General features: G+C 35.0%; 1 protein-coding gene across 1 annotated transcript; it reads right to left on the bottom strand.

The window, feature by feature from the left end:
• Positions 1-16,226: 16,226 nt before the first annotated feature.
• LOC131149019 (GDSL esterase/lipase At2g42990-like) lies at positions 16,227-18,288 on the bottom strand. The gene is made up of 3 exons (XM_058099055.1): positions 17,633-18,288; positions 17,031-17,520; positions 16,227-16,604 (listed from the first exon to the last, which is right to left on the bottom strand). The coding sequence occupies exons 1-3, from the start codon at positions 17,999-18,001 to the stop codon at positions 16,411-16,413; spliced, it is 1,053 nt and encodes a 350-aa protein (XP_057955038.1). The 5' UTR covers positions 18,002-18,288; the 3' UTR covers positions 16,227-16,410.
• Between the last annotated feature and the right edge of the window lie 53,801 nt (positions 18,289-72,089).

The following is a 72,089-nucleotide window of genomic DNA, read 5'->3' as shown; positions in this document are numbered from 1 at the left end:
AAGTCAATCATCTTATTAAGGTTTTCTTTTCCTTTTGTGAAGTTGTAAATAATTTTATCCTTATCTTTGATTTGATTCTTGAGATCATTTAACTCTATGTCTTTCTTGTTATCAACCTTCTTTGATGATTTCTCTAATTCTAGAGATAATTTTCTGATTCTATCCTCTAATTCAGAAATATACATATCTTTCTCATATACGATAGAGGATAAGGATCGAAGGTCTTCTATCATTTGGTCATTCTTGCTTTCTAGTTTCTCAATTTTCAAGTTGTTTTCTTTTTCAGCAAGATTTTTGGATTCTATTTCTTATGTTCTAATTGCTTGAGTTTTGAGTCTTTATCTTTTTCAGCATTCTTTAAGAATTCTAACTCTTTCACTAAACTTTTATTCTTATTCTTCAATGAGGTGTTTTGTTTATTTGCTTTCATCAGCATCTTATGTACATTGAATAGGTCATTTTGAAGTTCATCAATAATCTATGTATCAGATTCAGTGTCACTATCTTCAGCAATTCCTTTTCCTTTGGATTGCTGAGAACCTTCTTCTTCTTCTTCTTCATCTTCCCCTTCCTCTTCTTTAGATGCTTCAACTGAATCATCACTACGGGGTATGGAGCTAGTGTCCATAGGATCACCATGTGAGGAACTAGCTCGTGCTTGCTCAATGCGCGTAAGATGTTGATATAGGGATTTAAGACCATCGCGCATATCTCGGCTGAAAGATGTGAATTCATTATAGAATGGTATGTACCAAGAAGGAGTTTCAGTTATAGATCCTTGTGGCTAAGTCCAAGAGGAAAGAGGAGGTGCAGCAGCTGCTCTTCGTTGTCTTCCCTCTTTCAAGAACCACTCCTGATTTCGTTTTACAAGGCTTAAAATCTTGTTATCTTGTTTTGATGCTAACAAACAAGTGAAATTTAATGTATTTGTGTGAGTAATAATATTTCAGGGCTCATATATGAGAAAGCAAGGTCAAAGTACTCACAAGGATCAAATGAAGCTTAAATGAGTCAAAGCATGGATTTAAAGATGATATATTAAACCTTGAAGAATATGAGGACATGAATGAGTTGTTGAAAGTGAGCTTTAGTTGAATCCTCGAGCTTACGAGTTAGAGGCGGGGACGTAGGCACAGTTGGCCAAACCCTGATAACATTTCTTGTGCGTGCTTTCAATTTCCGCATTTTAAATTCCAGTAGATGAATATTTTTATTTTACTATTTTGAATGATTGGGTTTATAATTGCATAGACATACCCTAGGTTGAGTAATACTGTTGTTAAACTGATTAACCTAGGCGATAAGTTTTAAATACCCAATTCACCCCCCCTCTTGGGAATAAACCAAAGCTAAAAATTGGTGTCAGAGCCTCATAGCATTGAGTTAAACATTTTTTCTAAAGATTTGGATGACTAAAATTGGTGTATCCCCATTTAGAGAGGGATGATCACCTTCCAGTCTTCCATTATTTTGTGGTGTTGATTACACTGTTTGGAAAATTCGAATGAACATATTTATAAATCAATGGATGGGTGGGTCTGGTAGGTGATTGTCAAAGAAATTTTTATGCTTGTAACGAAAATGATACTACTGTGATGCATGCAAGTTCATATGCCATGGATTTACTGTACTGTGCTTTAGATTCTAATATTCTGATAAGATTATGGCATGTAGTAGTGCACAGTAGATATGGGTTGAGCTGGAAAACAATATGAAGAGACCTAGGCAAAGGAGGTAAATCATGAGCTAGTAATCAGCGATGAGGTATATGATTCTCACTCTAGCTCGATTGATGATTCTTGTGTTAAATGTCATGTTGTGTCATATGCTGATTCATCTGTTGATAATACTGTTAATAATGTATGCGATGATTCTCATGAAAAATATTGCAGTATATTGTATGTTGAATCATCTAATACTCTTTGTGATAGTCCTGTTGAACAAGCATGCAATGATTCTAATAATAACTATGATATATCTTTTGATGAATCATGTGCATATGATATTGAAAGCATGACATCTTATGAGAAATTGCATAAGGAATTCATTAGTGCTCATAGGTTGATTATTAGGATGCATGTATAAAAATAAAATATTTTTGAAAAATGAAAATAGAAGGTTGGCTAAATAATTAGAGAAATTAAAAGATTATCATGGCACCTTAGAGGAGAAAAAGATGAAGAAAATATTGAAAATAATTTTCCAGGAGGGAGAAATGGGAGATGATAAACCCTCAGAACTTAAAAAGAAAAATATTTTCAACAAGGGTTCAAAATCACTTAATAAATCCCATACAAATTTTCATGCCTCATTTCGCAAACACAAGATTAGTAAGCATGGCTCTTCACGAAAATTAAAACTTGCTTTTGTCATAAAATGAAATGACACGTTCTATCTACTTGCTCATCCTTAAGTGCCGAAGGCTTAGAAAAAGAAATGAAATGGATAATCATGAAAGCAAACCCCATAAGACCTAGAGGGAAATGGATCTAAATTAACATTACATTAATAGTTTTAATCCTCGTTAGTTCCTAGGTTTAAGGGGTAGTGATGACTATAGGTTCGGGAAGTGGTACATGCTTAAAGTTCCTAATCTTAGTACATGTATTCACTATACACTATTGCTATGCTAAGATCATTTTAGAATTGGGTCAATCTGCAAGTCCAAGTGTACAACCAATCTAAACTTAATGCATATATATCATAATGATTGGTGAAAATATGAAAACATTGGCTGTGACATAATTGAATGAAATCCACTTCCAAATGGACATGACATGTTTTCTTGGTATTTAATTCAAAATGCTTAACTCATGCTGACATGAAAATCACAAGTCTAAGCTTACTGTGGTCCATTGCACAAAAATGAGCTTTAGGGATCCAATTTTTAACCCTAATCTCATTAGTCAAAACCCGGTCATCACGCTAGGTATAAGCAATGATAATAAATTCCATATCTATCTTGTGCTAATAATAAGACATCACTCTCATAATCAAAACTAAAGGCATCCACTAGGGGATTCATATTTTATTGATAAACCAAATTATTCCCTTGGAGGTTAATATTTAAATCCTCTAATCTTGATTCACCTATCCCCTTCATAAGAAATCCTTACCAAACCATGATCATATTCGGTAAGGTATCACCTATTTACTTGTATCCTTGCTTTAGATTGTAATTATATTTATAAGATACTTTCCATTCTCCGAAGAGCATTGTTCAAGAAAATTCAAATACTCATAAATGCTCCTTGCCTAATCAGTTAAACATATCCCCTTCCATGAAAATATCTTGAATCATGTCCACTTGTATTGAATACTCTTCGAACTTAACACAAATTATAATCTTTAAGAGTATTTAATCTACTTCACATGCATAGCTCTCAAAATGTTAAGTCATATCCTTTAGAGCTTCATATCCTTAGAAATAAGTTAAATGGCTAATATGATGGCCATAGGTTTCAACATATATGAAAATGCAATAACTAAGAAACCTATGGATGAATATTAAGAAAGTAAAGCCATTTGAACTTAAGCCTCTATCATATATTGAAATTCATAAGTAAAGAGGCATACATTGGCTTATGACCCTGAAAAAGTATTGCATATGAATCTTTGGTCCTCTAAGCCTAAGCATGTTTAGCCAAGATTGAATCACAAAAAATCTAAACACTTGGCTAAGTAATTAGAAAATGAAAAAGGCATAAAATGAGTTGAGTGCATGACTCAGGGGGAGCATTTATTTTTCATATATATAAATTTGAATGCTCTCATATTCTTATTGTAACAACCAAGGTAATTTTTAAATAATTTAAGATAATATAGAAGATAGAAAGGGAAGGAAGAACAAATTCGAAAAGGTGGCAGCAATCGTTCGTCGATGAACGGATTGCTTTCGTCGACGAATTTTCTTCTGAGCCATCGACGAATCGACGTGTCTAGTCAATGAGGAATTATCGAGAGGGGTTTTTTCATAAACTAAAATTCGTTGACGAGTTCACTATCTCGTCACCGAATTTCGTATAGGACTCGTCGACGAATTGACGTGTCTCGTCGACGAATCCCTGCGTATAAATAGTGGATTTCTTTCATTTATGTGGGAATTTTCTACATGTTTTCTCTCTCTCTCTCTCTCTCTCTCTCTCTCTCTCTCTCTCTCTCCCAAAAATTCGGCACTACCACCTTCTCTCTTCGATTTCGGGTCGTATTTTCGCCGGTTCGACAATCTGAGGCCACCACGACACTCCTAGAAGAATTCTCTACAAATCTGTTGGAGTCGATCGTCAGAGGGACCAGTTAGGAATTCATCCCATATTTAAGGTAAGGATTTTTATATAAAATTTGGTTTTACCCTAGTTGTAGGAAATATTATATGTGAAGAAATACTGAAGTTTAGTTCTGGGAGATGTGGTTTTTAGGGCATTGAATGGGGAACCCTGCGGGTGCAGGACTAGTTCTTTTTAGGAGGCTTTTCAGGAATTAGGTAAGGGGAAATATTTTATAATAGCTTTTTCATAATTATAAACGACTAATTTCGAGTATGAATCCTACATATACAGGTATAATCTTCTAAACCAAACGGATATTGAAAATACTGTTTTAATTATATAAGTATTAAAGTGGGAAAAATTGTGTGGTTGAAACCATTTTGATCATTAAATGATTGTTGAGCTTAGTGGAATGAGGAAATTGTTGAGAATGTGAATGTCATTTGACTGAAATTCTTGTTTGGTTGAATACACTGATTGGATTGTGAACATTGTTTGGTTGAAAATATTGGATGATTAAGTATACTGTGGTAGTTGCGTGGACATGGTTGATTGGTCAGGTTTGTGATTGATATGTGGTGTGGTTCACGTAAATGACGCTATAACATTGGCAGTGGTATGAGGAGGTCATTATACCGTACCTGGTATAACCGTCATATAACGTTGGCAATGGTATGAGGAGGTCGTTATATGGACGTTTATATTAGGAGGTAAACATTTGCAGTGGTATGAGGAGGTTGTTTACCTATTTATCATGAACGGGGTGTTTGTTTTGTAATCTGTGTGGGCATTGATGTTGTAGTTGAGCAAACCTGTGTGGACATTGATGCTGTATGATTTGAATAGTCCTTTGTGGACATTGATGCAGTGTGACTTGATTAGTCTTGTGTGGACATTGATGTCGTGTGATTTGATTCTGTGTGGATTGATTATGATATGGGTGTATGCGGGAAATTTCATGAAACGATTGTGTTAGCTGTGTTACGATTTTTAATAATTAAGTATTTTTGGGTAAAGTAGACTATTCCACCCGAGAGCTTGCTGAGGAAGGCGAGTACTCTGTTAATTATTGATAAATGCTAGGGTAGAGGGAAGCCACTTGTATGGACGGGTGATCTTCTCCATTCTCGGTGTCTTTACCTGGATACATATCCCGAGGGCTTATTGAGAAAGGTGATTCCTTGGTGTTAGCACTAGAGCAGAGGGAATCTACTTGTATGGGCGGGTATGTTTCCTTATTCTCGGAAATTAACAATAAAATCATGATGGTTGAGAATGTGCGAATGGACGATAATGACATTGATCTTGTGTGTTTATGGGTATGACAGCTGGGTTACATGTGATTTGTGTGTACACTTTAGATGGATATTTTAATTGTATTATAAACACTTCGGCCACACACTATTATAAACTATTTCTTACTTACTGAGAGGTGTCTCACCCTGACATATGTTAAATCTTTTTAGGTTATCCAGGTGATCGAGCTTAGGTAGCTCCAGGGTGGGGTAGTTTTGTGAGTTAAATATAGTAGATCGGATATGTATTTAGTTTATGTTTAATATGTATTAATTCTGGATTTATAATATGAAGGATTAAGTTGTAATTATTATCGATCAATGTATGTAAATATAGCACTCTGGTATTTTCTGTTGAAAATATTTATTATTTTCGTTGCATAAATGGTATCAAAGGCACGTGTCGGTCTCCTAATGCACCAGGCCTCGCGTGGTGGGTCCGGGGCATTACAGATGGTATTAGAGCATAACGGTCTTGTAGACTTTAGGAGGATTAATACTAGAGTATAGGTTTGATTTAAATAAGGGTAGGAATGGGTAGAATAAAGTATTGACAAGAGTTTGAGGTTGTTTCGTAATTCGAAGGTAGAAATCCCTTGACGAACTTCTGTGATTTTTTGAATCTGTCGACAATTTCACAAAACCACAATAAATCCATTGACGGTGATGTTTTCGAGTTATGAAACCGAGATTTGGAATCTAAATATTGGGAGTTCAGATGATTATGGATAAATGTATGTTAGATATTTAATTGAGGATATGGATATTAATTCGGTTTTATGTTATGTGATTATGGTATATATATAAAGATGTGGAGATTCTAAATTGCCTTTTGTTGTACATTTATATTCAGGGATAGATCCTAGAGGCAAGGGCGTGGATGAAGGAGGAGGAAGTGAAATGGGAGCTTCCAGTGGGGACGAGATTGACACTTGGCTGTTACGAGGAATAGGTCGTCAAGTTAGGGAAGAAATGAGATAGGCTTTTGGGGGAACAAGCTATCCACTAGTGCACCAGGGTTGCACCATTGATCAGTTTACACATATGAAACCCTCATCCTTTGAGGGTGGCACCGATCCAATTAAGGCTAAGATGTGGATGCAAGAAATGGAGAAAATTTTGGTTGTGTTGAACTGTATCGAGCATAAGGTCCTTTTTGCCACCTTTAAGCTAGTCAGAGAAGCTGAACGGTGGTGGCATGCGATGAAATTGTTAGAGGAACAACGAGTGGTACCAATAGCGATGACCTGGGGTCATTTCAAGTAGGTCTTCTATGACCGATATTTTCCGGCCACCACTAAAATGCAAAGGCGGAAGAATTTTTCAACTTGACTCAGGGATGCCTCATTGTTCAACAGTATGCCGCTAGATTCCTCGAGTAAACTCGTTTTGCACCTTCTGTGATTCTAGATGAATATCAGAAGGCAAGGTGGTTTGAGAGGGGCCTGAATTAGAAGATCCACAAGCATATGGCGTGTCTGTAGATTTAGGAATTCACGAAATTGGTGGAGAAAGCTACGGTGGCAAAGTCAAGTCTGCAGAGGGGTACAGAGGCTTTTGAGCGAAGGAAAAGGCCTACGTCTCCACGATCCCAATAAAATGTCAGGCAAGGGTCATGGAGGGGAGATAGAGATTTTTTGGGCCAGGGGTCAGAGAGAAAGGATTCGAGATGGTAGGGTGATTCGTCACATCCCCACTGCCCTAAGTGTAATCAGCGGCATTGGGGGGAATGTCGAGGTAGGAGTGTTATATCCTACAGGTGCAGCAAACAGGGTCACATTGCTCAGGAATGTCGAGAACCGCCGAGTAATGCTCCAGCCTCGAACCAAAATCAGAACCAAAGGAACAACCCGGCGCCTCACAATGGCGGAGGCTCGGCGCACGTCTACATGTTGGGTACACCTGAAGAGGGAAAGACAAAGGGCCCAAGTAATATGCTTATGTGTAATATGTTTACATTAGTATGTGTGTTAATTTTGTTTGATTTTGCATGATTTGATGTTAATCATGTTAGAATTGCTTGGGATTTATGAATGAAGTTAATAAGCTTAATGGTTTGTAAATAGGTGACTAACGAATTTCGGGGATGATATTGTTTTAAGAGGGGGAGAATGTAACAACCCTAGTAATTTTTAAATAATTTAAGATAATAAAGAAGATAGAAAGGGAAGGAAGAACAAATTCGAAAAGGTGGCAGCAATCGTTTGTCGACGAATGGATTGGTCTCGTCGACGAATCTTCTTTTAAACTCGACGAATCGACGTGTCTCGTCGATGAGGAATTACTGAGAGGGGGTTTTTCACAAACTGAAATTCGTCAACGAGTTCACTATCTGATCACCGAATTTCATACAGGACTCGTCGATGAATTGATGTGTCTCGTCGAGGAATCCCTGCTTATAAATAGTGGGTTTCTTTCATTTTTGTGGGAATTCTCTGCATGTTTTCTCTCGCTCTCTCTAAAATTTGGTAGTACCACCTTCTCTCTTTGATTTTGGGCTGGATTTCCGTCAGTTCGACAATTTGAGACCACCACAACACTCCTGGAAAAGTTCTCTACAAATCTACTGGAGTGGATCGTCGGAGGGACTAGTTAGGAATTCATCCCAGATTTAAGGTAAGGCTTTTTATGTAAAATTTGGCTTTACCCTAGTTGTAGGAAATATTATATGCGAAGAAATACTGAAGTTTAGTTTTGGGAGATGTGGTTTTCAGGGCGTTGAACGGGGAACCCTACAGGCGCAGGATTGGTTATTTTTAGGAGACTTTTTCAGGAATTAGGTAAGGGGAAATATTTTATAATAGCCTTTTCATAATTATAAACGACTAGTTTTGAGTATGAATCCTACATATACAGGTATAATCTTCTGAACCAAACGGATATTGAAAATACTGTTTTAATTATATAAGTATTAAATTGGGAAAAATTGTGTGGTTGAAACCATTTTGATCATTAAATGATTGTTGAGCTTAGTGGAATGAGGAAATTGTTGAGAATGTGAATGTCATTTGACTGAAATTCTTGTTTGGTTGAATACACTGATTGGATTGTGAACATTGTTTGGTTGAAAATACGGAATGATTGAGTATACTGTGGTAGTTGTGTGGACATGGTTGATTGGTTAGGTTTGTGATTGATATGTGGTGTGGTTCATGTAAATGACGATATAACGTTGGCCGTCGTATGAGGAGGTCGTTATATGGACGTTTATATTAGGAGATAAACATTCGCAGTGGTATGAGGAGGTTGTTTACCTATTTATCATGAACGGGGTGTTTGTTTTGGAATCTGTGTGGACATTGATGTTGTAGTTGAGCAGTCCTGTGCGGACATTGATGTTGTATGATTTGAATAGTTCTTTGTGGACATTGATGCAGTGTGACTTGATTAGTCCTGTGTGAACATTGATGTCATGTGATTTGATTTTGTGTGGATTGATTATGATATGGGTGTATGCGGGAAATTTTGTGAAGCGATTGTGTTAGCTGTGTTACGAATTTTAATGAATTAAGTATTTTGGCTAAAGAAGACTATTCCACCCGAAAGCTTGCTGAGGAAGGCGACTACTCTGGTAATTATTGATGGATGTAAGGGTAGAGGGAAGCCACTTGTATGGGCGGGTGATCTTCCCCATTCTCTGTGTCTTTACCTGGATACATATCCTGAGGGCTTACTGAGAAAGGTGAGTGCCCTGGTGTTAGCACTAGAGCAGAGGGAACCTACTTGTATGGGCGGGTAGATTTCCCTATTCTCGAAAATTAACAATAAAATCATGATGGTTGATAATGTACGAATGCACCATAATGACATTGATCTTGTGTGTTTATGGGTTTGACAACTGAGTTACTTGTGATTTGTGTGTACACTTTAGATGAATATTTTAATTGTATTATAAACACTTTGGCCACACACTATTATAAACTATTTCTTCCTTACTGAGAGGTGTCTCACCCCGACATATGTTAAATCTTTTCAGGTTATCAAAGTGATCAAGCTTAGGTAGCTCCAAGGTGGGGTAGTTTTTTGAGTTAAATATAGCAGATCGGATATGTATTTAGTTTATGTTTAATATGTATTAATTTTGGATTTATAATATGAAGGAGTAGATTGTAATTATTATGGATCAATGTATGTATATATAGCACTCTGGTATTTTCCATTGAAGATATTTATTATTTCCGCTGTGTAAATGGTATCAGAGGTGCATGTCGGTTTCCTAACGCACCAGGCCCCATGTGGTGGGTCCGGGGCATTACACTTATATCGCTTATGCCTTTATGCGTATATGTGTACATCATTGCTGCACTATCCATGATTCAATAAATGATTGAAATGTCTTTGATTGATAGTTTATGTCTTTTCCTAACACGAACTTTTATTGAGCTATATTAAATATCTTGTGTTGATTATACTACTAGAATCCATGCTTAGTCTAGAATGCCTCCTGCATGGCGGAAGCAGTTGATGTGAATTGCATGTTGGCAGTAGATTATAGGTTCTCGTGTGCCTTGCCTTGAAATATAAATTGTTGATTTGAACCCATCAAGTGCATGTTTTATGGTAAAATGTCTGATTTACAGACAACTTGCTGCCAAAATTTCGATAGGAATTTTCCCAAAAGTAAAACCTTATACATATATGATTATGATAAAAATAATGTTAAAATATTTTTGAAAGGATGAGTGAAAACTTAAATAGATAATTAAATTTCATTCTTGCATAATCATCAAGAATATTTAGAGGAGCTCAACTTCATCCCTATAGAAAGAACATAAAAGACTCAAACACATCACTTCGCTTTTTAAAATATTGAGGCTCTTCTGGTATCCTTGACCATTGTATCCTGCACTTAAAGTTTTATGATTTGATATGGAATGTTCTTGGGTCATGAATTGCATAGAATGTCTTAATATTCATTTCCAATGCACTTGTTGTCTATAGGGATGACTGTACTGATTAGAGATAAATATTGTTAATAAATATCTAGTATAGTTGTTGAAGAATGGTTTGTGTGCTCACTTATACTTTGGCATATTCAATGAAATAAATTCTTTGCAAAGCATAAGTAATTTATTTCATCTAAGTTATGATTCAAATTGATAGGGGGAGCATCTAAATTTAAATATCTACCCTGTTATGCTCACCACTTTTTAGCTAAGATATGTTTTAAATATAGTGTGGCATGTGCTTAAATGTATTATTCTTATAGCAAATCATAAATTTGAAATATGTTGTTGTTGCCACAGTCACTTGATTTGTCATATGATCTTGCATGTGATTGTTAAATCTTTAGGATCATCATGGTTGTAGTTTTGGGATTATATTTTAGTTTGTGTGCTTAATTAACAAACCAAAAAAATGTTGCTTACTTGCATGATCTTTAGTTTTTTTGGGCAAGCAACCCACAACACTATTTTGCAAACATCATAAGGGAGATATATATATTTATATGTATATACATATATATATATATATATATATATATTTATGGTAATATTTTATGGCAAGAACTAATTTCAAAACTAAATTTTTTTCTTGCCTTATTATTAATATATACATATATGGTTTTAAAGTCGCATAACTGGTTCAGCAACTTCATATAAAAATGCATGCGAACTAGTTAGACTATTTTATGCTCAAACCTTCTATTTGGTTTCATATGTCATGTGCTTTTAACTCAAATCTTTCACGGGTCTTATGATATGATTTAAATTGCTATGGTTTGTTGATAATTCTGGTCTAATTACGTTTGTTATTTCATTTAAATCATTTAAATGATCAGTTATATAGTTTGTGTGCTCAATTGCTATACTTCATATTTTGTCATTCATTGTGCATTGTATGATTTTATTATTACTTTGGATGCTAGAAGTAATAATTCTTGATCATACTAGACTGTTTGGGTCAAGTAGTTGTGGATAAACTATTAATATTAAAACTCAAAATAGGTCATTTTTATATAGGTATTTTTGGGAAAATGTTCAATTTTCAAATAGCATGTTGTCGAAATTTTTAAAATTTCCCAAACTTATATTGTGTATAAATGTGTTATACCCAATGCCTATGGTTATTTATTTTATAGCCCTTTTTGCTGTTGTCAAAAGGAGGAAATGAAGATGAGAGGCAAAAATTGGGTAGTAAAAATTGTTTGAATTGATAAATCTTTTACATAATGCACATTGTTAGGGGGAGCCTTCTAAGGCTATACCCACTTTTTGTATGGTGTATTTCTCATCATCAAAAGGAGGGAGAATGTTGACCTTATAGGTCACACCCGATTTTGATAATGACAAATACTCTAATATTTGATAGCTTTCAAGTTTGTGCGCAAATTTATAATAGCAAATCAATTGATGGCACATGAAGTAAAGCCTGAAGACCCTGAAGATTATTTTTTGTTGTAATTTATATTATTTGGGTCTGTAATAATTTATGTCAGTCTGTAATAATCTCTACACGTCATGCATATAGGTTTTGTAAGTTAAAAAATGACCATAGATTGACCATAGGGACCGAATGACCTTAGGGCACCCTTCGGTCGACTAACGCCAGATTTTTGGGACTATCTCAAAATAGCCTTTAAAAAGACCTTAGTGAGACTTTAGGTCCCCACACATATGCACTAATATATCCCTATAATATCTTGTCAAACAGGGGATCAATTTGAAATGGATTAAATAAGATAAGCATAAAATGAGAGGGCTTGGGTGACTGAATCCCAGGGGTTCATTTTACCTCAGGCGCCCAAACTATTGGGAAGTCAACAGTTTGATTTGGGTTCAGGCTGCCGAACCAAGAAAGACTCAATCTCCCTCGGGCGATTGAACCCCTATATATAACCTTTTCACCAACTCGGGCTACCGAGTAGTTCAGTTCAAAACAGGCCCTGAGTGACCAAACACGTGCGTTCGAGCTACTGAACCTAGGACCAGGCACTTGAATCTACGAACAAAATGCTATTGACTTTTTTCGGGCTACCGAACTATTTTTAAGGATTTTTAAAAATGAGTCTAGTCGGACAAACGAACCTCGGTTCAACCACCCGAACCTTCTCGGGTTAAATTTATTTTACTCGAGGTAAATAAGGGTTAAAATGGGTTAAGTACTCTAAAGTGTTTTTAGAATTTTCTAAGAATACCCAATAGGTCTCAAACGGTTATATTTTTTACCTTATCTATAAATATGGGTTCATTTGTGAAGATTAAGACAAGATTCACTAAAATCATTAACAAAAATCTTCACTATCTCAAAATCTCATTTTGTCCAAAATACTCTCAAATATTCATTCCCTTGATACATCTTGATATTGTGAGAGTTTATTGATTGTTTTTGTTTTTATTAGATAGTGTTAATACTCCAAATTGTTTGATTGATTGTTTGATATTATTTTGGAGAGTTTAGCTAGGTTTATCCTACATATTTGAACATCATAAATCTTATGTAGGGATAAACTAACAAGCTTACGGATCTTTGCATTGTCTTTGCAAGATTCTTAAAGTTTTGATTTTGTTGTGCAAAATATTTTTCTACAAGCTAAAATATTTTCAAACTACTCTTGTACTCATTACATTGAAGGAAAATATTTTAAGTTTAGTTTGATTATCTGATTAGCATCTTTGAAATCCTGATTTATTATTGAGATTTGATATTTACTGTTTCAAAGAAATAACTTGATTAGAACATTCTTGAGCCTATTAGTGATAATACCTTGTTAAGTGTTGCTTGCACAAAATCACATCACTGAGCTTATATTTCCTATATTGTTGATGTGTGGTTGATTGAGTATATTGTGCGTATTGTAGTACATTCCTTCTTAGTGTGAGAAGCATATTTTCATATACAAAATTTGTACAAATTTGTTCTATTCCAGGCGTAGGCCTGAAGAAGGAGACTAACCCTGTTGAATAATCCCGGAGTGGTTTAGAACCGATTAGGAAAGCTAGGTGCGCCATCCTAGTAAGACGTGTTGGTTGTGGTCAACCTCGTAAATTGACCTTCTTGTAATCGGTGCCGCTTCACCCGTTAAGTGAGTGAACATTAGTGGAATCCTCGGGGTTGCGAGCTAGAGGCGGGGACGTAGGCACAGTTGGCGTAACCCTGATAACATTTCTTGTACATGCTTTTAATTTTTGCATTTTAAATTCTAGTACATGAATATTTTTATTTTACTATTGTGAATTGTTGAATTTATAATTGCATGGATAGACCCTAGGTTGAGTAATACTGTTGTTAAATCGATTGACTTAAGTGATAATTTTTAAATACCCAATTGACCCCCCTATTTGGGAATACACCAAAGCTAACAGTTACATAACCTAATCAATAGGGGATTAGAGTATTGCATGATAATAAATGATTATGCCCCTTTACTTCCCCTTTAATTAGAAGTCACCTCCTCTGTTTTCCTTACTTAGCTTTTTATGTTACATCTTCTAATATCTAGTTACATCTTCTAATGTCTAGGTGCCTCTTGAGCTTCCTTATATATTTCATGCACTATCAAATGCTCCCCACTTAAAAGACTAAATACTTAAATCCGTAGGCTTAGGAGTATTTTGTGGATTTACCATTTTTCTTTCTTTTCAGTTTTGTAGCACGTCTCCATCCTTCCGCTAAGTAGGCCCTTTCCATAAGCGAAGCCACATTTTTACCCCTTTTCTCAATTTTCTCTTCCTTTTCTATAAACAAGTAAACCTCCCCTAGCTTTTTGCCAAGCAAGCTCACACCAAGCTAAGAATGATTTTTTTTTTTTTTAAATGGCCTAGCAAATATTTTATTCTACGCCCCCTCCCATTTTATTTATTTATTGTACTTTGGTTGGGCTCATCTATATATTGATATGATCAAAGCTTATCAATCATATAAGCACAACTTATGTGTTTTATGAGTATGATTCATTTGTCTTATGAGCAAAGCTCATTTTTCTTTCGAGTAAAGTTTTTTTGTCAATATGAGTAGCACTCATCTTTGTTATAAGCATGACTTATCTATCTTATAAGTTGGGCTCATCTCTCGCATGAGCAAAACTCATTTTTTGGGTATGAGTAGGGTTCATTTATCTTATAAGAAGAGCTAAAATATTTTTATGAGCATGACCATCTATGTTTGGCCATTCCAACAAGTGAATCTATTTGACTTGTTGAATTAGTTTTGTAACTTTTTAAGGCTAATATTTAAGAGATACCCTCTTACAATCAAGCATCACTAAAAAGAGATTGCCTCATTAAATTATAGTCAAGTTACTTGATGTCACATTTTATATTCTTTTCTAGACTAAGCATGTTAGTATGATTAAATGACTATTCAATTTTTTATTTCATATTAAAATAACAATTATTTTCAACCTAATAAATTATTGGAAGACTTCAAATTTTTTAAATGATTCAAAATACTTGTAAACAATTACTATCATCTGTCAAAACGTTGGTGCATGCTCAATATACTTGAGGACTTCCTTTAAAAAAAAAAAAAAACCAGAGGTCTATAATTATTTGTCCTCTTCAAACATTGGAGCTAAGATACTCGCAATTTAAGGATGATCAAGTTTTCCCCGCTAATTCCCACTCTTTTTTCCTTTTCTTTTTGTTACAAGGATCGTCGCAAGGGAAATAAACTCCTCACACTGTTGATGTAAAAAATCAAACCTAACCTCTACGTCCATAGTTCATGACGACCACTTGTAATTAAGAAGAAAAAGAATTCTTCAATGCTCAAGTTAGCATTGGGATTATATAAATAATATAACTACTCTAGAATTTAAATAGACTCATATCTTCTCTTAGTATGGTGTTATTTCCCCAAGATTTAAGGGGTCATTTGCCCCATTACGGTTGTATACCCCTATCAATAGGGGGTCAAGGGGTTATATAATGATCAAGTATTATGCCTCTTCACTTCTCCTCCTTTAATTAGGAGTTTCCTCCTTTATTTCCCCCACTTACTAACCTTACGTTATATCTTCTAATATACATCTAGTCACATCTTCTAATATCTAGGTATCTCTTGGGCTTTTTTAAATTTATGCGCTATCAAATTTTATAATTGGTAGCATTGCTTTCTTAATTGATCCATCCAATTGGCTAAAAAAGCTTTTGTAATCATATATCATAACTCTCATGGAGCTTCTTTGGGACTTTTATATTATTATTAATATCGGATTCAAATCTAAAGTGGGTTGAGAAAGGATACGGCACAAGAAATGAACTATCAATGTATTATCGTATAGTTTAGACTAATCAGTGGGCCTAAAAAAGAAAAAGCAAAAGAAGGGCTCAGGTTAAATGATTGGTTATTTTATTAGAAAGAAAGTTAGATACAATGTCACAGCACCATTAACACCGATCGTCCTAACAGTTGGAAAGCATTTATATGTGTATATATATATATATATATATATATATATATATATATATATATATATATATATATATGTATGTATGTTCATTACAATTCTAGGATGGATGGATCCGGGAAAGGGAAACCCGTGATTCTGATAGCATCCACCAACGGAAGGGTTCCAAATCACCCCAGGAACGGCCAACGGTGTGTGGCCCTGGAATGAGCAACATCAATGCTTACGTGAGGATCTATGAGAACTCTATTTTAAAATAAGAAAATACAAAAAGGATACAACAAAACAAATAAGAACAAAAATACAAATCGATTAGTGGACTCCAACATTGCATTCCCCCTCATAATTTATCATTATAATTGTACAAATACATATACCACCATTGAAACCAACGTGGCTCATTATTGATCATTCATACATATGCATATATATATACCGATATACGTAGTAGTACGTATTAATATTAAGATATTTTTAATTTATAAGCATGATCCCATCAGAAGAACGTAGCTAAAAATTTCTTCGACATATGATCGGAGATGATACGATTAGTTTTCTCAGTAGGATGAAAGGCATCCCAAAACACATATTTATTTGCATCGGAGCATGTGAGTGCGTTGTACCGGTCGCACGCGTACCCCATCTCAAACAATCCTGTCGCGCAACATCCCATTTCAGTCACCTCAAATCCTGCCATTCAAAATCCCAATACGTAGTGTAAATCACCATTATTTGCGAGTGTTTGTGTATGTATGCATAGTAAGTTATATTTCTCTAAAAATTTATTCTTTATGTGTTTGGATGGATTTAGATTTGTATGAATATGGACTAAATATAATATAAATTGTATGTGGTGTTTGTTTACATGTGCCTATGTTCTATTAATTAGATGAAGAGATAAAATTTTCAATCAATAAATTTCATCAATGATATTCATCTTCATTAATATTCATAAACAAGGTATGAATTAATGATAATATTATTATAAATTATCGGTGGCAAATAATTTAATAATAATTTTTATTTTAAATTTCTACAACGTACTCTCGAGTCATTATCGCTTGAACATTCATTTTTTTTTTCCCCAATAAATCAGTGTGTTTGGTTTAAACTAACCATATAAGGAAGGATTTCGAATGATCTGCCGGAGAATGTTGTAGGGATTTGAGAACACCACTCTGACCCCGGGAAGCTCCTCATTCAGATTCGCCGCCAAACCCTTCAACTTCTTGTTGAAGTCCACAGCCACAGCGTTGTAGGCCTCGTTGCAATCGTTTCTGTTCATGAAATTTGTAGTTCTCTCCAACGGCAGACACCCCATGGGAGGAAGACCCCCTAGGGCGATCTTTCGCGCGCCCAGTCCATACAGTTCCCGGAGGAACTTTCCGGCGATTCCGACGAGGAACTCTTGGTATTGCTCGACGTTAAACTTCGATCGCCTGCCGGGAATCGTGTAGTAGTTCTCCAAGAAATCATTTGTTCCTAAGCTCGTCATGTACAATGCTTCCCTCAGCGTTTCATTAGCCTTCTGCTCACCCAGATATTCCCTTAGCTTCTTCTGATATTCCTTGTAGTACTCCACCTCCTTTGACAGTGGTATCACTGACTGCAACACAAAACACAATACCAGTATTAACATGTCTTAGTCATGCATTTCTGTTAGCTTTTTGTTCTCTTTTTCTTTTCTTTTTTTTGGTTGAGGTTGAGATATAATTAACTAGAACATCAGAAGTGGCAGTGTCGTAGCCAGTGCCAGCAGAAGCGAAGCAAACTCCGGTGGCGAAGTCTGAGATGTTATAGGCAGGATCTAAGTAGGCAGGAACTATTGGCTTCAGCCCAAAAGCTTCGGATAAGAAGTCAGAGGGGATCCGGCCATTGGAGAAGCGGCCAGTGGGGCGGCCGCCTGCAAAATCGCGCCCGTATGGCTCGAAATTGCTCCTGGCAATTGTTGGAATCTGGTTGTTATTTCCGGCATCGACCGAGGAGTCTCCGAAAACGATGATGGCCGAGACTTTTGCTTCAATTGTGCGGAATATGATCAGGGATTGAGTTAGCATAAGCCACAAAAAGAACATGTAGTATGCCATCTCTCTCTCTCTCTCTCTCTCTCTCTCTCTCTCTCTTCCAATGAAGTTTTTCTATTTTGATGAATTTGTTTCAGTATAGCCTTAAAGCAATAGAGGGTAGCGGAGAGGAGAGTTGCGATAAATAGGCATGCATGGGTGGGGAGTGATGAATTGCAGAGAAGTTTGTTGGGCGAGTTCATTAAATATTTGCAGCAACTAGATAGTTAGACACTTACATGGATGAAAGATGGGGTGGGCGGTACATGACCATGCATGACCAAAGCAGTTGTTGTCAGAAGAAGTACAGGATCCCAGCTGCCATCTCTAGATTTTTTTTAATGTTAGCTCTAAAGTTTTTTTTTGTTTTTTTTTTTCCATTTTTTTTTTTTAAAAATACATATTAAATAATACCCTATTCTGAAAGTATTTTTCAAAATGACTTTAACGTAATTTCGTTACTTAGAATAGTAAGATTTAAACAAATATCATTACTCCAAGTAGTGAAATTTGGCACGTGTCACGATCAAGATAAACATAAGCAAATTTCGCTACCACGTGTAGAACAGATTGAAGTTGCCATTTAAATCTCCGTATTTACTGTAATGAGATTTGTTTATATATCGCTATTCCAAGTAATGAGATTTTTTGTGCATGAGGAATTTTTTGTTTTCCCCTTATTTATTTATTTATAATAATAATAATTAATTAAATTATTGGATGGAAGAATCATTTATTAATTTAAATTTTCACATAGAATAAATTATATTTTGTAATTTTGTTAAAAATATTATTTTTATCATAAATTAATATAACAGTGAGCATATCCATACATGCACTTGTTGAAATAAAACATTTATCCATCACAATCGATACAATTATGTTCACAACGTTACATTCACCAGTTTCATACACATCCAACTTATCAAATTACTATAAAAATTTCGGCAGAATTCCCTTTAAAAATTGAGCATATCCATCCATGCACATGTTCAAAGAAAACATTTATCCAACACAATTAATACCAGTATGTTCACAACGTTACATTCACTACTTTCATATACATCCAACCTATCAAATTACTATAAATATTTCGGCAGAGTCTCCTTTAAAAAGTGAGCATATCCATCCATGTACCTGTTGAAAGAAAATATTTATCTAACACAATCGATACCAATATGTTCACAACGTTACATTCACCAGTTTCATATACATTCAACCTATCAAATTACTATAAAAATTCGGCAGAGTACCCTTTAAAAATTGAGCATATCTATCCATGCACCTGTTCAAAGAAAACATTTATCCAACACAATTGATACCAGTATGCTTACAAAGTTACATTCACCACTTTTATACACATCCAACCTATCAAATTATTATAAAAATTTCGGCAGAGCCCCCTTTAAAAATTGAGCATATCTATCCATGCTCTATTCAAAGAAAACATTTATCCTACATAATCGATACCAGCATGTTCACAATGTTACATTTACCACTTTCATGTATACATCCGTGGGAAACAATAACGAAACCTTCATTCACACCAGTCATAACCAAATTTCATTCACATATACATCCTATGGAAAATGAATAAATATTTATAATTATAGATAAATAATATAACGATGCTCTATACAATTGAAAAAAATAAAAGAATATAATTTTGCGCAAATGAAATAATAGAATGATCATCTATACAAATAAAAGAATGGACATCCTGATATTGTATGGAAGAATTAATACAACGATGATCTATACAAGTTAAAATTGAACAAATAGATGCTTGCCACTTTAAATAATACGATGATCTATACAAATGAAATAATGAACAAATACATGATGTACAAATGAAATAATGAACAAATACATGTTGAAAAAGTGAAATAATATGATGATGATTGTTGACCCCATGAGTCATTCCGAGTTTTGATAATAACAAATATTCTTTGTATTTAATATTTTCCAAGTTTGTGTGCAGCTTCATATTGGCGAAATCAATTGATGGCACATGAAGACTTGAAGAAAACAAAGACCTTGAAGCTTTTTCATTATTGTACTTTATATTCTTGCTTTATTAGGGTATGTAATAGTAACATAGGGCAAAGGTCTGTAATAATTTGCATTGCATTCATGTAGGAACTATAAAGCTGAATACCTTAGAGACCTTAGGGATTCAATCGACCAACGCCGAATTTTTGAGACTATCTCAAAACGACCTTAGAAAAGACCCTAGGTCTTGTTCAATCACTTAAGTTAGTCCCCAACATCACTTTCCATATCAGGGGAATCAAATCAAGGCTAAAATGAACTTTAAATTGAAATGCTCAGGGGGCTTGGGCGACCAAACCCAAGCCATGTAAAACGGCTCAAGCGACCGAATAAGTCAATATGTTCACTTTGTGTTTGGGCACCAGAACCTGATTTGAGCATATCTTCCTCGGGCACCCAAACCTGTGTAAGAACATTTTTCAACTACTCGGGCGACCGAACGATCATGTTCAAAAAGGGCTCAAGTGACCGAATTGCCTGATTCGGTTAACTAAATGTAGCCTCGGGCATCCGAACCTATGAACAAATTGCTACTGACTTTGGTTCATCCAATCGGTCCTCAATTCGGGAATCTCGAACCATTAAATAATGATTTTGTGACTAAGTCTATTCGGGCACCCGAATCTCAGGCTAGGCACCTGAACCTCTCGGATTAAAATATTTTTTACTAATTTTTAAATGGGCTAAACTGGAGTAATTTTCTTAATGGCTTTTAAAACAAATTTAATTATCCTCATTGAGTCTCCAACGGTTAAAAATTTTTCCTTGCCTATAAATACCTATTCATTTGTCATAATTAGCAAGGATTAGTAAAATTGATTAGGGCCAAACTCTCTCAAATTCAAAAATCCTTCTTTAGCCTATAATACTCTCATACACTTCAAAACTTCATTTTCTTTGATTATTCAAGTTTTGTGAGTATATTTAGTGTGCTTGTGCATTAGTATAATTTTCTCATACTTTCATTTGCTATATTGATTGTTTGATTTTTGTTGAGAGTAAAACTTTAAGTTCTTCCATCAATTTTATTTGATAAATCTTGTGTAAGAAGACTTAATGGCTTGTGGTTCTTGCATTGTCATTGCAAGTTACCTTAGCCTATAATTTTTGTGTGCAAAAATATTTTACAAACTCAGATTTGAATATCTCATTGTGCATTGTCATTAAGTAAATTATTTTGGAGATATTCTAGATTTCTATTAGTTTGAATCTTTGAAACCCTAAACTAAGATTGAGAGTTTATCATTGCCTAGTTTCAAAGATTAGCTTGTATAAGCACTTATGTGCTTGACTTGAGATAATCACTATACTAAGTGTTAATTGCACACGTAGGACACTGAGCTTATAGTTCTTACATCATTGAGGTGCATTGATTATATTGTGCGTAGTGGTACATATTTGTTTGTGTAAGAAGCATTTTTTTGTACACAAAACTTTTGACACATTTGTTGTATTTTAGGCACGAGCTGAAGAGGGAGACTAGCCCTGTTGAATAGTCCTGATTTAGCTTAAACTCGGTTAAGAAAGTTAGGTGCACCATCTTGGTAAGACGTGTTGGTTGAGGTTAGCCCCTTGAATTGACCTGGTTGTAATTGATGTCGCTCCACCCGTTAAGTGAGCAACAGTGGAGCTGGTGTGGCCTAGGCGGTGACGTAGGCAATATTGGTAGAACCCTGATAACATATCGTGTGTATTGTTTACTTTTCCGCACTTCAATTTTACTGCACGTGTATGTTTATTATTGATTGCATAGACTGACCCTATGTTGTGTAATACTATTGTCAAAACGATTGACCTAGGTGATAAATTTTTAAATACCCAATTTGCCCCCCTCTTGGAAATGCACCAAAGCTAACAATTGGTATCTGAGCCTCACAACATTGACTTAAACGTTTTTGCTAAAAGATCGAGATGACTCAATTTGGTGTATCCCTATTCCGAAAGGGACGATCACCTTCCAGTCGTTCGTTATTTTGTGGTTTTGATTACATCGCCTGGAAAATTAGAATGTGCATATTTGTAAATCTATGAATTGGAGGGCCTAACAGGTGATTGATAAGGGAATTTGTGTGCTTGTGGAAAATGATATTAATTTGATGCATGCAAATTCATATGCTATGGACATGTTATATCTTGCATTAGATTCTTATATTTTTGTTAAGTTTGTGGCATGTCAAACTACAAAGGATATCTTGGATGAACTCGAATGAAAATATGGAGAATCCAAGGAGAATGAAACCTCCACTCAAGATGTGGTAAATGATGGGGTTAGTGCATTAATAGAACATGAGGTATATGATTCTATTTCTGCCCCTAATAATGATTATTATGCTGAATGTTGTAATGTGTGTTATGTTGAATCATCTATTGATAATTCTATTAATGATGCATATGATGATTCTTATGTTGAATGTTGTCATATGTTATGGGATGAATCATCTGTTAGTGATGCATGCGATGATTCTTGTGAAAAATATTGCAATATATTATATGATGAATTGTCTGGTATTCCTTGTGAAAATACTGTTGTTGTTGTATGCAATGATTCATGTGAAAATTATTATGTTAATTATTTTGATGAATCATGTGCTAAATTGAATAAGGAAAGCATGTTGTCATATGAAATACTAGAAAAGACTTTATTGAAAATGAATAAATTTCTAGCTAAGTTATCTAAGCAGAAATCATTACTGAAAAGTGAGAATAAAAGGATAACAATGCAATTTGACGAATTAAAAGATTATCATGCTATTCTTGAAAAGAAAAAGATTGAAAAGATATTGAAAATAATATGTGAGAAGGGAGAAACGAGAGATGATAAATCCTTAGGTCTTAAAAAGAAAAATCTTTTCAAAAAGGGTTTATCTTACAAAATTTATTGTCATGCCTCGTTGAGCAAAAACACAATAAATAAGCACAATCTTTTATGTATATTCAATACCTGCTTATTTTGAAAAACTATGAGGCACATATGGTTTAACTATTTACTTAGAAGTGCCAGAGGCTTAGAAAAAGAAATGAAATGGATAATCAGCAAAGCAAACCCCATAGGACCTTTGGAAAATGGATCTAAATTAATATTATATAATCATTTAATCCATCCTTAGATCCTATGTTTAGGTTTAGGGGGTGGTGATGACTAAAAGACTAGGAAGTGGTCTATGCTTAAAATATCAAATCTTAGTATCTGCCCTTTCCTGGCTGCTCCTCCACGTCTGGCGTCCGAGCTCGTCGATGTGCTACATGTCCGTCATCTTTGCCCATAGGTACTACATCATCTATATCCATGCAAAGCGGACGGGGAGCTAACTCGTATGAAGTCTCTGGATGAGTCCGAGGTGGCAAAGCGGGTGCATCCACCGCCTCCGCATCGAGAGGGTCATCTAGTATATACGACATCAATGGGGTGGTGGCATAGTCAGACGAGGCGTCCTCTTGTCTACTGGATGTGCCCGCAATATCGGCGGCTGTCGATGGGGCATACGATGTGAATGGCTTGAATACGTACTCCGTTTATACAACAGGTGGTCATAAGGTCGGACCCAATAGACGACTGGAGAAAGCTGCTTGACCTCTTCGTACTGGAGCTACTCGACCTCTTCGTGGAGCCGGGGCCCATCATGGTGTAGGGATTTGTCTCCCATCCTCATGGACAATGTCCAAACCTGATCTCGCTAAATCGCTCACAGCAACTCTAAAGAGAGTAGATCGACCTGATGTAGTACGTCCGCCAGTAGCATACAAAAAAAGTAGTTACCACATTGACATCATAATGTAGATGGTAAAAAATTAAGTGTGCATTAGAGTATTCTTACGAAACTCATGTAGACTACCACGGTCCTATCTACGAAGCGTCGTGTGATGGACCTATACTGGGTCCTCTTGACCTATCGGACTGTCCGTCTCCACTCTTTGTGTGATGTACTCTTGCCGATGCCCCCATATAGTCACGTACATTGCGTGCTCGATAGCCCAATATGTGTTCCCCCGACCGTGACCGTCAATCTCGTGTAGGTCGTCCCCATGTACATCGATCTCCGACGTCAAAAAAGCAGTCTAGAATGCCCTGCCAATAGCCAAACTAATGCATCACTAAGTCAGAGAGATGCCACTTGATAATATGAAAACATATGAGTGACACTCGGGCTACCCATAGGTCCCTCCCAACTGCATAATCAGCCAGTAGGTTGGTTAGAACGTCATCTGTGTAGAGCGTCCATATAAACTGCACGTAAACATATGCAAAATGTAAGAGGTGGGTAGGGCTATTTGATAAATATGCAATACAGTCAATACACTTGATTATGACATTAATTTATGTTAAAAATAGTTCTATAACTAAATTAATTTTTTTAATTTATTTAATGTTAATTTAAATTTATAGATGGTCCTTTTTATTCGTTCCATAATTTAATTATATTTTATTAATAATTAATAGGTTAATAAATAATATAAGATTATTATATTGAATTAACAATAATTTTGTTATTAATGTATATTTACAGCATATTACTATAATATAAAATTAAGATAAAAATGAATATTAATAATTTAATTCAACATATTAATTTACTTAAATTAATAAATAGTTCTTGTTCAATCCATAATTGAATTATAATAACTAATATGTCATAATATATTGGTACGTATATGTGTGCGTATAGTTGCATGCATACATGATTCGGAGCATTATCATTACTTTTTTTTTATTCTTTTAAATGTATTTAAAAATATAATTACAAAAATATATATACGATTTAAATATGTTCTTTTTTAAAAATTATAATAAATTATTAACATCTTCAATGAAAAATTATATATTTAAAAACTTAATAAAGTGGTGCCCAAGTTCATTTAGAGGCTTGACCAATACAACAAGTTAACAAGTCTGTCCTTCTACCCTTCTCCACATAAATATAAAGGTTTTAATCTCAATTCAAAAACCCATGACGCCCAATACTCAAATCTGAGTCTAACTAAAGAAAATTATGAATTTACCGACTAAGCAACCATAGTGACAATTATATACTAGAATATTTTACAAAATCAAACAGTTAAAAGAATATTTATTTGTGTTTATTAAATTTGTTTTATGTAGTGTCATACATGTATTAGAATTTACACACTTGCAAGAATTGTGTTTATTTAATTTTTTAATGGGAGCATTGATTTAATCGTAATTATTATTTTATAGAGTACCGTAAAAAAATGATTACTCCTTTGAAACTCCTAATAAACATGATATTTAATTTAATATTTTGAAATTGATCCAAAAATAAATTATTTAATATTCAAAGTTTGTAATATAAATTTATAATTTATATTTTATAATGAATAATGATATTTGGAATATATCTATATATATATATATATATATATATATATATTTGTAACTATTAACCATTTTGTAACATCTAATAAAAGTTGATATCTAGATCCTCTGATTATATATATATATATTTTAATTTTTTAATGGGAGCATTAATTTAATCGTAATTATTATTTTATAGAGTACCCTAAAAAAATAATTACTTTATTGAAACTCCTAATAAACATGATATTTAATTTATAGTGACAATTATATACTAGAATATTTTACAAAATCAAACAATTAAAGAAATATTTATTTGTGTTTATTAAATTTGTTTTATGTAGTGTCATACAAGTATTAGAATTTACACACTTGCAATAATATAGTATTATTAGCCTATTTTTAAATTGTTACATTCTCGGTTCTCTTTTCTTTTGCACATTTTCTCAGCAAACAAACAAAGCATTGGAGATTTAAAAAGAGCATAGTAGCAAACCAAGAAGTGCAAGGCAAACACAAATACAAACGAAATTTGAGAGAAAATTTTTTTTTTCATATTGTCAAAACAAAACCCTAATAAGCTAATGTGTTCGAGAAGAGAAGAAAACCTTTGAAGATCATTGCCAGGTGAGAAATGATCAAATGCAATGCAACTGAAGCAAAGGGGGTAAAAAATTGAGCCCTCTCTCTTTCTCTCTTTTCGCCTCTCTCCTAAGGTTTCACCATCAATGGCTAGTGAATTTAAAGTAAATTTCATAAACAAATATTTAAGGGTGGAAATCTTACCCCATCGTCTGTTTATATAGGAACTCCTCAAGCAGACTCCTGAGGAGCAACGGTCACCTGCAACGCGTCCAGCCTCTGTTCTCTGCCTCAGCAATGCAAAGGTCACCTGCACCTCCTCCTCCTCCTCCTCTCCATCTCTCTGCAATGTCAGCCTCTCTGTTCATGCACAAAAGAAAGAAGAATTGGTTGTATAAGGGATGAAGCAAATCTTGCTGGATGAACCAGCGAGATTTGCCACGTGTCCAACGGCGGGTGGATGAGCCCTTAGTATTCCGAAGTAAATCTCACTGGATGAACCAGCGAGAATTGTCACACGTCCAACGGTGGGTGGATGAGCCATTAGTATTTCAAAGCAAATCTCGTTGGATGAACTAGTGAGATTTGCCATGCGTCAAACTTTCCCAACCAAATCTCACTACTTGGAGTAACGAGATTACGTCAAAGTCATTCTAGGAAATACTTCCCATAATAGGGTATTATTTATTATATTTAAAAAAAAAAGGATAAACAGAGAAAAAACTCGTTAGCTCTTGCTAGAAGCAATCCATGGGGACAAAAGGACTGGTTGAAGTGGAATTACACTGGAAGAAAGTTTTCGTGGCAATTCTAACAAGTTGTTTCTATAACATATATGTGTGCGCCTATAAATGTAGGTTTTTTTTTTTTAATTTAAATTTATTTTAATTAAAGTTATTTGAGAAAAGTTCGGGTGGAACTTTATTTCCAAAATTAATACGCCTAAAAAAGCCTTGCATGGTCTACCATTTTTTTTAAAAAAAAAACATTGGACCACCTAGCGTCTTTTAATAAATGACGCTACACCAGTAGTGATTTTAATTAAAAAAACGCTTTTTGGAGTAACTTTTTTTTGCATGGTCCATGAATGCGCTAGTTGACCTTCCTTTTTGTTAAAATTTTTTTATTATATATTATTGAAATAAGTTTTTTCCTATTTTATTCAAATTAAGAGGTAATGTCTCATTAGCAAGACGAGACAAGAAAGAGATCACACATAGTACCACCATTTTAGTGGGATTAAAAGCATTTTACCTTCCTCCAAAATGTAGTCCACAAGCTACCACTTCTGCACTTTTGAAAACTATTTTTCATCAACTTTGTCTAGATCAATCTTTAAACAAAACACTTCATAAGTAAAATCTAGGAGTGTATGATTAATTTGTTCTTTTAGGAGGAGAAAGAGTACGTAGTATTAGAAAGAGAAATTACACAAAGAATGGGATGGTATAAGGTAAGCTTATCTAAAGGAAACCCTAAAAGATCATCCCTAAAATCATCCTACATCAAACTTTCACCAGTTAGGCTCTTATGTGTTTTGCATACTGATTTCAAGAGTCAAAACATGTAACAAGAAGTAATCGTCACACAACACCACGTCACGAAAGTTTCAACAAGTAAATCTTGTTTTCCTTGACTTATTCCATAAGGGCATAAAATCAACAATATAAGTTTAGTACAAATCAAAAAACTAATAGCCACATAAAGCTCAAGAGAAGGACAATTCATGATCTTTTTATGGCCATCCTCTCTCTCTCTCTGGGCATCTTCCCTAGTCACCAAAACTTCTTGCATTGCGTATTGAGACCTAGGCTATGTTCCTACCCAGTTATATGGGACTCCACTGTGGTAAGGTGAACAGGTGGCAATAGAAATGTTCTTTAGGTTTAGCAAGCCTATAAATTGGGATATCCAACAGGGGTTAGAAAACCTTCAATGCATATCTCACATTTCCATCCTACCCCTGGTAATTATGTAATTTTATTTTTGGATTAGAAAATGAATCTAGGGCAACCAACCATGAATATACTCTGAGTAGTAATTTTTTTTCCCTACATTATTTACATAACTTTTTTTATTTTGTGCAATTTGTTATACCTATAAAGCACCATCATATTATGCCCTGATGTATTCCTAAAATGCGTTATTTTAGGCCCTAGTTACCTTTGTTTTATCCTCATTTATGGTGTATTTATCCTTCGTTTTCACAGTTACAGAGTTATGCAAGGTTTGTTCATGTTTCAGGAAAATCAGGATAAAACCGAGGAGTTAAGCAATACAAGAAGTCAATGGAGTAATTAGGATGCGAAAAGCTGAAATCATATATTCAACCAAGCCCCCAAAGCTTCAACTCATTAAAGCAATTGAGACCTTGTTCAATTATATGGTGTGACCAACTAACACAGGGGGGTGACTAGGTCACAGAAGAAAGACTCCAAAGTTTAGACTAAATGTAAGATGCTGCAAGGTTCAACCATCAGCTCGACTAAGAGACTCTGAGGGGCAACCAAGTTGAGAACCTAAATGTTGGCCTTACAAGGGTTAAAACCTTGTTATCTTGTTTTGATGCTAACAAACAAGTGAAATTTAATGTATTTGTGTGAGTAATGATGTTTCAGGGCTCATATATGAGAAAGCAAAGGTCAAAGTGCTCAAGAGGATCAAATAAAGCTTAAAAGAGTCCAAGAATGGATTTAAAGATTATATATTAAACCTTGAAGAATATGAAGACATGAATGAGTTGTTGAAAGCCAAGGCATATTAAAGTCCAAAGAGCCAAAGAAAAGCAAAGTGAGAAAGCTCAAAGAATATGAAAGCTTGAAGCTTGAAGAAACAAAACATGAAGACTCAAGAACCTAGAATGAGAAAAGTTTTAGAAGTTTTCATGTAAGTACTTTAAATGTTTAAAATATCGTTTGCAATATTTTGAAGCTCTTAGGTTAACTTATTGGACCTAAATACCTTTGAAAATATCTTTAAAATAATTTTATAAAGTCAAAAATTATTTTAAAAAGGTTAGAGTCATTTTTGGAATAAAAAGCATCAAAAAGAGTTTTTCCATTTGTTGTCAGTTTTTATACAGCTGCATTGCAGTGAATGTTTCTCTATGAAAAACTCATTATTTTAAAAATTTTTCAACATAAAAGTTTTAGGATATTCTTTTATATTTCATTTGAAATCAAGAACACCTAATTTGGAGTTATATATAAAAAGTTATGTCTAAAACACTGAAGTGGGGTTACTGCTGTCAAACAGCTGAACACTGTTCACGGGAGGGACTTCAGATGACTGAACAACTGACTTCAGTCAACTAAAGAATAAGTTCAGCTGACTAAAGTATTTCTAGAATAGGCAAAAAGTTGCAGCAGTGAGTTCAGTCGACTGAACTTGTGACTTCAGTCAACTAAACTTGCGACATCAGTCATCTAAACTCTAACTTCAGTTGACTGACCCTGTATCCAGTTTTTTTTTTTTTTTTTTTTAAGGGGTTAAGAAACTTCAGTCGACTGACCTCAACACTTCAGATGACTGAACACTGTTCAACGGGAAAATTTTTTTAAATTCTAGTGTTTTAAAATATAGCCGTTTGAGCTCCAAACTTTCTAAAATTTTGGGAAACACTTTAAGGAAACTTTTGCAACATGAAAACAAGTTTGAAAGCCTATAAAGATATGGTTTTGCAAATCAAAACACATCCAAGAATTAAAAAATATGCTTGTAAAGATGAAAGCACTCTTGTTCTTCCAAAGCTTTCTTGTTCACTCATTGAAAAATTCTTTTGTTAAGATATTCTGAAGTGCTAATCCTTCCTCCTCTGAATTCCTACTTCTAATCCTCTTCTAAGAAGGATATTCGTGAATTCTACACTTGAGCTTCATTGTATTTCATATTGATATTTTACATTCAAAGTATATAGTGTTGAAATTGTGCTAACTTGCTCTTTGAGAGAGTATACTTGTACGCAGATTATATCTTGTTTCTTGTAGTTATTTGACATTCCAAGGGTTGCTTGGATCATTGGCTAAGCAAGGAAATATTGCTTAGAGAGGCGAGCTCTAGCCGATGTAAGGAGTGACTGAACGAGGGAATATCGTTTGGAGAAGGCAGGCTCTAGCCTTAACCAAGGAGTGTTGTAATCGGTATTGTTCCACCCGTCAATGGAACTGAACTAGTGAATCCTTTGGTGGTTTTCCAAAGGTGAGGACGTAGGCTGGGTATAAGACGAACCTCGTAAAAATCTCCGTCTCATTCTCTCTTTCCCTTACTCTTTATTTTTAGTGCATATTTAAAATTGTGTGGATGGTTTAAATTTGAAAATCATATAAACTACATATATTTGGAAATCAAACAAACTTAAGGTTTGATTTTGATTTGGGTTGTGGAAACCGAAAGGAAGTACGTTGGTTACACCATATCTTGCGAAAACCTTATGGGAGTACATTACTTGGTTAACATCCCAAAGATAAATTTACCAAGAGTTTATTTGAGTTCTAAATATTTGGAAAGAGTGATTTGATTCATCTATACAGGGCTTTACATCAGTAAGCATAAATTCTCATTCACTACAGGGCTTGTTTCAAATTTGGAAAATATAAACAAACAACCATTTTGAGTTGTTATATTACCAAAGTGCTGAATACTTTATATCTTGGTTTGGTTGTTTGTTGTTTAACTTGTATTTGGCAAATAAATTGATTGTTTGGCTTGAAGATATTGTTTAATTAATTGATTGTTTGGATAAAAGAACTAAGTTCTCGATTGATTAAAGAATTAAACAAACAAGTCAAGAATTGGTTAAAAGAAATAAAGGAAGTTTAAGGTATCTCAAAACGAATTAAAAGAAATTTTTAAAAGCCAATTCAGCCCCCCCCCCTCTTGGGAAACTATTCCTAATTTCACTAAAATTGACTGAACTAGAGATCCTGCAAGGTTTGACCAACAACTTGACTAGAAGACCCTAAGGGGCGACTAAGTGGAGATCCTAAGATTTACTAAAGCCAATATCCTACAAGTCTCGACCATCGACGTGACTTAGAAGACCTATAGGCATGACAAAGTCGAGAATACCTAAAGTTTGAATCCCAAAATTTCCATAAGCCTTGACTAAGGTGCAACTGGGGGGAAGACAGGGGTGCGACCTGGTCAATAGATGCGAGTGCCAGCAATCTTCTGAGCGAGATTTTCTATAGAACTTTCCTATTTTGAATTTTAAACCTTATAAACCATTTTAAATATAAAACCTAGCTTCGTCTATGTGTCTAGGGTTCCCCTTTGGCCCTCTTTGGTTAGTGACAGACCTAGAGAGTCTTTGGGTTCCACTAAGAATAGATTTTCCTACTTTTCTTTCAATTCATGTTTTGTTTTATGCTTGGATTCGTCGAAGGCCTGTGACAACCTTCGAGTTCTGGGTGCTGCCGCATAGATAGTTGGTTCTTTGATTGTATTCTTGACAGGTCGTTGAGTTTCAATTGAAGTCGTTTTTCAAACATGTTCTTTTACTACTTTCATTTAAATACCTGCACTTTAAATTCCATGTCTTTACTTTCCATACACTTTTACTTATCTATTCACGATGAGACCTTAGGGTAAAGGATAACATAGCTAGGGATCCAGTCACTTATATGGACTAGGCTATTGTTCATGTACGGGGTGTTCTCATGATCCCTAGATAGAGTATACCCTACTTCTTGATCGTGCTCCTGACAATTGGTGCACCTTCGCTACTATATGCCACTCGAACAGTTCACTTAACCATTTAGCTTAGTACATATAGCATACCAAGCATAGCTATCACACATGACATTCTAAGTTTGATTCATGATCTAAGATCGGATTTATAGGAGTAGTCTTAATATAAATTGCATGCTTTTGTAGTTGATAGAAAAACCATTTCAAAATCTCACCTTTTTCCTTTTTACACAAAGTGTAGTAAACTAGGCTGGAAGTGGTAACTAACTGCATTGAATTCCTTAAGGATCAACACCCGACTTACTCATTGTTCTCCCGAACTTTGGATAGTTAGGTTTATAAATTTTATATTTGGTAGTTAAGGACCCAAGTCTTGGTGAGCCTACCAAATTTTGGTGCCATTGCCTAGGACTCAATTATGGTTGTAAGCCAATTTCTAGTTTAGAGTACTACTACTTTGTTTTTCTTTGTTTTGTCTTGTTTTTTATTTTTTGTTTGATACTCTAAAGTTTGGATTTTGTGCTACATGTGTATATGATGGGTTTGCACTCTTTGGATCCTGACTTAGTGCCTATAGACCTTGAGATTAGGAGACCCCATAGGTTAATTAGGAAATCCATATCTACTCCCAAGTTTGCCGAGTCATCTGAACCTAAAGTCATAGCTGAACATCCTCTGGTTCCTGCATTTTAAAACTTGGAACCCCAAGCTCCTCTCCAACCTATGGTGGAAAAGCAACATCTTCGACCTCTTAGTGACTATTTTATACCCAACACATACACTTCACCGTCTTGTATCCAATTTCTAGATGTCGAGGCGACATAATTTGAGATTAAGAATTCCATCATCTTGATGCTTCCCAACTTTTATGGAAATTCAACTGAAAATCCATATAATCATCTTGATTAATTTCTTGAAATTTTTTCCATCATGTGTGTACCTAACTTTGGTGATGATGCCCTCCGATTGAGTCTATTCTCGTTCTTTCTATAGGACAAAGCCAAATGTTGGCTGAATTCCTTAGATTTGAACTTAGTGACCAATTCAGCCACCATGCAACAAGAATTCTAGGAAAAGTACTTCCCAATTGGGAAAAAATGACTAGCTGAGGAAGGTCGTCGCCAGTTTTTCATAACTGGATAGGGAACAAATTTTTAATACTTGGGACTTAGGAGCACTTTAGGGGCCTTCTACGCAAAGGCCCACATCACCAAGTCCCTAGGTGGCAATTAGTTCAAACCTTCTATGAAGGATTAAATGGGCGAAATTGGTCCATGGTAGATACATCTTGTGGAGGTACTTTCCTTACGAAACATAAGAATGAGGTCTGGGCTCTCTTTGAGAACCTTGCTGAGAATTATCAGTAGCATGTTGTTGCTGCTCGTAGACCATCCCAACGTTCCTCTTCTCATCCTAAGGGTGTCTATGAGCTAGCCGTAGGCCATGACCTTGCACCTATACTGCACACCATTATGAAAAAGTTTGATTAGTTATTATCCTTAAGACATCAACCTTAGCCTGTGGCATGTGCAGAGGTGTGTGTCATCTGCTCTGATCCTTCACAAACTTGTTAAAATTGCCCCAATGCACATCCCTTGCCTGAGTTTGTATCAAAGGAAGTTAGGGTCACCCATAATTGGTACGACGTGCCGCCCAATGATCCCTACTCTAACAAGTACAATCCTGGGTGGAGTAAGCATCCTAACTTCTCCTGGAGGCTATAAGCTCCGAGTTTTCAATCTCAAAGACCTAAACAATCACCCATTGCTCCACCTCCTTGCCCATTTCAGAATTCTCAAAATCCTCATATGTCTGCTTCTAGACAATCAGCATTTCAATCACCATCTCTTCCTTAACCCCAATACGATAGATATTTATAGGAGACATTGAAAGCCCTCAAGGGCATTGAGGCTGCTCACTAAGTTGATCGACAACTAATCCACTCTCACTCTCAATCTATTTCCAAGCTAGAAGCCATCATCGGGCAACTAGCTACATCTTTGATTAAAGAGAGATGGGGGTAAGTTTCCAAGTCAACCTCTAGTGAACCCTAAGGGTCAATACGGGGTAGAATGTGAGCCGGCTATTGGACCTTCATTGTACCATAAGCAAGCCCAGGCTATAACCATTCTTTGGAGTGGTAGGGAGGTAAACAAGTGGGTTGGGGAGACTTTGAGCCAAGATAAGAATAAAGGGAAGATGAGGATAGAGCCCATTGTTGAATCATGCACCCCTTCCTCCTCTAATCCAGCGAGCAATGTCAAGATTCCCACTTCCTCTACTGAAGAAGAATTGCCCCATTATGTTCCTCCAGCACCATACCCTGCAGCCCTTTAGGCATACTCTAAACCTAAGAAGGAAGGAAGGAATCGAAGAGTCCATGATGAACAACTTTGGGCAAGTAAAAATCAATCGTCCTCTCTTAGATGCCATCAAGCAAGTGTCTACTTATGCTAAGTTCCACAAGCACTTGTGCATCCAAAAGCACAAATCTAAGGTGCACTAGAACAAAAGAGTTAGATTGACCAAGAATGTGAGCTCAATTCTTTTAAGTTCCATTCCCCCAAAACTTAAGGACCTCGGTGTTGTCACCATCTCATGTGTAATTGGAAATCTCACTATTGATAGAGCACTTTTAGATTTTGGAGCGAGCGTGAACCTAATTCCATACTTGGTCTATAAGCAATTCAATTTAAGAGAGCTGTAGCCCACCCTGGTCACCTTGAGTTTCGCCGACCAATCTGTAAAAATGCCCTATGATGTGATTGAGGATGTATTGGTCAAAGTTAAGGAGTTATATTATCTTGTTGACTTCATTATCTTGGATATGGAACCTTCCGACCCAACCAAAGAACCAATCCCTATCCTATTAGGATGACCATTCTTACCTACAGCTATTGCCTGCATTTAGTGTAGGATCGAGATCATGGATGTGTTATTTTGGCAATATGCAATTACAGTTAAATGTATTTCGCACTTCTCAACATCTGCTCGATGACATCCAAGATATGGACATTGACATGATTGATGAATTTTTTGAGGAAGTGACTCCCTCAATTCTATGGAGAGACCCTTTAAAGGGTATACTTTAGCTTGATATCCCATCAATTTTTGGACTGGTGGACCCGTATGAGCAGATTCTTGCCATTCATGACTCAGTCTCCAGGTTAGAGGGAAGGCTTTAGGTAAGTGAGACGTGGTTTAATGAGGAAATGATGGAAGAACCTTTTATTTTTTAACCTAGGTGTATTTGACATTAGCATTCATTGCGTCTTGCTTAAGACAATAAACTTAGGGTTTTTGGGCCAATTGTATTTCTTATTTTTATTTCTTCATTGAATTCATAGGTTGTATATTGTACAATAGATAGGGTCTAGGGTCCTTAGAATAGGTCATAGGTTAGTTGGGGGTGTGACTAGGGTTCGACCAACACCTAAAGGTGAGACCTGGTCGAAGCCCTGAAGGTCTTATGAACACTTCCAAAGTCCTGAGAAGTTCGACCAGGGCGCCTCCAGCCCTATCTCTAGCTCGACTTGGTCGAATCCCTGAGTCTGTTGACCTTCCAAGGTACTAAGAGGTTCGACTAGTGGCACGACCAGCACTGCCTTTAGCACAAGTTGGTCGAGAGCGAGAGTCTATGATTCCAGTGGGGGTGTAACTAAGGCACGACCAGCCCAAAGCTGGCATGGCCTGGTCGAGACTGTCGCACGCACCTCCAACCTAGTTGCCCAAGCCTCTTCCACCTTCCTCGAATTCTAGCGACCCTCCGATGACCCTCAAATGACAACCCTTAGTTCCATTGTCCCCTTCTCACATGAGTCTTCCTTTTCAGCACACCTAGGGCTTGTCCCCTCACATTCCCCTGCAGTTGTTGCTCCTCCTTTTACCTTTTGCACTTATATCCCTTCCATTTCTCCTTATTTATTTTTCTACACCACATATAAGTCTCCAATTTCCTCACCATCCATCCATCATCTGCTCAAAGATGCTTCGTCATTTAGAGTCTTGAGTTGCTTCCAAGAACCCCAATCTTCACGATCTACTGCCAAGCAGAAGAAAGCCTAGGGTTAGTTGAGAGACAAGCCATCGTTCGGGTTAGTTGAGAGACAAGCCATCGTTCGGGTCAGAGCACACTCCACCTACACCGGCGGCATCGCGTGGTTGAGTGGCCCAGAGTGCATAGACACAACTTTCTAGAGGGCTAAGGGCATCGAGGATGACCCTCGAGGACTATGAATTCCGGCCTATGTACCGGTTCCATTTGGATGAGATTCGTGCCCACTCATGTAGGAAATGTTGTATAGAGGTCCTAGAGTGGCAAAAGATGGACCACTACATGACTCCACCCACAACCACATTTCACCCGGCCTTGGTTCGGGAGTTCTACCAACACCTGCACCACGATCCTCAAACGGTCATCTGGTCCACTACAATTCAAGGTGTAGGGTTTGCACTCACCCCAGCGTTGATTGACAGGGTGTGGTCTCACGAGGAGGTTGATGACACACCATGGGATGCCCTCGACTCTTCAGATGTCCATCATATCATCAGCAGGATGTTCCATGGCTTTTACTATGATGGTGGGAACATGTAGCGCAACATGTGCATGACACAGAGTAGCATACCTGACTACCTGCTCTTTTAGGACCTCGTTCTTCAGTGCAACATCTGCGCATCAAGCCATCACTTGGAGAGGTGTAACATTCATCTGCAGGTCCTATATGCCTTTAATTACGCCTCAAATTTGCGTAATTGGGTATTTAAAATCATGAATTACAGATTAAAATTTTACTTAAAGGCCTAATTACATACAATATTTCAATATTGAGCTCAATTTATAATATTTGAATTTTTATTCTATTTTTATTTGTAAACTTATGAGTAATTGTGTTTAATTTTTGTAAGGTATTTTCAAGAATTAAAGAAGAAATAAAGATGTGCATACAAAAAAGTGGAGTGAGCAATGCAAAATGATGCAAATGGAGACGTTAAGTGCAAAACGAAGCTAGTTAAGCGATTATGGAAAGTTTCAACATCGCTTCGTAATCTAACATAACTCTCTCATCCGAGTTTCGATTGAGATAATTCATCATGTTTTGATTTTTGAGAGATATTGGATGCATCAAGATCAAAATCGAGCTTGAAGATGCTGCACCTACTACATCAACCAAGCATACGTGGGCCATGCATATGTGGGCCATGCATACGTGGGCTAAACACCAAAGAAAAGAAGGGCCATGCAATTGAAGCCCATATACAACAGCTTTTGGGGACCTAAAAATGTTGCAACATTGTATGCATAAAGTAGCTTAGGGCATCACCTTCATTCAACTTCATTGGAAGAAGAATCCATGCAACTACAAGTGGGCTAGGCTTAATTTAAAATACATGCAAGGGGAACTTTGAAGGAGTTGGGCCATGACATGTATGCACTTAAAATGGTTGTGCAGTGGATTGAAAGGAAACAAGGGCTGTTGGATTCTTTAAAATAAAAGGAAGCATATTCCATTCATGCAAACAAGAGGACATAGTGGGATTTACAAGGGTGCACGTATAGTTTCAAAAAGGGCTATGCGCTAGGGTCTCAAGGGGCTGTAGGGCAGCCAAATAAAAAGAATGAAAAAAAGGGAGCTGGCTGGAGGTGTTTTAAGGGGAGAGAATAGGGTTGTGAACTTGTATGTAATCCCAAGAGGGGGAGTGAATTGGATATTTTAAAAACTAGGTCTCTTAAGTCCTAATTTAAAAAAAAAAAAAAAAAACTTATAACCACACACACACAAACTAGATGACAAGCAGTTCAGTATTTCTCAACATATCAATTTAATGTGTGACTTTATTAAGCAAACAAAATTACTCAATTACTTAACATACCCAACAAATAAATAATTACGTGCACGAGGAAATTGAAAGAGTTAAGGGAAGAGAGACGCAAATACGGTTTTATTTACGAGGTTCAGCCAACCCAGCCTATGTCCTTGCCTTGGGTAGTGATTCTACTATACTGCTCCTTAACTTGGGACAGAGCTTCCCGTTACAATCCATTGCTTACAAGAGACGTAGCTATCTCCTAATCCACTACTCATAAAAGGTGTAGCTTCCTCCTCACGATTCACAAACCAAACCGTTAATACAATTAAGTAATAATGAATTTCCGAACACTCAGACACTTCTCGATAAGCTAATGAGTATAATCAGTCCTAAGCACTCTCACAAGATATAATATGAAGCTAAGATGCAATATGTGGTTTTTCTAATGATGTATATATACATATATATATATATATATATATATATATATATGCATGTATGTATGTATGTAAGTGTAAGGTGCTTCAAAGATCTAAAAAATTATTCAATATTTCTCCAAAAATATTTCTTGAAAATATGTATGTTGGAGATCCTAAGATTTACTTTCAAATACTCTTTTGTAAGAATAATAATATACGAAATCTTTGTATAAAAATATATAGTTTTGAATATCACATAGATCTAAAATCTAGAAGAACTTTATCCAAAGAATTTTTCACACATATATATAGAACTCGATGATTTTTGCTCCCAATAAATATTTTAAATAAAAACATGAGAGTAGATGAACTTATATCAAAATAAACTTGAATGCTTAATAATAACTTTAACCAAACCTCAAGATTAAACAAGTTTTTTGTAAGATGACATGAGTGTAAGTACTTGGATCTTGAAGATGATATTGATGAATGCCCAACCTTGATGTGAATGCATTAGAATACAAGCAAAATTTTAGCAATAAGTTCAAAGCTCTCAAGAAGTATGCAAAAAGTGATGACCTAGGGTTTAGGGTTTGTTTTTATAAGTCTTCTTGCCATCTGAAAGATTTTTGGCCGTTGGATCATTTAAAATTAAGAATTTTTGTCTATGCCCATGATGGAGTGTCGTTTTGCATGACTTACTCATCGACGAGTGGATACATTCATCACCGAGTATCCTTCATGAGTTTTATTATGAGACCGGGGGATTTTTCGACGAGTGGGTTGTTTGAGATTTTCATGGTCTCGGCATTTTATCATTAATGAGAGCAAAGCATTCAACGATGAGCGGCCTTTAGTCATTCGTCGACGAGACTAGGGGAATCGTCGACGAGTTGCCTGTTTTTCAACCCTATTCAACCTAGGTTAATGCATATGAATATGTCATGAAAAACATGCATCCTAAGGTCAATCTATATGTCATTTTGAGTTTCACATCATATCTTATGAGTTATGCAACTACAATTAAACCTAATGCGAATTACAACTGAAAAAATGGATTGCCTTTATTCTTCTGCTCTTCGGCTTCCATGGATGAAGCCAAGTGGTATGTACTTCATGTTCCTCGTGGTTTCCATAGCGTACTTACCATATGTGCGTGCTAAGTCATGATCCTATTCAAAATCTCAATACACAGGTAAAATACCAAGTGATTTGTCATTATCAAAATAGGATTGGACTCAAAGAATCAACAAGGGTTTTGTTTGTGGCTCTTTTTGGGGAGTATTAACCATAAAAGGGAGGAGGAAGGAGGCAACTTTCAGGGGTTTTTGTGTGCGCAAGAGCTGCTGTGTGTAGCAGCTAAACTCACAACCATCTCTTCATCTCTCTCTCTCTCTCTCTCTCTCTCTCTCTCTCTCTCTCTCTCTTGTTTATTTATTTAATTATTTTGTTTAACGTCAATATCATTTGAATGTTTGTTGGAACTTAGTATTGGATTGAGTTTAGTTTATTTTTATTTAAGCTTTTGTTGAAGTTTAATTTATTTTTTTTAAGCATTTGTTTGAGTTTATTTTTAATTAAGCCATTGTTGAGTTTAGTTAATTTTGTTTAAGCTATTGTTGGGATTTATTTTTGTTTAAGCTATTGTTGTGTTGACTTATTTTATTGTTGAAGGACTTTCATTAGACTAATAAAGTTCTTATTTTGGTTCACTATTTAAATATTTTAAAGCTTTGGTTATTTTGTTCATTTATTTTTGTCATGGTTTATTTGATTGTTTGAATGAGTTATTGAATGGATTATATTGGGTTGGCTAGTTGGTTGGTTTGTTTAATTTCATGGTAGTTATTTTTCTGTTTAAGCATTTTATGTTCTTAGTTTAGGTTTTGCTTGTTTTAATTTCATCACAAACTCTCAAAAACCTTTAGAAATTGAATCTGAATTGTGTTCAGTAAATATTTTTCTTATTTTATCATTGTTTTTTTAACACGAGTTTGAAATTAATCTACATTTCTTGAGGAGATGATATGACCTTTTGAGCTAATTATTACGCGACATAACTCCTATACTTGGGATAGCCTTTGTGTTGCTCATTTTAGAGTGAGTCATGTTTTTGACATCGTTTCCGAGGAATTTCCAGATTCAGTTTCAAACTAGTGTTTTCTCGTTATTTTGATTTTTCTCAAAATCAAAAAAAGAAAAAGAAAAGAAAAAAGAAAAAAATAAAATTTCATGAGTTGCTTTATCTCTGTTGCATTTTTGTGCGTTTTCTACTGTACTGGTGAGGGTCTACTATTTGGATTAATATTTAATGCCTTAGGTTAGAGACATTTCAAATATATTATACAAAATTTCACTTAGTACTAGTAGTAACACACATAGCATAGAGTTAGATAGTTCTTCTATCTCTTTTACGTGTGAGGATACTGAAATTGATTTATACAATCCTTTTGTGGAAGAGAGTTTTGATGAAATTATGGCTGCACCTGTACCACACACTCTTAAAGATTTTTTGCAGCCCACACGAACCACTACACCATCATGCATTAGTTTACCTAATGATGCACCTAATTTTGTGATTAAGCATTGGGATGTTGTCAGTAATACCTCAGTTCCACGGGATGGGTTCTGAGAGTTGTTACCAACATTTGACAGACTTTGAGTTGGCTTACAATACTTTTATCACTAGAGCTGGCACTGATGAGTTTATTAAACTTCGTTTATTTCCTATCTCTTTGAAGCATAAAGCAAAGATTTGGTTTAATTCTTTGAGGCTTAATTCTATTGTCTAGTTGGACTAATATGCAACGTGAATTCTTACATAAATTTTTTCCTTTCCAAAGAACCTAGTTTCTGCAAGAGCAAATCAGTCAATTTATGCATAAAGGTGATGAGACATTCCAAGCTTGTTGGGAAAGGCTTAAGGAGCTGATAAAAATTTGTCCACATCATGGATTCTAGTCTTGGAGGCTAGTCAATTATTTTTACACAGCTCTCACTTCTAAATGCAAAATGTTTGTTTAGACCATGTGCAATGAGGAATTATTTAGCAAGGAACCGGATCAAGCACTCTCATTTTTTAATTACATAGCTGAAAGCGCCCAATAATGGAATACACAATCTGATTGGGCACCATTGGCAGTACAGCCTCTCAGAGCAATTAGTGGTGGAGGTAAATATGAAATCAAAGCAGAAACTGATGTCCATGCTCGTATTGTTGCTTTGACTATAAGGGTAAAGGTTAAAGAATTAGAGATGGTGAAAACTAAGAAACCAGTGGAGGTGTGTTCTCTATGCACTGATTCTAGCCAGAAGACTCAGGATTGTCCGATTATTCCAATATTACAGGAGAGTGGGTCTGATCCAATGCAATCAACGAATTAGGTTAACAAAGCACCAAATCAGCCTTTCTCTAACACTTATAATCTGCAATGGAGGAGTCATCTAAATTTTTCATGGAGGAATGATCAATCTGGTTAATCTTTTTCGCAATTTTAGCAACCTCCTCAATCTTATTCAGCAACTTCTCAGCCGACATATCATTCAATTGCTCCTCAGCATCAGTATCAGCTATATCAAATTTTTTAGCACTATTCACCCCCAAGATTCCAATCTAATGCACCCGCTCTGCCAAAGAAGTCTCTTGATAATAGCATGACACATATGGCTATTACACTTCAGCAATTTATGTAGATTTAGGTCATAACTAACAGTCAAAACACTTAGACCATAAATGAATTTTAGGGCAGGATTGATAAGATGAGCATAACATTGAGTACCCAAGAGAAAAGAAATTTTTTGGCACAACCTCAGCCTAAGCCTTAAGTATACCATCAACATTAACAATAGGCACATAATGTCTCAGGAAATTCTATTGAGATAACAAAGGTCGTTATTACTTTGAGAAATGGAAAAGAAGTTTCTTGAAGGGAGAGGCCAATAGTTGTCTGGACACATGAAGTTAGAACTGAGACAGATGAAGACAAATAAAAATCAGAGGAAGCAAGCCCAGAATTGAAGAAGTCGGTTAATGTGGAGACCGAGACTTGTAAGGGGTACCGACCTATGGTACCCTATCCTAAAGGGTTGAGAGCTGGCCAGAAGAACAAATATCATACTAAGATTCAAGAAATATTTAAGAAAGTAAAGACTAATATTCCGCTTTTAGATGCCATACAACAAGTTCCTTCGTATGCAAAATTTTGAAAGGATTTGTGCACAGTGAAGAGGAAACTGAATGTAAAGAATAAGGCTTTCTTGACAGAGCAAGTCAGCACATTGATATTGAGTGAAACTCCTCAAAAGTTTAGAGATCCTGTTTCTCCCACTATTTCCATTATGGTCAAGGAATCTTGCATAGGGAGAGCTTTATTTGATTTGGGGTGTAATGTGAACTTACTACCATAATCAATATAAGAGTAGTTAGGGTTGGGTGAGCTAAAGAAGACCTCCATGATGCTACAATTGGCTAACAGATCAGTCAAGGTACCACGGGGTATTATTTAAGATGTGTTGGTTCAGGTGGACAAATTTTATTATCCAATGGACTTTGTTGTTTTGGATATGCAACAGTCGATCTCCACTATTTACTAGGAACCTATCATTCTTGGACGTTCATTCCTTGCTACCTCCAACGCATTGATCAATTGTTAGAGTGGAGTACTGAAGCTTACATTCGAGAATATGACATTGGAGATGAACATATTCAATACCTGCAAGATATCGACTAGTTGTGATGACTCAGAGATACATGGAGTTGATTTGATAGATGACTTTGATATTTCAGAGCTGTTATCGGTACTTGATTTTGATAGTGCATTTGAGGATGACTCTTTTGAGTAGCCTGATATTTTTTATGAGAAAGTTCCTTCATCTAAAGAGTTGACAAAATCAGAGGGGTAGTTCATAGAGATAGATGGTTCCCCTCAGTTATTAGATGTCAGGTACACAAATAGTTGGCATAAGCCAACTTTCGAAGCTCCTAGCTTACTGAAAGTCATGAAGTCATCGGAAGAAGAAGTCCCTACATTTGAGTTAAAGCCACTTACTAAGAACTTGAATTAAATTTTTCTTGGCCCAACTGAGGGCACATTTCCGGTGGTCATTTCTTCTTATCTTACTTTAAAGTAGGAAGCTAAATTATTGCAGGTACTAAGACAACATCGAGGATCAATAGGCTAGACTATCGTAGAAATCAAGTGTATTGACCCTTCTATTGAATTTTTGAGTCTGTCTCCTACTTTTATTATGACAAACCACTGTTTCTCATCTGTGTGTTTAATGTATGAACAGGTTTACCTTTCTAAAGTATAAATGAAAAATGAGAAATAGAAGCCAAGAAGCCCTTAAACGAGCACATCTTTCAGCACAATCCATGGAATTCTCGAGGAGCAGAGCATGAAGCCTTTGTCTGTTTTAAGTTGTATTTTTATATTTATCATTTGGGTCTATATTTATAATGAAAGGTTTGTAATAATTAATGAATATCATGCATACAATGATTATAAGATCAAGACCATAGATAGACCTTAAGGATCACCCTTCGGTTGACCGATGCTAGATTTTTGGGACTAATTAAAATGCTCAAAGACCTTAGACTAACCCTAGGTCTAAATATATTGTATGAAAAGACCCCCACATATCTTAGAAATAATTTTCATGAAGAATAGGGGCGATTTTAAAAGAAAAGTAGGACCTAAATTGAAAATTTTATATGGTCGGTCAACCGAACCAAAATACACTAAGCACGTCAGTCGACCGAACCTCTCTAGGTTCAAAAAGTTGACCAGTTAGTTGACCATTTCTAAAATGAACTTCAACACCTTGGTTGATCAAACTGGCACGTGGGAAATCCCAACGTCCTGGTCGATCAACCTCACATTTGTAAAATGGTCTGGCCAACTGAACGTTCAACTTCGATCAACCGAACTTAGCCCCGTCGACCGAACCTCGGAGGTTCTAAAATCGCCTAAAGTCTAGTTGACCATCACTGCAGTTCAAAAACACCCTGGTCAACCAAACTAAGCAACCTAGTCAATCGAACCTCAAAAGTCGTCAACCGAACTTCTTGAGTTGTTCAATTTTTACCAAGGTTAAACTGTATTATTTTTAATTAAACTCAATTAATTTTTTTCCAAAATACCCAGCGTGTCCCCAACGGTTATAATTTTGGTCATGTCTATATATATGGGGTCATGTTCGAGCCAAAAATACTCCTCCTTTACTTATTCCTTTGCAAAATCTTGTTGAGTGAGATTATCTTAAGAGTACCTACAATCCCTTACACAAGCTCTTTTTGTTTTGATTGAGTGTTGATTTTCTTGTAAGAGTAAGCTATAAATTTTCCCCATTGATTTTAATCCATAAAGTCATTTGTGGGGGAAAATTTTGAGAGCTTGTGAGTCTTTGCACTATTATTACAAGACTCTTAAGCTTGTATTGTGTTCTTGCGAAAACTACTTTTGACAAGCTTATATTACAAATATCTCTTGTGCTAGATTTTTGAGAAAACCATTATTGAGATATTTTAATTACACTATTTGGAAATCTTTAAAACCCTACGTAAGATTGAGATATATTGATATATTGTTTCAAAGATTGTTCAAGAATACACTTTTGTGCTTGATTGACAATTGACATTAGATTGAGTGTGATTACACTTTGTTGCACAGAGCTTATAGTTCATATCTGTTTGCTATGCATTGATTGATATTGGTACAAATATGCTTGTTGGAGAAGCATATATCTTGTACACAAATTTGTATTCATTGATTGTATTCCATGCATGGCCTGAGGGGGTTTGATCTAGCTCGTAAGGATCAGGTTGGGGTTAGCCCTATGAATTTGACCTAGGGCCTTCTCCGCCCTGCAAGGAAAGTTTGTAAAGGTTGAGATCAGCCCTAGGAATTTAACCTGATTATAATCGGTGTTGCTCCACACGTTAAGTGAGCAATAGTTATAATCCTCGGACTTGCGAGTAGAGGCAAGGACGTAGGCACAGTTGGCCGAACCCCGATAACATATCATGTGTGAACTTTATATTTCCTCAATTTAATTACTACACATGTATATTATTTTTCAATTAGTCAATGAATGTTGTGCATGATTTAAATTTCTACATATTATATTTATCTGAGTATTTGGTATTGTATAGATAGACCCTAGGTTGTGAAATACGATTGTTTATATAAATTGACCTAGAAAAGTTTAAATTTACAATTCACCCCCCCTATTGGGAATACACCAATTCGAACACCTTCAATTTGTACCCACTACATTTTTCTGGAAGGAGACATGAGACTAGTTCGTGATGTACAATGGAGATTAAATCCCACCATGAAGGAGGCAGTAAATGTTGACTTTTGAGTCTGCTCCCTGTTTTGATTATAACAAACCACATTATCTCAATTGTGTGCCAAGTGTATGAGTAGATTCATTTTTCTAAGCACAGATGACAAATGAGCAATGGAAGCTGTAAATGTACTTAAAGCTCACATCAACCGCCGTATTCCATGGGAAATAAGGAGCATAAGACTTGAAGATTCTATTCATTTTTCAAGTTGTAATAGCAACTTAGGGTTGTATGTGCATGCATGTTCAATTGATTCATATTGAAGCTCAAATGACCTTATATTGACCATAAGGACCTCAAAGTAACATGAAAAACTTTTTTCATAAAATTACTAACTTACAAAAGGTTTTGGAATGAGTTTTGAAGTTAAAAGAAGGCAAAAACAAATTTTTACAAAGGGTCGGTCAACCGGCCAATCAACTGAACTGCAGAATTGGGCGATTTTCTCTATTAATCCATTCTCATATTAAAAAATATTCAACATGAAAGTTGTGGGATTTTTTCTCAACTTTCTATTGATACCAAGAACATCCCATTTGGATTTTTACAAAGGAGTCAATCAACCGGCCAGTCAACCAAACCGCAAAAATGGGCGATTTTCTTTATTAATCCATTCTTATATTAAACACTATTCAACATGAAAGTTGTGGAATTTTCTCTTAGCTTTATGTTGATACCAAGAATGTCCCATTTGGGTTTTTTTAGAAAACGTTATGCCCAAAATAATTAAAGGCGTCTATAGCAGAAAAAGTCCCTTCATGTTTCTTTCGTCTTATTGATGAGCATATTTCTCAATCCATAACTTCTTATCTTAAAACGTGTTCAACATAAAACGTGTGTAATTTTCTCCCAGATTTCTATTGTTATCAATAATATCCAATTTTTAGTTCTATATAAAAACTTATGGCCAAAACAATGAAGTATGTCAGCACAAAAAACTCGAGGCCAGCCAACCGAACCTCGGGCCGGCCGATCGGACCTTGCCATTTTCAAGACTCTGCTGACCAAGGCTTGGCCCCAGCCAACTGACCTTCTTGGGAAAGTGTCCCAATGGTTGTAAAATGGATATTTTTCAAAATATAATAATATTTTAATCCCCCCCCCCCACCCTCAACGGGCATATAACGACTAGAAATGATTTTTAGCCTATAAATACATGCTTAAAAACTTTGAAAAGCAAGGAGAATGTTGACTTTAGTGTAAACCCAAGAGGGGGGTGAATTGGATATTTAAAAAAATTTGCTGCCTAGGTTAACTAACCAGCAACAGTCTTTCACAAGCCTAAAGTCAATCTAGATCATATATAAAATAAACAAATAGATGTAATAACAATTAATTTGCTCATGATGAATTTAAACAAGCAAGCACAATATAGAAAAGTAGAAAAAGTAAAGATGACACCAAATGTGTTATCGAGTTTTGGCAAATGTGCCTATGTCCTCGCCCCAACTCGCAAGCCTGAAAATTCCACTAAAGCCCACTTGCAGGTGGAGTGACACCGAATACAACACCCTTTCTTTACCGCGCAAGGGAAACCGCAAGTCAAATTAACAGGGTGGAACCCAACCTTTACAACCAATCCTTACGGCTAGATCAACACCCCCTCACGTCACGCCTGGAATACAACAGATAAGCAATATAATTTTTTTTGTACAATATCAATGCTTCCCCAATAAGCATGTATGTACCAATATAATCAATGCACTTCAATATGGTAGGAATTATAAGCTCAATGAAGTTAAATATAACTACTCTCAAGGCAATGTCAACGTAGCAAGTAATATGTGAGAGTGTGTAATGAGAGATGCTTTGAAACTACATATATATATCAATCACAAATATGGTTTCAAAGATTTTTGGAACACAATCAAATATCTCAAAAAATAATTTATCAAGTATTAAGTATAAGAGATAATTGGATTTCTAGTTTGTCAAAAAATATTTTGCTAAAAGCACAAGACAAGCTCTTGAATCTTACAACAAAAATGCAAGAATCACAAGCCCTAGAGAGTTTTCCCAAAGAAACTTATAAATAAAATCACAAGGGAAAACTCAAGCTTACTCTCAATAAAAACCAATATCAATCATAGAATATGAGAGTGTAAACTTATATGGACGATCTCATGATACTCTCACTAAGGAAATCTTGCAATAGGAATGTGTAAGAGTGGGATTTGTAAGCTTGTATGGAAAAATAGCTCAATAAATTTTCAGAGGATTTTTGCTTAATCAAGGTGTTAATTTCTTACTAATCTAGACAAATAAGGGAGGATATATGGATACTACAAAAATTATAATCATTGGGGACTCTTTGGTATTTTTGAAAATGTTTAATTAGATTTAATGAAAAGTAACCCTCTTTAACTGCGGTAAAAATTTCTTCAACCCAAGAGGTTCAGCCGGCCATATACAAGGTTCAGCCGACCACATTAATAAGTTCAGTCGACTATGGCAATTTTGAACTATGGATTTGGTCGATCGTCTCAGGGCGATTTTTAACCCTTCGTGGGTTCGGTCGTCGAAGACAGAGGACGGTTGGCTATTCATCTAGGTTTGGTTGACCCAAGAAAACTTGAACTACACATATGGTCAACCAAGTTGTTGGGGGTCAGACACTTTATGGTTTGGTTGACCTAGGATGGTACATTCAAAATGGAATAGTTGATCGAGTGAAGTCAACATGTTGACTTCTGATCGGTTCGATCGATCAAGGCATTTATAATGCTAATGGTTCGGTCGACCCTGGCTTAGTCAAAATTTTGACTCTTTAGCCAACCGAGTGTTTGGTCGACCAAGCTAAATATAAATAAAAGGGTTCAGTCGACATAGGCTATTCAAAAACACAATTTTGGCCCTAATTTTGACCCTAAGTTTTATCCTTATTTGTGTAAATGCGACATTTTAGCTTAAAGGGATTTTTCATTAAGTGCATAGGGTCCTAAGGTCAATTTATGGTCATTGAGCTTATTCTACCTATCATGCATATGATGCATTACTTATTACAGACCATATTACAGACCCAAATGAATTAAACAACAAATACAATTGAAAAAACATTTGGTCTTCATTTCCTTTGTTTCTCCAAATGCCACCATATGATGTGAGCATTGAACTCTTTATGACCTTTTCTGAATCTTTGCTACTTCGTGCTGAGAATGGTCCTATACACAAACTCAAGGCACATGTAAGATACAAAGATATTTTTCATTATCAAAATGTGATATGACCTATAAGGTCAACATTCTCCCTTTTTTCGATGAAGACAAATACTTTAAGAAAAAAAATGGGTATAGCCACGAAGCTCCCCTCCTGAGAATATGCATAATAAAAATTTATAATAAGCTCAAGCATATGTGGAAAGAAGACACCCAAATAATTCATAAAGTAGTTTTAAATTTTTGATTTATTTGTTTCATTTACCCAATTTTTGCATACTTCTCCCCAATTTGGCATCAACAAAAGGGCTAAGGTAGAAAAGAGATAATCATTTGAAAATAACCTTAGATAGAAGCGTATAAACATGCAGTGGATAATGGTCATTCAAATACAAGATATAGTTTTGGAAAGATTTTTCAAAATTTTGGCAGCATGTCATTTGAAACTAAAGCATTTCTAAAAAATAAAAAAAACAAAAAAATCTGATTGATTTCAACAAATAGTTTACAATATTGCACATCAATAAACTCAAGCAGTCCAGTAGGGATCAACGTAGTTTATGCAATAAGTACATTACATCCAACATCCAAAAGATAGTATAGTCATGTAGTGCAAAATGGATAACAAAAGTGATCTCCTAAAGTATGAAGCACATTTCTAATTGACGCGAGAGAATGTTTATAATTTTAGAGACAAAGTTTTCTAAGTTAAGTGGCTCCACCGCAGTTTATGCACTCAATCATACTTCTAGATGGCATCTCTACTGTGCATTAGACCTAATTCACGTCTAATATGTACAAATCTATCCTATTGAAGAGGTTTTCTGAATATTTCAGCCCACTGTTCATTAGTGCACACAAACTCAAGTGCCACATTCCCCTTTTGCACATGATCACAAATATAATGATGTCTAGTTTCAATGTGTTTGGTTCATAAATGTGATATGAGATTCTTTGAGATATTGATTGCACTAATGTAATCACATTTGATTGGAATCGTGTCATAGTGCAAACCAAAATCCATAAGTTGTTTCTTCATATAAAGCGTTTGAGCACAACAACTTCTAGTCACAATATATTCAGTTTCGACTGTGGATAGTACAACTGAGTTATGTTTCTTGGAGAACCAAGAAACCAAAGATTGTCCTAAGCAATGACAAGTGCCGCTGGTGCTCTTTCGATCTACTTTACTATCGGTAAAGTCAACATCTGTGTAACTAACAATCTCAAATAAAGTATGCTTAGGGTACCACAATCCTAATTCAACAGTCCTAACAAGGTACCGAAGTATCCTCTTAACTGCTAACAAGTGAGACTCCTTAGGTGCTGCCTGAAATCTAGCACACATACAAACAGTAAACATAACATCAAGCCTGCAAGCTGTAAGATATAAGAGACTACCAATCATACCATGATAAACTTTGACATCAAAAGGAATACCTTGCTCATCTTTGTCAAGTTTAGTGGAAGAGCTCATAGGAGTTCCTAGAATTTTACCATCTTCCATATTAAATTTCTTGAGCAAGTCCCTAACATATTTTGATTGTCATATGAAAGTATCATGTTTGGCTTGTTTAATCTGGAGTCCTAGGAAGAAGCTTAGTTTACCCATCATTCTCATTTCAAATTCGTTTTGCATGCATTTGGCAAACTCATTGCACAATTCATCATTTGTAGCTCTAAAGATAATATCATCAACATATATTTGTATAAGGAGCATGTGATCATTTTTGGATTTAATGAAAAGTGTAGTGTCAATCTTGCCTCTAGTAATTCCATTTTCTAGAAGAAAACCACTAAGCCTCTCAAACCAAGCTCTAGGAGCTTGTTTCAATCCATACAAGGCTTTACACAATCGATATACATGATTAGGATATTTATGGTTTTCAAATCCTGGTGGTTGTTCTACATAGACCTCCTCATTGATATAGCCATTTAAAAAGGAACTTTTAACATCCATTTGATATAATTTAAAATCCTTAAAAGCGACATATGCAAGTAACATGCGAATGGTTTCTATCCTAGCCACGGGAGCATATGCTTCCTCAAATTCTATTCCTTCCTTCTGATTATACCCTTGGGCTACTAACCTAACTTTATTTCTAGTCACTACTCCATTTTCATTTTTTTTTTTGTTTTTATAAACTCATTTGGTTCCAATAATAGTGTGATCATCAGGTCTATGAACTAGGGTCCAACCTTTGCTTCTTTCAAATTGATTAACTCTTCCTGCATAGATAGTACCCATTATTCATCCTCTACGACTTCATTTATATTTTTAGGTTCTTCCTGATATAAGAATGCAAAATGACTAACCAGGTTTCTTAAGGAAGAACGTGTGGCAACACCACGTGTGGGTTCACCTATGATTTCTTCTAAAGGATGGCTCTTAATAAATTTCCAGTCTCTAGGTAGTTCCTGAACCTCATTTTCAAATTTATTATCTACAATTGATTTATCATTAATCTCTAAATTTTTATCTACATTATTTTCAATGGAGAACTTCTCTAATCCTATTTTAATTTCAATATCATCTTCATCATCTCTTTTAGAAAAAGGATTAGACTCATCGAAGACAACATAAATGGACTCAATAATAGTTAATGTTCTTTTATTAATACCCTGTAAGCCCTACTATCAAGTGAATAACATAGAAAAATTCCTTCGTTAGATTTCAAGTCAAACTTTCCTAGGTGCTCATTATCCCTAAGCACAAAACATTTACAGCCAAAGACATGAAAATAAGAGATGTTTAGTCTATGGCCATTCCATAACTCATAAGGAGTTTTATTAAGAGAGGACCTGATTAAGACTCTGTTCATTATTGTTGGCTTTTTGAGTCCGATCCCTAGTTTTGATAATGACAAATCGCAAGTTTCTTATATGTGCTGTTAAAAGCATGAACAGGTATAATTCTTGTCACATATAAGCTCACGAGAACATGGAAGCCAATGCTGGTCTTAAAACACAAATCTAGCATATTTCGTGAAGTCGGAGAGCAAAGGAGAAGAAGAAGACACGTTTTGTGTTGTAATTGCATTTGATTTTAATTTGGTTCGTAATAATTGCATTCATCCTACATGATATGAATGTAAGCTCAGACAGAACCATAAACAGACCCTAGGGCTAACTTCGGTCGACCGATACCAGGTTTTTGAGCTTAATTGAAAAACCTTGGTCGTAGACTGACCATAGGTCCCCATGCATCACACTTATAATTATAAGGAAAAATATTGTGAGGCAAATATGAACTTATCTTGAATTTTGAAAGGGTTGCAGGCGACCGAACTCTTAAGCTCAAAATAAGTTCGAGCGACCGATTGGTTGACTAGTCAACATGTTTGACTTGGTTTGGGCGACTGAACCAAATTGAACTGAGTGTCTCCGGGCAACTGAATCTTAGAGTAGTCACTTTTCACCTTCCCCAAACACCCAAACTTTCATGTTCAAAATGGCCTCGGGTGACCGAACACTTGAGTTGGTAAACCGAACTTTAGATCAAGCGACTAAATTGTGGTCTTTTGGAAAATTGCCTTAGTTCAGCCAACTGAACTTGTCCACGAGAACCCAAACTTCAAAAAAAGCCTTTTCTCTTTGTTAGTGTTCGGGCGACCGAACCTGTGGCTCGGGCGACCGAAACTCTAGAGTTGCAATTTTTTAACTGAGATAATTAGGGTTAAAAATTAATTAAACTTTACTAATAATACCCAGCGTTTCCCCAACGGTCAAAAATTTACCTAAGTCTATATATACCCCTTTCATAACTTAAATTAGCAACTTTGATTAGCCCATTTTCTCTTTAATTTTTATCGTAATCAAAGTTCCCCCAAAAATATTTTTATTGCAAAAACTCTTTCATTGGGGCAGATCTTTTACTCTCCAAATCTCTCTTTATTATTATTTTGAAAATCTTTTCAAAGAGAGCATATATTTTATTTGGGCTTTTACTTGTTTCAACTTGCGCATGGATTTTCAAATGCATGTATTTTTGTCTTGTGCAAAATCATTTGAAATCAAAACCCTAGGTTCTCCAGTTTGTTCTTGAAAAATATTTTTTTGAAGAAAATTTCTTATTAGGGTTTAAATATATTTACACACTCTTACTTTACTGATCATACTTTCATATCATACTAGAGTGTTTGTATAGAGCTTTTAACGTGTACATTTCTGCTTGTATTCATAAGCATTTTATCAAATAAAAAAATATGTTCTATTGTATAGTTGGGTTCATCCCGTTAATTGAACTGGGGAGTCTCAGCCCCATAAGTGAGACCTGTTCGGTTCAGCCTAAAAATTGAACTAGGGAGTCTCAGCCCCATAAATGAGACTAGTTTGGATCAGCCTAGTAATTGAGTTGGGGTTTTCCTTGCGCCGTAAGGAGAGGTTGTAAATGGCTTCTCCTCCACCTATTTAAGTGAGCAGATACGGTGGAATCCTGGGGGGGGGGGGGTATGCCCAAGGCGGGGACTTAGGCTGGTTTGGCCGAACCTCGATAACAAATATCTTGTGTCACTCTCTCCTCATTTCATTTTAATTCCTGCACTTTAAATTCAGTATATGTATGCCTATTTATTTATTTATTATTATATTAGTTGCATAAACACCTTTATTTTGAATGAGATATGCTGCACACATATATGCCTACACTCACAGTTCTATTATTTTATATACACGTTTGCATTATGAATGAGATATGATTAGTGGTAAATGGGAAAAATTCTTAATTAGCCAAAAAGTTTTTAAAACCCAATTCACCCCCCTTCTCGGGATCACACCAAAGTCAACAATTACATAGCAAGCAGTGCTCACTGCTTTGGCCAAGAAATATTTGGGTAATTTATGTTTATTAAGCTTTGTTCTACCCATTTCTTGCAAGGAACTATTCTTTATTTCAACAACACCGTTTTGTTGTGAGGTCATAGGTGTAGAGAAATTATGAGATATACTCTCTAAGTCACAGTAGTTCTCTATGCCTTCATTTTTGAATTCAGTTCCCCTATCACTTCTAATGTGTATTGTTTTGTACCTCTTTTCATTTTGGATTCTTCTACAAAGTCTAGTAAATTATTCACATGATTCATCTTTATGCGTAAGAAATAGTACCCATGTGGACCTAGAATAGTCATTTACAATTACAAATGCATATAATTTTCCTCTTAGACTCTGAGCTTGATTAGGACCAAATAAGTATAAGTGCAGCATTTGAAGTGGTCTAGCAGTGGCTATAATTTTCTTTTTCTTGAAACTCGATCTCGTTTGCTTACCCATTTGACATGCATCACAAGTTTTATTTTTCACAAAAGGTGTTTTTGGTAAGCCTTTAACTAAGTTCTTTTTCACAAGTTTTGATAGTAGATCCATGCTAGCATGCCCTAGATGCCTATGCCACGACCAACTTGCTTCATTTATAGCAGAAAAACATGTTACGTGTTGTGAAGCTAAGTTATCAAAACTAGTGGTGTAAACATTTTCATGACAATCAATAGTAAAAAGAATTTTGTTATTAGATTTATTTTCAACAATGCATTGTCATTTTCAAAGGACACTTTATAACCTTTATCACACAATTGACTTATACTCAATAGGTTATGTTTTAGACCATCAACTAATAAGACATTATCAATAATTAGTGAAGGTTCCTTACCAACCTTACCTACTCCGATGATTCTGCCCTTTGCGTTGTCTCTAAAGGTCATGAACCCTCCTTCCTTGGGTACAATGGACACGAACTTGGCCTTATTGCCAATCATATGTCATGAACAACGGCTATCCATATACCATTTTTACTTAGGTGAGGATGACCTCAAGCACACCTGCAAAAACATTTAAGTAACTGATGCTGGTCCCCAAATTTTGTTGGGTCCAAAGGGATTAGTGCTTGATTCACCTTTGACTCTCCATACTTTCTTAATTTTCACATTTCTATTTCTACATGGATAGCAAAATTGAATATGACCTTTCTATTTGCATTTATAATATGTCATTTGTCTGAATGATTCTTTAGGTAGCATGTGTGATTTTGATTCACGAATAAAATGTCCCAAATAAAGATCATTTCATCTTTTATTTTCAATTGCATTAAAACTGAAACCTTCTTTATCAAGCGAATATCTTTGGACCCCAAGAAGTTTTTTAAAATTGTTTTGGCCCTCTGTAAATTTATAGATAATTTTGGAGCTATCCTCTAATTTTCTTTCAAGTTATACAATTTAAAAAATCCTTTTCTTTATGTGACGCGCAATGGGACTTCTTTCCAATGTAACAATGTTGTGATCAATTTTCACATTTTTTTTTTCAAAATATCATTTTCCTTGGTGGTCTTATTTAGCAATTTAAAGACACGAATATATTCATGCTGCAGTTCTTTATATGTAGGCATGCTGTTAGAATTAGAATCATCATCAATATAGTAAGAAGATAAAGAGCAAGATGATAGTACCTCATCATTGTGTGCCATCAAGCACAAGTTAGCAACCTCAGAGTCACTAGAGTCTATGTCTAAATCACTGCTATTATGTTTGTCCCATGATGTGCAGGCTTTCATTGTTTTCTTGTTTTTCTTTGATTCATTTTTCAACAATGGGCAGTTTGGTTTGATATGCCCAAATGTGTTATAGTTGTAGCATATGGGAGCATTTTATTTTTCTTTTCTTTTGCTTGACTCTTCGTTTTCAGATACTGAGCCCTAGAACCTTCTATATGGTCTACTATTCTTTCTAAAGAACTTACTGAATTTCCTGGTAAGCATAGTCATATCTTCTCCTGATTCTAGTTAACTACATTCACTAAAGGTATTAGCAGATATCCTTAAGGTAGTTACCTTCTTTACTCTATTTTTCTCATTCAATCTCTCATTAATAGCCAACTCGTATATGATGAGTGACCCTATCAGTTCATCTAAAGTCATTGCCTTTAAGTCTCTACACTCAGCTATAGCAGCAGCCTTTGCTTCCCAAACTGGTGGCAATCCCCTAAGAATTTTCCTAATCATTTCATATGTGGGATATGTTTTGCCTAGTGCATGTAATAAGTTAGTGATGTGGGTGAAACGAGTGCACATGCTCTTAATGGATTCACTAGTGTTCATCCTGAATGCCTCGTACTCACTAGTCAACATGTCAATTCTACTATTCTTAACATCTCTAGTACCCTCATAAGTAACCTCTAATTTTTCCCATATTTCCTTACCAGTTCATGCCATAACCCTGCTGAATTCATTTGCATAAAATGCACAATATAAATTATTTATAGCAGTTGTATTAAAACTTACAACTTTCATATCATCATTAATGTATTCTTCCTCAGTCTTAGGTACTCTAGCCTCCTCTATAGTTTTCATGGGAATATAATTTCCTTTGAAGACCACTCTCCACACCTTCCAATCAATGTTTTGCAGGTAAATATGCATCATTTGTTTCTAAAAAGTGTAGTCCACACCACTGAAAATAGGAGGATGTGTGGATGAGTGTCCCTCAGGAAAAGGGGTTACACTAGTATAAGCCATTATAATCTCTTTGTAGAAAAAATGATTAAGTCTAAGCAACTAGGCTATGATACCAATTGTTGACTTTAGTGTAAACCCAAGACAGGGGGTGAATTGGATATTTAGAAAAAATTTCTACCTATGTCAACTGACCAACAACAGTATTTCACAAGCCTAGAGTCAATCTAGAGCATATATAAAATAAACAGATAGATGCAATAACAATTAATTTGCTCTAGATAAATTTAAACAAGCAAGCACAATATAGTGGGGTAAATAAAGTAAAGATGACACCAGATGTGTTATCGAGGTTCGACAAATGTACCTACATCCCCACCTCTAACTCGCAAGCCTGAGGATTCCACTAAAGCTCACTTACGGGTAGAGAAACACCGAATACAACACCTTTTCTAAACTGCGCAAGGGAAACCCCACCTCAGATTAACACGGCTGCCCCCAACATTTACAACCAATCCTTATGGGAAAGATCAACACCTCCTTAGGCCACGCATGGAATACAACAAATAAGCAATATAAATTTTTGTGTACAATATCAATGCTTCTCCAATAAGAAAGTATGTACCAATATAATCAATGCACTTCAATATGATAGGAATTATAAGCTCAATGAAGTTAAATATAATTACTCTCAAGGCAATGTCAATGTAGCAAGTAATGCGTGAGAGTGAGTAATGAGAGATGCTTTGAAACTACATATATATATATATATATATATATATATATATATCAATCACAAATATGGTTTCAAAGATTTTTGGAACGAAATCAAATATCTCAAAAAATAATTTATCAAGTATTAAGTATAAGAGATATTTGGATTTCTAGTTTATTAAAAAATATTTTGCTAAAAGCACAAGACAAGCTCTTGAACCTTACAATAAAAATGCAAGACTCAAAATCCCTAGTGAGTTTTCCCAATGAAACTTATGAATAAAATCACAAGGGAAAACTGAAACTTACTCCCAATAAAAATCAATATCAATCAGAGAATATGAGAGTGTAAGCTTATATGGATGATCTCAAGACACTCTCACCAGGGAAATCTTGCAACATAAATGTGTAAGAGTGGGATTTGTAAGCTTGGGTGGAAAAATATTTCAAAAAATTTTCAGAGGATTCTTAGTTAATCAAGGTGTTAATTCTTGCTAATCTGGAAAAATGAGGGAGTATATATAGATACTCCAAAAATTATAACCGTTGGGGACTCATTTGGTACTTTTGAAAATGTTTAATTAGGTTTAATGAAAAATAACCCCGTTTATAGAAGGTTCGGTCAACCACATTAATACATGCAATGCATTAATTATTATAGACCATATTATGGACCCAAATGAATTAAACAATAAATACAATTGAAAAAACATTTGGTCTTCGTTTCCTTTGCTTCTCCAAATGCCAACATATGATGTGAGCATTGAGTTCCTTATGGCCTTATCTGAATCTTTGTTATTTCGTGTTGAGAATGGTCTTGAACACAAACTTAAGGTACAAGTATGATACAAAGATATTTTTTATTATCAAAATGGGATATAAGCTGTAAGGTCAACAAAGGATCATTGGGAAGCTTAGAAAAATTTGTTTGATTCTCCCCATTATTTTTTTAACCCTTCTTGTACTTTAAATTTCATATTTCTCCTATTCTTTCATTTTGAAAATTCTTCTTGGAGACAATTTTGTGGGTTATTGAAGGAAGCATGGAGCACATATCCACTTATATATTTTTGCTTCAAAGGCTTCTTTTTCTTGAGGTGATTTTGTTTTAAAAGTTTGAGTATATATATTATCTTTCATATATATTGTGCTTAATAGCCTTTTTATTTTCATATTTTCAAAAGACCAAAGTTTCTCCCCTACTCTTTATTTAAAAATTTATTTTAAGAGGAAAATATTTTTTGGTTTTTATTTTTATTTTTATTTGAAGAGGCTTGAGCTTATATCATTCATATATATTGCTTGAAGGTCTCTTCTTTTATTATTGTTTTTCAAAGATCAAAATTTCTCCTACTCCTTTATTTTGAAAATCATTTGAAGAAATTAATTTTTGAGTTATTCAAAGAGGCTTGAGCAATATATTTAAGTTCATATATGCTTGCTTGAAAGCCTTTTATTTTATTTATTTTATATTCTTGAAAGATCAAATTCTCCCATGAAATTAGGAATAACTTCCCAATAGGGGAGGGGGGGTGAATTGGCTTTTAAAACTTTTGTTTTAGTTCTTTTAAAAGTCCTTAACTTCTTTTAATGTTTAACCAATTCTTTTACTTGTTTATCTATTTTGTCAATCAAACAAGAACTAAGTAAACATTCAATCTTCAGAAACAACACTTATTGCTTAACGAAATAGGTAATCAACTTTTCAACCAAACCAATCAATTTACCATGATGATCAAACCAAACAATCATAAGAATTCTTAGCTTGTGTGTAGCCCTGTTGTTAATATGAATTTGAACCGAGCCCTATATATATGAATTTGTTCCTTCAATATAATATTCAATGCATCATCCAATCACTCTTTCCAAATATTCAAAATCCAAATAAACTCTCAGTTAATTTATCTTTGGGTGTTTAACCAAGTAACGTACTCCCGTATGGTTTCCACAAAGAATGGTTCAACCAATGTACTCCCTTTTGGTTTCTGCAATCCAGATCAAAATTAAACCTTAAGTTTGTTTAATTTCCAAATATACGTAGTTTATATGATTTTCAAATTTAAATCATCCACGCAATTTAAATTTGCACTGAAAATAAAGAATAGGGAAAGAGAGAGTGAGACAGAGATTTTTACAAGGTTCGGCTTCAACATAGCCTACGTCCTTGCCTTTGGCAAAACCACCAAAGGATTCACTAAACCTGTTCCGTTCATGGGTGGAACAAACCTTTACAACACTCCTTTGTTAAGGCTAGAGCCCACCTTCTCCAAACGATATTCTCTCGTCTAGTCAGTCCTTAACTAGGCTAGAGCCCACCTCTCTAAGCAATATCTCCTTGCTTAGCCAACGATCCAAACAATCTTTGGAATCGTCAATCTACAAGAAAAATAAAAAGAATAGCTATGTACAAGAAACACTCTCTAGAAAGAGTAAGTTAGTATAAGTTCAGCATTATATACTTCAATGTAAAATATCAATATGAAATAGAATGAAGCTCAAGTGTAGAATTCACCAATATCCTTTTTAGATAAGGATTAGCGGTAGGAATTCAGTGAAGGAAGGATTAGCACTTTAGAATATCACTGCAAAAGAGATTTGCAATGAGTGAACAAGAGAGCTTTGGAAGAACAAGTTTGCTTTCAGCTTCTAAAACAGATTTTTCAATTTGTGGTGTGTTTTGATTTGCAAAACCATGTATTTATAGGCTTTCAAATAGGTTTCCTTGTTAAAGTTTTCTTAGATAATTTCCCAAGTTTTAGAAAGTTTAGAGCACAAGAAACTAATTTAAAAAATAAATTTTGAAAATTTTCTGCCCGTTAACAGTGTTCAAATGACTGAACTTTCGGCTTCAATCATCTGAGGTGGTTCTGCCTCAAAAAAAATTCGGCAATAAATTTTTTGATGACTGAACTTAATCTTCGATCATCTAAAGTTATTCTTTAGACGTCTGAAGTTACACTTCAGTCATATGAAGTGGTTTTGTGTGCTGTTCAGTCAGCTGAAGTTCCTCCCGTGAATAGTGTTCAGTTAGCTTACAACTGTGACCCTGCTTCAGTGTTTTAGCCATAACGTTTTATGTATAACTAAAAATTAGGTGTTCTAGGTTTCAAAAGAAAGCTAAGATAAAATCATACAACTTTTATGTTGAACATATTTTAAAATAAGGAGTTTTGGATAGAGAAACATTTACCTCGATGCGGATGTATAAAAACTGGCAGCATTTAGAAAAACTCTTTTTGGTGCTTTTCATTCCAAAAATGATTCTAACCTTTTTAAAATAATTTTTGACCTTATAAAAATATTTTCCAAGTATTATAAAAGGTATCTAGGTCCAAGAAGTTAACCTAAGAGCTCCATAATATTTCAAAAGATATTTTAAACATTAAAGCACTTACATGAGACTTCTAAGACATTAACATTCTAAACGCTCAAGTCTTCATGCTCGCTTTGGCTCTTTCTTGGTCTTCAAACTTTAATATCCTTTGAGCTCCCTCACTTTGCTTTTCTTTGGCTCTTTTGACTTTAAACATTCCTTGGCTTTCAACAAATCGTGCATGACCTCATATTCTTCAAGGTTTAATATATCATCTTTAAATCCATGCTTTGACTCATTTAAACTTCATTTGATCCTTGTGAGCACTTTGACCTTACTTTCTCATATGTGAGACCTGAAATAACATTACTCACACAAATATGTTAAATTCCACTTGTTTGTTAGCATCAAAATAAGATAACAAGATTTTAAACCTTGTAAGACTAACAATTTTCCCCTTTTTGATGATGACAAACAAGGAGCAAAAATTTGAGTAAGCCTTAAAAAGGCTCCCCCTTTCAATAAGCTTCATCTTAATAAAATCAATATTAATTTCATCAATCATGCTCATCACTTTCTTTTGGTTTTACAAGCTTTTTCAATCAATATTAAATACTTCTTTTGAATAGATATAATGTTCATGCTCTATTATGCTCAATTTTTGCTTCACAACTTCTCCCCCTTTTGACATCAATCACAAAGAAAAGAAATGATTTAAATTCAAATCCAAATCATTTTAAGCATATCAATAACCATGCATTCCAAACATATGTACACACTCAAGTTATTATTTTTCAATATAGCATGGGTAGTGTGTAGCTCACAACATTTATTCAAGATACCAACTGAAATTAATTTGATGGTTTTTTATTTTACCAATTTAAAATTTAAAATCTTATTCATGATATCAATTGATTAATGATTCATGACACTCCCCCTGAATTCAATACATTCAATTTTGTTATTAATTTTGCTTTTATCATTCCTTGTAAAATATTGAATCATATCATGTATCAAATATCAATATCATGCTAAGATCATCAATGTCACATCATGCTCATAGACATAATCATGCTCATAAATAATTTGACTTTGTGATACCAAGTGAGCTTTTAGATTTGATATCTATTGAAAATTTTAACCTATGAAACCAAAAATACTTTATAGATACCAAAGCTTAATATCACATAATGTATAGTTCATGGATACCAATATAACTGCTATATCTTTCATAGCTCATAGATAAAGAATAGTATGTTTGTCCATGTGATTCATTTAAAATCATGCATGTTCAAGAATTATCCTTATATCAAAAATTTATGCTTAAGCTCAATAATCTCATTCTTAATTTTCAACATAGTGAGCCATACTTTTCAATATAAATCAAGTCAAGTTAATTAATACACAAGTTGCATATAGCATATCAATACATCACATGTAGGCAAGTAAGCATGTAGCATGTAACATCAAGGCGCTTATATAATAAGCTCAAATTTGATATTTTCTTTATATTTTCTTAAGTTAAACCTTGTAAAAGGTCATCCTATGATTTTGGCCAACAATGTCATTTCCTATTTTATATATGTGTGAAGTCATTATTTCATTTTTGGTACCCATATTTTCTTGGGTCCGGAGGATTTTTCAAGGGAGGTTTCTTTTATTTTCCATACTTTTTTGGTTTTAGCACTTTTCCTCTTAAACGGACATTCAAACTTTATATGCCCCTTTTTCTTGCATTGATAGCATATGGTGTTTGTGTAGGCATTAGAAGATATGCAAGTATAGTCTTTAGATTCTTTCGAGAAATATCCCACGTAAGAATTCTTTTTCTTTTTATTTTCAATTCCATTGAAACCAATGCCTTCTTTATTTAGAGACATTCTTTGTAAGCCAATCATCTTATCAAGGTTTTCCTTTCCTTTTGTAAAGTTGTAAATAATTTTATCCTTATCTTTGATTTCCTTGAGATCATTTAACTCTATGTCTTTCTTGTTATCAACCTTCTTTAATGATTTCTCTAACTCTAGAGATAATTTTCTTATTCTATCCTCTAATCCAGAAATATACATATCTTTCTCATATACCGTAGAGGATAGGGATCGAAGGTATTTTATCATTTGGTCATTCTTGCTTTCTAGTTTCTCATTTTTCAAGTTGTTTTCTTTTTCAGTAAGATTTTCGAATTCTATTTCTTTCATTGCTGATTCATACTTATGTTCTAATTGCTTGAGTTTTGAGTCTTTATCTCTTTCAGCATTCTTTAGGAATTCTAACTCTTTCATTAAACTTTCATTCTTATTCTTCAATGAGGTGTTTTGTTTATTTGCTTTCATCAGCATCTTATGTATTTTGAATAGATCATTTTGAAGTTCATCATAAGATGACATACCCTCATCACTTGATTCATTACTACAAGAATTATTTGAAGATTTAGTTGAGGAGCTTTCTTTGTTATCCCATGTCATAAAGCACGTGTAAGCAACCTCTTGGTCACTTATTTCATTCTCCGAACTACTTGTACTATCCCAAGGAGTGGCTTTCATGGCCTTCTTGTTTTTATTTTTAGACTCTTTCTTTAATAGTGGACATTCTGGTTTTAAATGTCCAGCTTTATTGCAATTGTAGCATTTAGGAGTTTTATTCTTTGATTTATTTTTTCTAATATCTTTTTCTTCTGATTCGGAGTCTTGATTTCTTCTTTTAAATTTGTTTCTCCTTCTTAGTATCCTTGCTAACTTTCTAGATATGAAGGCTTCTTCATCTTCATCCATTTCACTACTTGAGTTTTCTTCTAAGGATTTAAAGGCTATTGTTTCTTGGGCTTTGGTTTTCCCACTCTTTTCATTCATTGTTATTTCATATATGAGAAGAGAACCTATAAGTTCATCTAAGGAAGTGGTATTCAGATTTCTACCTTCCGTTATAGCAGTGGCTTTTGGTTCTCGTTTAGGTGGTAGCCCTCTAAGAATTTTCCTTATCATCTCATAAGTAGTGTAGGTTTTTCCTAGTGCATTTAGGGAATTGATTATGTGAGTGAACCTTGTGTACATATTTGTAATTGATTCATCTGGGTTCATCTTAAAGGCTTCATACTATCTTGTGAGCATATCAACCCTATTATCCCTAACATCCGTTGTTCCTTCATAAGTAACTTCTAGCTTATCCCATATTTCCTTAGCTGATTTGCAAGCCATTACTCGATTAAATTCATTAGCATCCAAGGCACGATATAAAGCATTTATAGCACTTGAATTTGTTTGGAGCATTTTATAATCTTGATCGGTCATATCTTTCTTCTCTTTTGGGATTTTTTTTCCATCTACTATCTTAGTGGCAACTTGATCTCCATTGATAACAACTTCCCATACTTTCCAATTCATCGTTCGGAGATAGATTTGCATTCTCTTTTTCCAAAACATGTAGTTCAAACCACAAAAGATAGGAGACCTAGTTGAAGATTGTCCCTCTACAAAGGGAGCTACACCTAAGTTAGCCATTAAGATCTTTTTACAACTACTTGTTAGGATTTGTTAACCCCCCTCTGATACCAATTGAAATTAGGACTAACTTCCCAAGAGGGGGGGGGGGGGGGTGAATTGGCTTTTAAAACTTTTGTTTTAGTTCTTTTAAAAGTCCTTAACTTCTTTTAATATTTAACCAATTATTTTACTTGTTTATCTATTTTGTCAATCAAACAAGAACTAAGTAAACATTCAATCTTCAGCCACAACACTTATTGCTTAACCAAACAAGTAATCAATTTTTCAACCAAACCAATCAATTTTCCATGATGATCAAACCAAACAATCATAAGAATTCTCAGCTTGTGTGTAGCCCTGTTGTTAATATGAATTTGAACCAAGCCCTGTATATATGAATTTATTCCTTCAATATAAAATTCAATGCATCATCCAATCACTCTTTCCAAATATTCAGAATCCAAATAAACTCTCAGTTAATTTATCTTCAGGTGTTTAACCAAGTAACATACTCCTATATGGTTTCCGCAAAGAATGGTTCAACCAACGTACTCCCTTTTGGTTTCCGCAATCCAGATCAAAATTAAATCTTAAGTTTGTTTGATTTCCAAATATACGTAGTTTATATGATTTTCAAATTTAAACCATCCATGCAATTTAAATGTGCATTGAAAATAAAGAATAGGGAAAGAGAGAGTGAGACGGAGATTTTTACGAGGTTCGGCTTCAACACAGCCTACTTCCTCGCCTTTGGCAAAACCACCAAAGGATTCACTAAACCTGTTCTGTTGACGGGTGGAACAAACCTTTACATCACTCATTTGTTAAGGCTAGAACCCACCTTCTCCAAACGATATCACCTCATCAATCTACAAGAAAAATAAAAAGAATAGATGTGTACAAGAAACACTCTCTAGAAAGAGTAAGTTAGTACAAGTTCAACACTATATACTTCAATGTAAAATATCAAGATGAAATAGAATGAAGCTCAAGTGTAGAATTCACCAATATTCTTTTTAGATAAGGATTAGCGGTAGGAATTCAGAGAAGGAAGGATTAGCACTTTAGAATATCTCTGAAAAAGAGATTTGCAATGAGTGAACAAGAGCGCTTTGGAAGAACAAGAGTGCTTTCAACTTCTAAAACAGATTTTTCAATTCATGGTGTGTTTTGATTTGCAAAATCATGTATTTATAGGCTTTCAAACAAGTTTCCTTGTTGCTAAAGTTTCCTTATATAATTTCCCAAGCTTTTATAAACTTTGGAGCACAAGAAACTAATGTTTAAAAATAATTTTGAAATTTTTCTGCCCGTTAACAGTGTTCAGATGAATGAACTTTCGAGTTCAGTTGTCTGAGGTGGTTTTGCCTAAAAAAAATTCAACAATAAATCTTCAGATGACTGAACTTAATTTTTGGTCATATGAAGTTATTCTTCACAGGTCTGAAGTTACACTTCGGTCGTATGAAGTGGTTTTGTGTGCTGTTTAGTCAACTGAAGTTCCTCCCGTGAATAGTATTCGATTAGTTGACAACTGTGACCCTGCTTCAGTGTTTTAGCCATCCCTTTTTCTCTATAACTGCATATTAGGTGTTCTTAGTGTCAAAAGAAAGCTAAGGGCAAATCCTACAACTTTTATGTTGAAAATAATTTAAAATAAAGAGTGTTTGATAGAGAAACATTCACCTCAATACGGATGTATAAAAACTGATAGCATTTGGAAAAACTCTTTTTGGTGCTTTTCATTCCAAAAATGATTCTAACCTTTTTAAAATAATTTTTGACTTTATAAAAATATTTTCCAAGTATTTTAAAAGGTATCTAGGTCCAATAAGTTAACCTAAGAGCTTCATAATATTTTAAAAGATATTTTAAACATTAAAGTACTTACGTGAGAATTCTAAGACATTAACATTCTAAACGCTCAAGTCTTCATGCTCGCTTTGGCTCTTTCTTGGTCTTCAAGCTTTAATATTCTTTGAGCTCTCTCACTTTGCTTTCTTTGGCTCTTTTGACCTTAAACATTCCTTGGCTTTCAATAAATCGTGCATGACCTCATATTCTTCAAGGTTTAATATATCATCTTTAAATCCATGCTTTGACTCATTTAAGCTTCATTTGATCCTTGTGAGCGCTTTGACCTTACTTTCTCATATGTGAGCCCTGAAATAACCTTACTCACACAAATATGTTAAATTCCACTTGTTTGTTAGCATCAAAACAAGATAACAAGATTTTAAGCCTTGTAAGGCCAACATTCCATACTCTTCTTTTAAAAAAAACTATTTTTGAAGAATTATTCTTGAAGTTACTCAAGTAAGGCTTGAGCTTATATCTCACTTCATAAATAAAGCTTGAGAGCCTTATTGTTTTTAAGGTCAATTATTTTAAGAACCCTAATTTCTCTCTCTCTCTCTCTCTCTCTCTCTCTCTCTCTCTCTCTCTCTCTCTCTCTCTCTCTCTCTCTCTCTCTTATCTTTGAATATATTTTTGGGAGAAACTATTTTGGGGGTTATTCAAGATTGCTTTGAGCATATATATTCATTGATATATATATTTTGTGCTTGAAAAGCATCTTGATAATGGCTTGAGCATAAATTCACTTCCGTACATTTTGCTCGAAAGCCTTTTGGTATTTAAAATTTCAAAAGGTCATTTAGAAAAGAAAAATCATTTTCCATACTCTCATTGCTTTACATGAAAAATATTTTTAGAGGGAAAAATTATACTTTACTAAGCTTATTTTTATAAATTATATGGGAGTGCATATAGTTCTTCAATGTGTACAAATCTTCTTATTTTGAGAAGCATATTCTATTGGACAAAAATTGTTTATGTACCAGTTTGGCTTAGCCTGATGAATTAAGTTGGGGAGACTCCGCTCCGTTAGGAGGAACCAGTTTGCTTCAGCCTGGAGAATTAAGGCTGGAAGACTCCGCCCTATAAGGAGGAACTAGTTTTGCTCAGCTTGATGAATTGAGGTGGGGAGACTTCACCCTGTAAGGAGAAGTGTAAACAACATCACTCCACCCGGTTAAGTGAGCAAATACTGGAATCCTTGGATGGCTGGCGCAAGGAGGGGATGTAGGCACGATTGGCCGAACTTCGATAACCAATCTCGTGTCTCTCTCTCTATCTCATTTCATTTCCGCATTTTAATTTTTGTACATGTATGCTTGCTTATTTATTATTATTTTGCATACACACATTTAATTTAAACTACACGTGTGTATTTATATTCATTGTTTAATTATTTTACATACACACTTGTATTTTGAATGGGATATGATTTGTGGTGAATTGACATAACTTTAATTTAACTAAAATGTTTTTAAAACCCATTTCACCCCCCTCTTGGGAGTACACCATTCCTATCAGTTAAGAAATTTGTAATGAAATTGTTAATTGCGGACATCATTTATCATATCTCTAACAACAAGTGGGTAAGCCCGACATGAGTAGTTCCTAAAAACTCTGGTTTAATTGTCATTGAAAATTCTAGTGGAGAGTTGATCCCATCTAGGACGGTAATGGGTTGAAGAATGTGTATCGATTACCATAAGCTGAATTCGGTTAGCTGAAAATATCATTTTCCATTACCTTTCTTGGATCAGATACTCGAGAAAGCAGCTGGTAATGCTTTTTATTATTTTCTGGATGGTTTTTCTGGAGACTATCAAATTTTCATAGCACTAAAGGATCAAGAGAATACCACCCTCACTTGTCCATTTGGAACTTATGCTTTTTGTAGAATGTCATTAGGTTTATGTAATGCACCTGCTACTTTTCAGTGTTGCATGATGAGCATCTTTTCTTATATGTGTGAAGTTTTTGTGGATGATTTTTTTTGCGTGTGGTAAATATTTTGATGTCTGTTTGAAAATTTTAACAACTATCTTGAAAAGATGTGAAGAGAAGAATTCGTTTTTGAATTGGAAGAAATGCCAGCTTATGGTCAGTAGTGGTTTGGTACTTGGTCATCTAGTTACTGAACGTGGTATAAAGGTCGACAGAGCCAAGGTAGACTTGATTTCCCAGTTATCTGTCCTTACGAAAGTGAGGGAATTCGGTCTTTTCTTGGCTATGCTGGCTTTTATAAGCATTTCATTAAAGGTTTTAGTAGTATTTCTAAACCATTGTGTGCTTTATTGCAAAATGATACTAATTTCTTGTGGACTGATGAGTGCCAACATACTTTTGAGACCCCGAAGAAACACTTGACCGTTCCACCCATCAACCTCCTCGATGGGACTAGCCTTTTGAAATTATGACTAATGCTAGCGATTTCACTCTTGGTGTCATTCTTGATCAAAGAGTTGATAACAAGCATTTTGTTATTTATCATACAAGACGTACTTTAAATTATGCTAAAAAAACCTATACCACCACCGAAAAAGAGTTGTTAGTTGTAGTGTTTGCTTTAGATAAATTTCGTTCTTATATTATTGGGTCACTTGTTTTTATTTTTACTGACCACTCTGCTTTGAAGTATTTGTTGGCAAAAAAGGATGCTTAGCCTAGATTGATTTGATGGACTCTTCTTCTTCGAGAGTTCAACATTACCATTCGAGACAAAAAAGGAGCTAAAAATTTTGTAGCTACTCACCTTTCTCGTTCGCAACTACTTGATGTATCTTTATCTTTTCCTCCCTTAAATGATGATTTTCTTGAAGAACTTCTTTTTGCAATGTCACGCGGTTCTTGGTTTGCAGATTTTTTAATTTACCTTGTCACCAACCAAATGCCGGAGCATTTGGCAGCTCAGAACAAGCGTAAGTTTCTTGCAAATGTACGACACTATTATTTTGACAATCCTTATTTGTTTAAATATTGTGCTGATGAGTTGGTGGGTCGATGCGTGGTTGATGATGAGTTTACTTCTGTGGTGCATTTTTCCATAGTGGAGTGTGTGGAGGCCACTTTGTCAATAGAAAACTATTTCAAAAATTTGCAAAGTGGACTCTGCTAGGCTACTATGTTTAACGATGTTGAATATATTTGCAAAACCTGTGAGCCTTGTTAGAAACTTGGAAAAATTATTGCAAAAAAAATGAAATGCATTTTCCCCCTATCTTAACTCTTGAAATTTTTAATTGCTAGGGAATTGATTTTATGGGAACGTTCCTGAACTCCTTTAGGGATTCCAACATTTTAGTTGCTATAGACTATGTGTCAAAATGGGTGGAAGTCATACCTTATGGGACAAATGATCATAGGGTTGTCTTCCGATTTCTTAAAGACTTTTTTGTATGTTATGGCATACCCAAGGCAATCATTAGTGATAGAGGGTTGCATTTTTGCAGTAAAATTTTTGAAAAACTCATGTAAAAATATGGAGTGACTCACAAGGTCTTTACTCCACATCACCCTCAAACTAATGGTCAAGCTGAGTTGGCCAATAGAGAGATTAAGATCATACTTGAGAAGACGGTCCATTTTACTTGAAAGGATTGGTTAGAAAAATTGGTTGATATTCTCTAGGCCTATAGGACTGCATTTAAAACTAATTTAGGGATGTCTCCTTATAGGTTAGTTTATGGTAAGACTTGTCATTTACCTGTTGAAATTCAGTATCGTGCTTAATGGGCTATAAAGCAGATTAACTTTTCACTTGATGATGCTAAAGGTTTACGAAAGTTGCAAATTTGTGAGCTTGAAGAATTTAGGAGGTAAGCCTACGATAATTCCTGCTTAGCAAAGGAGCGGATGAAGTTGCTGCATGACAAGAAAATTAAAGACAAACAACTTTTCCCTAATCAATAAGGGCTTCTCTATAATTCTAGACTGCATCTTTTTCCTTGCAAACTAAAGTCCCAATGTGGTGGCCCGTACATCATTAAAGAGGTCCATTCTCATGGAGCAGTAGAATTTATAGATCCAAAAAATGGCAATAGCTTCGCAGTCAATGGACAACGTCTCAAACCATTTATTTCTCCCATCAATCCAAATGAAGAGATCTTGCTTTTGAAAGACCCTACGGGAGTCCTCTGACCTTTCTCTTTTATTGTCTTTCTTTTTCTTTTTGTTTTATTTATTATTATTTGCATATTTATTTTCTTTTTCTATTGCATTCATTGGCTATGATTTTCTACTATTTGTCTATTGGTTTGCTTCCCCTGAGCACATCTTTTCTGTTTCCCTTATGCTTTAACATTGAGGACAATGTTTCTATTTAGTTTGGGGGGGTGGTGGGGTGGGGAGGGAATGTGTATGTGCAATTGTGTGCTTCCATGTGATATAATTTTAATGTGACATTTGCATGTTATGTTTGCATGTATTAGGCAGTTTGGCCCTCTTTGGGAAAGTACTCGTATTGAGCTCAAAGCATGCTGAATTCCTTATTTGTCAATGTTACATGCTAAATTTTTTGTTTTCTTTTGAGGATATGGAATATGTAGGATGTAGTGCAAATCAGAGTTTAAATCAAAAGGGATATTTATCCATTTCACTTAGTTTCAACCAAGGGAAAGATGTTGAAAGTTTTACTAAACACACACAACACAAGTCAGAATACTTAGAAAGACTACCTTAGATCGTTTTTGGTTGATGTATACTTCAGTTGTTTGGGACTTTAATGAACCATATTCTAATGGCTTAGAAAAAAAAAAAAAAAAAAAATTCTTTGAAGCAAATGAAAATAAGAACAAGCCAGGGATCAATTACAAAAGAGAGAAGAACAAAAAATAAAAATAAAAAGAGTGAAACAATTGTGTATTGGAAAGGACTACCTATTACCAGGGTCCTAACTAAATAAGAAAGTGGGTGCCTTCTAAAGTGTAATAGCGTGAAAGCCACCATTGTAGATTTATGTACTGGAAACGACTACCTACTACCTGAGTCCTAACTAAATTAAAAAAAAAAAAAAGGTGTTTTCTAAAGTGTAATAGTGTGAAAGTCGCCACTACAATGGTTTTGAATTAGAGTAAGACTATGCGGTTGTCTCAGATTAACTGTTGTGATTGAAACTGTTAATGTCTATTGGTAGTCAATCTTGGTATTCTAACCTTGTTGACCGTATGGGTCATACCCAATTTTGATTATGACAAATATTTATTTAATGTCTATCATGTTTGTGTGCAGGTTCATACTAGCAAGATCACTTGATGGCATGAGAAGACTTAAAAATTGAAGACCCAGAAGATTTATCTTGTGTTGTAATTCATATTATGTTTATCTTGGGTCTGTAATAGTAATATAGGAAATGGTCTGTAATAATTGATGTGCATCATGCATGTAGGAACTTATAAGCTCAAGACCATAGTTGAAAGACCTTAGGGATTCCCCTTCAATCGACCGATGCCGGATTTTTTTAGCAAGCAAAATGACCTTAGAAAGACCCTACGTCCCAACACTTGCACGTATGAAAGTCCCCAACATCACTTAATATATCAGGGGAGTTAACTGAAGCAAAATTGGACTTAATTGAAAATCTTGTGAGTGGTCGGTCAACCAAACCTATGGCATTTAAAATGCCTTGGGCAACCGAACCATGGATAGGTTAACTTGTTGACTTGTGTTCGGCATACCGAACCATTTTTGAACATATGTTCCTCGATCGACCGAACACCTGTCAGGTTACTTTTCACCAACCCGAGCACCTGAACCCCACGTTCAAATATACCTTGGGCGACCAAATTGGAAAGTACAGCTAGCCGAACTTCAGACCGAGCACCCAAAACACGGTCTTTTAGAAAATCGCCTCTGTTCAGCAAACCAAACTTATTTTCAGGCACCCGAACCATTAAAATGACTTTTTTTCACTATGTCTATTCAAGCACCTGAACCTTTGGTTGGGCACCGAAAAACTCTCAGGTTGCTTATTTTTTTACTGAGGTTAAAATGTTTAAATAGGATTAATTTTTCTAAACATTTAAAAAAAAATTTAAGAATACCCTATGTGTCTCCCAAAGGTCATAATCAACCCTTTCTCTATATGTAAGGGTTCATTTGTCAAGATTAGTGGTGATTAGCAAATAAGATTAGCCAAAAACTCTCTCAAATTTCCTAAACCCTATTTGTTCATTCAAACCCCATACACTCATAATACTTCATTCCTTTGAGAAATCTTACTTATTGAGTATTTTATTCATCCTTCTAATTTGCTAAGAACCCTCACTTGCTTTCTTGCTTGTGATTTTTATTGGAGGGTTGAGCAAAGGATTTTTCCTCAAATTTTATTTAGTAAATCTTTGGCTGGGAAAAATCTTCAAGCTAAGTGGGTCTTTGCCTAGTTATTGCAAGACTCATTTGGGCTTATAATTTTTTTGGTGTGCAAAAATATTTTACAAGCTCAGATTTGAATATCTCATTGCGCATTGTTATTGAGAAAATTATTTTGTAGATATTCTAGATTTCTATTAGTTTGAATCATTAAAATCCTAAACTAAGATTGAGATTTTATCATTGCTTAGTTTCAAAGATTAGCTTGTATAAACACTTGTATGCTTGACTTGAGATAATCACTATACTAAGTGTTGATTGCACACATTTATACCACTGAACTTATTGTTCCCACATTATTGGTGTGCATTGATTATACTGTGTTGTATTGTAGTACATAGTCTGCTTAGTTGAGAAGCGCATTTTCATATAAACAAATTAACATTTGTTGTATTCTAGGAGTGAGTTTGAAGAGGGAGACTATCCTTTTTGAATAGTCTCGCATTGACTTAAACCCGGTTAGGAAAGTTGGGTGCACCATCCTGGTAAGGTGTGGTTAGGTTGAGGTCAGCATTGTAAATTGACCTGGTTGTAACAGGTGCCACTCCACCCGTTAAGTGAGCATTAGTGGAATTATAG

This window comes from Malania oleifera, chromosome 2, assembly GCF_029873635.1.
Source record: "Malania oleifera isolate guangnan ecotype guangnan chromosome 2, ASM2987363v1, whole genome shotgun sequence".
Classification (NCBI taxonomy): Eukaryota; Viridiplantae; Streptophyta; class Magnoliopsida; order Santalales; family Ximeniaceae; genus Malania; species Malania oleifera.
Note: the sequence above shows the minus strand (reverse complement) of the source record. Positions and strands in the feature narration are given on the sequence as shown.

Excerpts from the sequence above, each read along its gene's own strand:
- LOC131149019 (XM_058099055.1), bottom strand. The coding sequence starts at position 18,001 with ATGGCATACTACATGTTCTTTTTGTGGCTTATGCTAACTCAATCCCTG. Across the intron at positions 17,521-17,632 it reads CTGCCACTTCTGATGTTCTA|TCAGTGATACCACTGTCAAA; the intron begins GTTAATTATATC and ends TTTGTGTTGCAG. Across the intron at positions 16,605-17,030 it reads TCGAAATCCTTCCTTATATG|GATTTGAGGTGACTGAAATG; the intron begins GTTAGTTTAAAC and ends TTTGAATGGCAG.